General features: G+C 42.4%; 1 long non-coding RNA gene across 1 annotated transcript; it reads left to right on the top strand.

The window, feature by feature from the left end:
• Positions 1 to 2,330: 2,330 nt before the first annotated feature.
• Positions 2,331 to 28,005, top strand: LOC138158193 (uncharacterized). Its single transcript, XR_011167590.1, has 2 exons — positions 2,331 to 2,735; positions 27,698 to 28,005. It is a non-coding gene; the product is annotated as an uncharacterized lncRNA (long non-coding RNA).
• The last annotated feature ends 34,852 nt before the right edge of the window (positions 28,006 to 62,857 follow it).

Here is a 62,857-nt window from a genome sequence, read left to right as displayed (position 1 = left end):
TCTCCCTTTTTCTCCCTTTTTCTCCCTTTCTCCCTCCCTCCCCAGGGTCACACAGCTAGTAAGTGTCTGAGACCAGATTTGAACTCTGGTCTTCCTGACTCCAAGCTAGAGTTTCTATACCTGGTATATTTCTCTTACCTCTTCAGATTGGTGGCAGGGATCCCAGCCTCATTAAAGCTGGGATGGGTTCAAGAGAAAGCTGACTTCCTTAGGTCACATTTTTTTTTTCAGTTCTCTAAATATGAATTCAGATGTTGTTGGCAAGGGTTTCAACCCTCCTCTTTTCCTCCCTCCCACTTTCCTCCGGGCCCCACAACAAAACAGGCCACAAAATGAGTTTGATAATGAAGCATATTAATGGCCCAAATGCAGCCTCGAATTTGGGATTTATTCCTGTAGATCGCATGCTGAAACTTGACTTGTGCTCATGTGCAGATGTGTGAGAACCCCTGGGCTACTGAGGTTGCTAAGACAAAATGCAGTTACTAACATCAGAATTGATGATTTTTCTGTTGTCATTAGAAATCTCAGCCTGGGAGGGGAGGCATAAGGAAGGAGTGAGGAAGACTGGAATGGGGGGTGGGAGGGAAGAAAGATAGTTTGTTGGAGGGTTGATTTCCTTAGACACATACAAAGGAAAGACTCTCAAACTTAGGGGATTTTATTTTCCCCTCCAAATCCTCTGTTGAACAATCTTGATCATCAAAGAAATTATCCCACTTTGAGAATACATCTAATCAACGTTAGTCCAATTGCTGCTCATCTAAGTGGGAGACTCTTGTCCAAAGACCAACACATAGAATCCCAGAGCTAAAGATCCTATCCCAGGCTTAGAGCTAAAAGGGGCCTCAGAGGCTAACATTTTACAGATGGGGAAACTGAGGTCCAGGCACCTGAGGTTTGGAGTCAGAGGTCCTGGGTTCAAATCATGCTTCTACTCCATACTAGCTGTGTTTACCTTGGACAAATAATTTATCTTCTATCTGTAAAATGAGTTTTTCTACACAGAATGTAAGCTCCTTGAGGTTAGGGACTAAAATGTTTTGATATTTTTTGAGGCCCTGGAGATATAAGAATCTGGCACATAGTAGGTACTTGTTGACTGAGTGATCTCCAAGTTCTTTTTATAAGCATTTAAGTGTGTACTATGATCCAAGCCCTAGTAGAGGGAAGGGGGTACAACATTTATACAGATAATAATAATAGTTAATATTAGCAAGTATTTGTAGAGCTCCGAAGGTCTGAGAAGTACTTTGCCAGTGTTATCTCAGCTGAATGGATAATTACTGAATCATACTTTGAGGAGGAAGAGAAAATTCACCATTAGGAACCTGTAGGAGTGGGCACATGAGCTGAGCCTTGAAGGAAGCTGAAGATTCTAAAGGGCAGAAGTGAAAAGGGAGTGCATTCCAGGCGGGGAGGGGTGAAGGGGTGGAGGGGGGCACAGCCTGAGCAAAGGCATGGCAATAGCTAATGAAATGTTCAGTCCAGGGAATGTGCTTGGTGGGTAAGTAGTCCAGTTTGACTGGAATGTAGAGTGTCTAAAGGGCTGATAGGTGGTGTAGTACATAGAGCTCTGAACCTATAGTCAGCAAGATTCAACTTTGTGAGTTCAAATCTGACCTCAGCCACTTACTAGCTGTGTGACCCTGGGTAAGTCATTTGACATTATCTGCCTCAGTTTCTGTAAAATGATCTTGAAGAAGGAAATAGCAAACCACTCTAGTATCTTTGCCATGAAAACCCCGAATGGGATCATGAAGGATTGGAAAAATGACTAAAAAGAATATGTAAAATGGAAGTATTGTGAAATTAGTCTAGAAAAATCATCTGTAGCTAGACTGTGGGGACTTTAAATGCCAAACTGAGGAGGTGTTTTATCTTAGAGGCAAGAGGGAGCCACTGAAAATTCTTGAGTGAGGGAATAACTGTGTTTCAGGAGGATTATTTTGGAGCTGATTTGGGGGATAGATTAGAGAAAGCAAATGCTGGAAGCAAAGAGATCTTGATCTTACTAGAAGCTATTGCAAGATGAGGCAACTTTCATGAGTGGAGAAATGGGAAAGGATGTGAGACTTACGGTGGAAGGAGAATGGACAAGACTTAAAAATTACAGAAGAATGATTGGGGATATTTCATAACTAGGAGTTGTCTCTTCTTCCCCCAAACATTCCTCAGTGCCACTGATTTGATTTAGGACGCTGGTCTGGCTGGGCCATTGACGTGACCCAGCATACATTTCTCACCTTCCTTAGAAGAGAGGAGACTTTCTGAGGATTTCATGGGGGTTTTTCTCAGTACCATCATCATCTGTTATTTACAGCTGGAAGGGAGCTCTGAGGCCATCTACTCCACTGGCCTCATTTTATGCTTGAGGAAACTGAGGCCCTGAGAGATGAAGGAATTGGATCCAATTCCCTGGCATCACACGCGGTAAGCAGCAGACCCTCTGGTTCCAGAGCCAAGGCTCTTCCCACTGGAATTTAACTTCCTTGTAATCTCACCACTCTATCTTATGAACTACATCATGATAAAAAATGAAATGAGGCTCCCTCCCTCCCTCTTCCCCCATAAAAATTGCTAATAAAATGTAATAAAAAAAAGATCCCCAAAGGGCTTTGGGGGAATTTCATGGAAATGAGTAAGTCGGTCGGATCCCAATGAGAATACAGGCACGGAAACTCCAACACTGTAATTACTTCCCTGTTCACAAGCCCGTCTGTCCCAGAGACACAGTAAGTCTATAACTCTTGTGGGGTCTGCAAAGGGTGCCTGGGCCACTGAAGGGAAGCTGCAGAGATGGCTGGGAGGAAAGGGATGGAGAGGTGGTAAGGCATGCCGTTGGGAGATGTTTACACCTTGGAACCAAGGATGTTCGACAACTCGGTGGGTGGGGGTTAGCCATGGCAGCCAGAGCCAAAGAAATCCCTTAGTATAGACAAGTCTCCTTTCCTTGAGGTATGTGGGGTCACCAGCTGGATCCTGCTGGTGCTGAGAATTTTCAGAAAAACCCCTTCTGAAAAGAAATGCTCTCCTCTCAGCCTTTCTGGTTTCAATCTTCCATGCTTGGCTAAATGTTTTCTTTATCTTTTCATTCTAGAGGTAGTATCAGCCTGCTTCTACAGGGGGCTTTCAGAGTGGGCTTTTGACTCAATTAATAGTAATAAAAGCCACCAAATGTTTATATTACTCTATCGACAACATTTGTCAAGCACCTACTATGTGCTAGGTGCTTCCTTTCTGAATGGGAAAGCAAGAATTATAAATTATACACACAGATACACAGACACATAGACACACACATACATATATGAAATGTGCACATTTAAAGACATCTCTATGCCAAATGTTCATGTGGACTATTTGTACCCCATCCGTGGCAAAGCACCCCGAGCTCCAATTGGCCTGACCAATCACAATCGGACACACTGTACCTTGACCCTGACATAGTGATGTCATTTTGGTTCTCTTTGAGCATGAAGCATAATAACCACCTGATATATAAGCATATGTATTATATGCAGACTTACATATATCTACCTCTATCTACAGAATAAATATCAATTTAATAAATATTTATTGTTCAATTGTGTCATAGGATCATAGGTATAGGACTAGGAAGGGCCTTAGAGACCACTTAGTTGGACTCCCCCTTATTTTTTATTATTTTTCAATTAACATGTGCCTATTTTCTCCCCTTTCCCTCTCCAAACTGGAAAAAAAGAAAATAAAAAACAAAATCCTTATAAAAATATGCATATTTAAACAAAACAGAATCCCACTTTGGCCATATCCAAAAACACAAATCTTGTTCTCCATATTGAGTTCATCATCTTCCTGTCACAAGGTTGGACCTCATCATTTTACAGAGAAGAAAACAATGCCCCAAATATGAAACCCAAAGTTATACAGGTGGTGAATAGCCAAGTCAGAACTTGAACCCAAGTCCCTTGACTCTACTATGCACTGGGATTACTTCATGATAATAGCTATTCCAAAGGGGAGTTGGTTGCCTCTGAAAGTAGTGAGCTCTCTATCTCTAGAAGTCTTCAAGCTGAGGCTGTATGAATACCCATCTAGAATGTTTTAAGAATGATCCTTTCCTCAAGATGCCTCTGCCCTGCGCTGTTTTTGTGTGAGGTGTTCCCTCCCTCCAATGGCTTAACTTGGCAGAAAACCATCCTTCTACCCAGAGCTTTTAGGCCTCTTGCCCCTGCTGCTGTCCTTCCCAATGACTTTGGTGATTTTTGTAAAGCCACCAACTCAATCCCTTCACCCTTCTTGGCCCTTAATGGGAGGTTACTGAGCCCCAATAAAGCAAGGGGTACAAGGGAGGTAAAATTCCAACAATGAGGCCTGTCAAAAGCAGCCGCAGTTGGGGACTCAGCTTCTCATGGATGGAGCCCATGGGCCAATCTGAAATGCCGATCCTTGGCAACCCCAAAGACTCTCCTGGGAAGGCAAGTAACCAAGGGAAGGAGTGACATTTTCGCTGACCCTGGCTTTCATGAGGCCAGAGGCGGGCAGCTGGCAAAGGCTGGCTTGGAGGGTTGCTAGGAGGGGCTGGCCCCATGGCCCTGAGAATCCTCATCCCTGGGGAACTGAGGTGGGGAGGGCAGGCTGACTACAGGGCAGGAGGGGGCAAACAGAAAGACCCAGGAGAGCTTTTGCATTTTCTCTTGTCTGAATTTTGCAATCTCAAAAAAGCTGTCCAGTGGGATATTGGCCCTGACTAGTTTTTCTCAGTTACTTTGAAACGTTTTGGTGTAAATTGAAGCCTGGGAAGGAAGGAATGTGAATAGAGACTATATATGAATCTGTCAGTCAATCAGCAAGCATTTCTGTCTTCTTACTCTCTTCCTGCCATTATATTCTGTGCTGGGAATGTAAAGACAAAAGGAGAACAGTCTCGGTACTCAAGGAACTTAGAGGCTTTCTTACAACATCCCAGAGGAGTGGTTATCTTGCTTCATTTTGAAGTAATACAGTAAGGGGGAAGCCCACCATCTTCAGGGGCAACTCAGATGTAAATATCTTGGGGGGGAGTGAGGACTATTCTATTTTTGTATCCCAAGTACCTAATAGATAGAAGGCCCTTAACAAATGCTTGTTGACTGATATGTGTACATGTAGTTTCTTTCAGGGGCAGCTAGGCAGTAGTGAGTAGAGTACTGGGTCTGGAGTTAGGAAGATTCATCATCCTGAGTTCGAATCTGGCCTCAGACAATTACTAGCTGTGTGACTCTGGACAAGTCACTTAACCCTGGTTGTTTCAGTTTCCTCATCTGTAAAATGAACTGGAGAAGGAAATGGCAAATCACTTCAGTATCCTTGCCAAGAAAACTCCAAATGGGGTCATGAAGAGTTGGACAGGGTGACAAACTGAAGGGTATCCAGAGGAAGGCCACCAGGCTGGTAAAGTCTGGAGTCTAGGTCCTATAAGTATCAGGTGAAGAAACTAGGGATGTTTAGCTGGGAGAAGAGACATAGGGAAGAAAATGAGGCCTGGCTTCAAATGTCTGAAGGGTTTTTGTGGGGAAGAGGACAAGCCATTTTGCCTGGCTAGTGGGGAATAAAAGATATAATTGAGGCAGGTCAGGAAAAATGTTCTGGTAATGAGAGATGTTCAAAATTTGACTGGACTGTCTTGGGAGGGGAATGGGCTGCACTTCTTTGGGGGTATTCGGGTGCACCGGAGTCAATCCCTTGCTGGACTTTTAGATTTTGTATTTCCTCTTTCTTTTGGTTATTCCCAAAGCTACTATAAGTAGGCCAGGCTGCCATTGAGACCCTGTGTCTCCTCAGGGACCATCCCCACATCTTCTGATTCCTATTTTTGCTTAAGGGTGAAGCTTCAAAGTCCAGGAAGAAGGGTGGAGAGGGTGGGACGAGAAGGGGTGGAGAGAAAGATAGGATCTGAGAATCATAAAGCAGAGACTCAAAACTCCTCCAGTCCTCAGGATTAGACTTGTTGGGTTTAGCCCCAGGGTGGGCAGAACCAGGACCGGAGACTGGAAATTGCAAAAGGACCAGTTTAATTTAGCCTTGATGTCAGGAAAGACTTCCTAACACCCCAAATGGAATAGGCCACTTGGGTAGCCCATTAGTAGCAGGATTCCCATCCCTGGAGTTTTCCTGAAAGCAGCTGTTGAATGAGCCACTTGGCATAGATGCTCTAGTAGGGGGCGGGATGTGGATTCCTATTTAAGGTCTGGCGAGGATGGGTGACCTCTAAAGTTCTGGGAGTTGGTCTTTCCCCCCCCTTCTCTCCTTCTGCCTACTTAGGGCCCATCTCCAGGCATCCTGGTCTATATCTTGCCACTGGATCCAGATGGCTCTGGAGGCGAAAGTGAGGCTGGTGAGTTTGCACAGCTTTGCCTCACTTAAATCCAAATCATGCCATCATCTTCCTGATGTCATGGTCCTCTTCAGGGATGAAGGCCAAACAATAACTACCATCTGCCTAACCCTGTGCCTGCTCCTAGAAGTGTAAGAAGGTATAATAGACATCAGCCTTGCACATTGCTGAATGTGATCACAGGGAAGGTTTAAGGGGCTTGAAATGTTCATCTTGGTCAGCCAGTCAATAAACATTTATGAAGCACCTACTATGTGCCATTTGGAGAAGGACATGGCAAACCACTCCTGTATCTTTGCTAAGAAAACCCCAAACGGGGTCACAAAGAGTCAGACAAAACTGAAAGGAATGACCAACAGTGAATGGGCCAGGCACTGTGCTAAGCGCTGAGGGAGGAAGACTGTGTTTAAGCCAGGAAGGGCTGTCATATGGAAGAGGTATTTGGCCTGATCTGCTTATTCCCACAGGGAAAAAACCAAACCAGACCAGGTATTAAGCTTTTGTCTAATTTTGTCCCATTTAGTGAGGAAAAACCTCCTAACAATGGGTGGAATGAGCTGCCTTCTAAAGTAATGACTTCCTTCAGCTGAAGGCCTTCGAGCAAAGGTTGGATGACCATGTGTTGGGGATGGTGGCCAGCAGGCCCATTTTGGGGGTAGGGGTTGGACCAGATGACTGACAAAGTTCCTTCCAAATCCAAAATTCTGTGATTCTCTCACTGAAAAATTGGCTGAGTAGAATTGAAAACAGGCTAACAGGCCCTCGTCAGGTTCCTCTCATTCCCACCTCCCCAACTACAGGCCTGCAAATGTTCTGTGAAGCCATGCCAGCACTGAAAGGTCTGCCTGGTGTTTCTCCTTAAACACCAGGAGAACGACGGGATGCGGCCCCTTCTCTTTGCCCTCATCTGCCCTACCTGTTCTGTGTCTGGGAGAACCAAGAGTCTGGACTTTGCAAAGCCAGGGATGGAGGCCAAGGGGGCCTGCCATCCTTACTTCCAAAGAAAAGAAGTTAGCTCAATTCAATCCATCGTGTGCCATGCATGGTATAAGGCACCAGAAATACACAGACAAAAGTAAATCTTGCCCTCTAGGATTTTAGATTCTACCAAGGAAAGAGGGGTGGGATATAGCATTTACTTACTAGCTATGTGACCCCAGGTAAGTCACTTAAACCACTCTGAGCCTCAGTTTTCTCATCTGTAATGGGAACAATAATTACATCAACTATCCATGGTTGTTGTGAGGGTCAAATGAGATAACAACATATGTATGGTGTTTTATATTATAAACCTTAAAGTACTATATAAATTCTAACAATTTTATTTAAATATATGTACACACACGTGTGTATATATATATATATATATATATATACATACATACCTATCTATTCCTCCCACATGCATGTATGTGTTTGTGGAGAGAGAGAGAGAGGAGAGAGATAAGTGGGGGAAGGGGGAAAAAGAGACAGAGAGAGAGAGGGAGGGAGAGGGAGAGATGAGCGGGGGAAGGGGGAGAAAGAGAGGGAGAGGTGGTACGATGGAGTGAGCAGTGCAGTTCTGGATTCAAATCTTGCCTTTAATATTTACCATTTGCATGACCTGAGACAAGTTGGGCCTCAGTTTTCTCATCTGTAAAGTGAGGGGGTTAAAGTAGACCATCTTCAACATCTATTTCCATTTTGATTCATGATGCTAAGTAATGAGTAGACAGTATGTATACAGTGCTTTAAGGTTTTGCAAAGCACTTTATTAATATCACCTCATTTTAATATCACCTTACAAGGACTCTGGGAGTAGGCATTATTATTATTCCCATTTTACAGGCGAGGAAACTGAGACAGAATTTAAATTATTTCCCGAGGATCACCTAGCAAGTAAGTATCTCAGGCCACATTTGAATTCAGGTCTTCCCTCCTTCCCTCCTGCTTTTAGGCAGATAGGTCTGTGCACCTAAGTAGATGCAAATTATATATGTGAGGGAGTATGTGGGGTTGTTACGTTTTGCCCATGTAGGTCATATATATATATATACACACATGGGTCTGTCTGGATGTGACTTGTGGGGAGGCAAGAATAGACATCATCTCTAGGGTCTCCTCACTCACTTTTCTCCAAGGGACACTTTAATTCCTGCCTGTGGAAGGAAGTAGGAGGTTGGGGTCAGAGGCTGGCCAATCTGGTCTTCTCAGAGAGAAGAAATAGAATTACATCCATCTGTTCCCTGAAATATTATTAGTCTAGGGGAAGTAATTTTTAGGTTTAAGCTACATTTCCAATAAATATTTCAAAATGGGAAAGGAATATGTGTGTATGTGTGTATGTATGTATGTATTTCCAAGGCTTGACTCACTTCCCAGTTCTAAAATGAACATACATAGCAAACAGAAAATAAGTCTATTAATCTAAGTCATTAGTAAAACAGAAATAGGAGAAAATACTTCCCCCAAATATGAGAAAATATACATGGGAGACATACCAGCTAACACAGAATGAATGAGCTCACTTTTGGGAATGAGAAGACTCAGTTCAACCAAGAAAGAGTGTGTCAGGTCTCACCCAAGGTGAAATTCCCCAACATCTCTAGCTTAGTAAACTGGGAAAAGGACCATGACAGAGATCACCACTTCTCTACATGCTGGTTTCTTCTCAGAATCTCTCTCTCCCCTCAGGAACCTGATGAGAGGTTGAAATTAAGCATCTTCTCTGAAAGTAAGACTTGGTTCCTGGAACTTGAAGCAGGAAGCCAGAAGAAATAAGATTTCTTTTCTCTCCAGCCCATGGGTGGGCTTAGGTTTGATCTGTGAAGTTTGGATTCAGTCAAAAGGCTGCACTTGAGGACCTAAAGGGCCACATGTGGCCTCAAGGCTGCAGATTCCCCACCCCTTACCAAATCCATCTGCCCATGAATAATCAATCCTTGCCAATGCGAAGAGAGTCTCCCATAACTGACCTTTTGAGCCAAAACTTACATATATAATATAAATTTTAACTGACTTGGAGATAGAGAAAGCACCATAAAGAGTGTTTAGGGAAAATCTCTTGTAGGAGGTGTTATCCAAACTGGGCCTTGAAGGCAGTTAGAATTTCCAAGAGGTGGAAGTAAAGGAGCATTCCAGGCATGAGGTGACCACCTGTGCAAAGACATGGAGGTGGGAGATGAATTTCATGTACCTGTGTATCATTGATCTCCCTCCATTTCTCTCTCCTCTCCCAGTTCATTAGCCCAAAGAGTGACCTTGATGTCTGGTACAAGGGGAAGAGAGTCAGATTTAAATCACAGGACATGGGTTTAAATCCCAGCTTTGCCATGTATCTGCATGACTTTAGGCAAGTCACATAACATTTCTTGGCTTTGGTTTTCTATTCAATAAAGTGAGGGTGTTAAGTTAGATTAAATGACATTGAAGTTCTCCAACACTAAAGCTGTGATCCATGACCTGGAGGAAATTTTCTAGTGGGCAGCATCACTCCTGGAAGTGGCCTGTCCTCTCCATGCAAGTGGCAGAGAGAGAAAGCTGCCCCCCACCCCCTTGTGAGATTTACGCTCTCTCTGTTTGGGAGCTGTGAGGAGTGGGCAGGCCTCTGAGTTCCTGGGGGGCCCTGGCTGGCCTGATGAGGTTGCAGGCTAGGACACAGAGAGCAGAGCGCAGCCAAGCCAGCTGCACCCTGGGCACAATGCAGGAGTGGGAAGGAACAGGAGATCGGGCTGCAGGGGTGGCATCAGCCTGACGAATGTTTTAACTGCTGCTCCTGTTGAAGCCAGGGAGCCCACTGTTTGCCGCTTCCTGGAGACCTTGGCGTCGCTTCTGAGAACCTCCTCAGGCCCAGAGATAACAGCCCGGGAGGCAAGCTGGGCCAGTTACAACCTTTCCCGGCACATGTTTGTTACCAAACATAGGCGCAGATCTGCACGGGCTGCCGGCTCTGTTTCTGCTTGAAAAGTCTTGGTTCTTCCTGTTATGGAAACAGGTCAGGATCGCCACATGAAATAACATGCTGCTGCCAGCAATCAGAATGGCTGTTTTTGGGGTGGGGGAGGCAACATTTCCTGGTTCCCTGCCACTCATCAGCCAGACAAAAAGGCATGTGGGCAGACCTGGTTCTTGTCAAATCAGTATCTTCCCAACCTAAGGAATGGGACTGGATATTTCTGAGAATCAGATATCTCATTGGAGGGGAAAATTTTACAATTAAAGGTGTTCAGAAATAGAAGGCCTCCGTGGGTGGGGGGACCCCTGAGTGGCCCTAAAGTCAGTGATCGGAGGGATTGAGAAGAATTTCCCAAAGAGAGAAGAAAACAAAACAAAACAGACATCTAGCTGAAGACTGGGGGGTCATTTGCCAAAGGTTATGTAGAGGGTGATTCAGGCTTCAGAGAGGGTATTGGTCTAGAACAGGCAATCCATAGATTGCCACCCAAGTTGGAGAACAGAGTCACCCACACAGCCCTGGAGATAGATCCCTTGACTTGGTATCAGGAAGACCTGAGTTCAAATCCAGTCTCAGACATGTACTAATGGTGTGACCCTTAGCAAGTTAAATGAGTGTTATCTGCCTCAGTTTCCTTATCTGTAGAATGGGGATAAGAACAGCACCCACCTTCCAGGGCTGTTATGGGAATCAAGTGAGATTATATTTGTAAAATGTTTCGCAAAGTGCTATATAAATGTTAGCTGTTGTTATTTCAGATGGTACATGTTCTTGGATGGGGGGGAAAAAGTCCCATCTTTATTTTTACTCACCTCCTTCAATTATTTAAACACACTAATCTGCAGAGGGGTCCATAGGCTTGGGCAGACCACCAAAGAGGCCCACGTCACCACTAAGGTTCAGAAGTGCTGGTCTAGATACTTGCTGAGAACCCTTCTAAATTGGGAGGGCTCTTCTCTGGAATGGCGGGTTGAAGTAAATACAGTCTGTGGAACATGATTTATCTAAACTCAAGCTGAGTTCAGCATAATTAGCAAGTTAGGGGATCATGACTAGAGCATCCCCGACAAAGGAGAGGGACAATTGAAAAGTTAGATAAAACACTTAGAGATTAATCCCCTTATTCTGGAGAAGAAATAGGCCTAGAGAGATGAGGTGACTTGCCCATTGCACTCAGGCTGAGTAGCCGAGTCAGGATTTGAACCCAGGTCATCTGATTCCTAAGCCAGTATTCTTTCCACTTTACTGAGCTATTCTCCAGAGCAGTGGTTCTTAGGGTCCCTTTATACTCTTAAAAATTATTGAGGACCCCCCTGAAAAGAGCTTTTGTTTATATGGGTTATAACTATTGAGGGTAGTTAGGTGGTTAAGTGGACAGAGCACTGAGCCTGGAGTCAGGAGGACCTGAATTCAAATCTGGCCTTGTACACATACTGTGTGACCTTGGGCAAGTCACTTCACTCTGCTTGCCTCAGTTTCCTCATCTGTCAAATGAGCTGGAGAAAGAAATTGTAAACCATTCCAGTATCTTTGCCAAGAACCCCAAATGGGGTCATAAAACATCAGACACAACTGAACGAAATATATCAATTTTAACAATATTAGAAATGAAAATATCATAGTATTATTATGAAAATAGTTTTGACCTTATGCAAATTGGGTCCCCCAGGCTTTCTAGATTTCCTCAGCCTGATAGACCAGTAGGCAGGGGAAGCTACTTCTAGGTTCTGGTCATCATCAATGGTCCTGGTGGCTGGGTCTTGACTGAACAAGTGTGTCCTGAACCTTCCTCTACTTGCCTTCTCTTAGGTTCAACTTGATCTACATATAAATCTACATTTCTTTGAGTCCTGACCTTATGTTTGGCAGTCTTGACTGGCCAAATAATAAAGAAAACTTATATTTATATGGCACTTTACACTTTGTAAGACATTTCTTACCACCCCCACCCCAGCTATCCATTATAATAAAGGGAGGTGAGAACAATGCAGCAAAATTAAGCAATGTCAAAAATTTCTAATGCTCTATTCAATGTCTAACACCCGTAGTTCTCTACCTCTGCAAAGAAGAGAGGGGAAAGTGCTTATTCATCTTTTTCTTTTGAGTCCAAGTCTTAAAAACCTACACTACTTTGCCCAAAGCATTCAGCTATATACTCCCTTAAATGTGCCTAGATAGGAGGAAAAAGGGAAGGATATCTATGCCTTCCTCAATAGGATGGACATTGAGAACAAGAGCTAAAGGCAGATGGAGAGAGATGTAGGGAGAAGGAGGATGAAGAGAAGTTCCTCTTCCACTTGGTTCAGCCAATCACGTTCGTCTTCTTGAAACTCTCTCTTTGGAACCGGTTGTTTTTGAGTCATGGCCCCATTTGGGGTTTTCTCGGCAAACATACTGGAGTGGTTTGTTGTTTCCTTCTCCGGTTCATTTTACAGATGAAGAAACTGAGGAAAACAGGGTTAAGTAAATTGTCCACGATCATACAGCTAGTCGGTGTCCGAGGCCAGATTTGTACTTGAGAAGAGGAGTCTTCCTGACTTCCTGACTGGCACTCTATCCATTTTCCTTGCTTTAAATGATATTTTATTTGACATATAAAATGCACAGAGAGGAGTTTCACAATTTGTTAAGTGGACAAGTAAGTGTTGCCCTGTGATATGGATATACAAGTTAGCCATCCTGCCCTCTAGAATTGGGACCAAGCCAAGTCTGAGGTTTAGAGAGTCAGGGGTTGGTATTTATTTAGAGTTCCTAGTAAATGTAATTCACCCCAGAAGGGAAAACAGAAAGCTGCTTTGTCTGCCTTTTTTTTTAAGAGAAGCTTCAGACCCTGCTGGTTTATGGAGCAGTATTTCTCAAATTGTGTTCCTTGGGACCTGGAGTTCCATCAAGAAAAAATTGTAAAGGTGGACAAGAAAAGCCAATGCATTTACTTTGTGCTTTGCAAAGCTGGAACCATACTTTCACGAGGTAAATGGGGCTTTGCCTCAGGGTGCTAACACTGAAGGATGAGGGGGACTTCTTCATTCAGGTGCCCACCCTCTCCAGCCTTGTTCCTGGGTCTCTGCTGTCCTATGCTAGCCTGTGCTGCAGTCCCACCCTCAGCATCCTTTAACCATTCTCCTATCCAACCTTCCTCTCCAAGACCGCCAGGGGAGGCAACAGCACCCCCTCCCCTCCTTCCACTTCTGTAATTGACCACATTACCCTGTGGGGGGGGGCTTGAAAACAGAGATTGTCTTGTTGGGGTTTTTTTTTTGTATCCCCAGTGCTTAGCATAGGTCCTGGCACACAGTAGGTGCTTAATAAGTGTTTATTGGCTCACTGACCATACCCGAAGTCAGACTGTTCTCTAGACCACTGTTCTCCTCTCCTATCTCCCAAATAGTTATGCTTGAGGGACCATGGCCAGTTGTCTCAACTTTTCTCTTGCCTCTGGACTTTGACAACTCTGGAGGAAAGAGTGAGGCTGACGATTTTGTTCAGCTCTGCCCCACTCATGTGAGTCACTGTAGCTCCCTCATGATGCCATTGATCCTCTTCAAGACCAAAGAACATCAAAACAGTTTTTGCTTGAGATGAAAAAATTCCTACTTAGGGCTAGTAATTTCTAAGTTATACTCTGTGTGTGTGTATGTGTGTGTGTGTGTGTGTGTGTGTGTGTGTGCTCAAGGATGCCAAGAACCATCAGATATTGGTTAAAATTGATCATCTGCCAAGTTGGCATCTTACTGGTATTGAATCCATCGAGGGATGTGCCTAATAGTGTATAATAATCACAGTAGCCCACATTTATATACTTCTTTAATGTTTGCAAAACACCTTACAAATAATATCTATTTTATCTTTACAATAACCCTGGGAGGTAGGTGCTATTGTGATAACCATTTTATAGATGAGAAAACTAAGGCAAGCAGAGGTTAAGTGACTTGCCCAGGGTCACACAGCTAGTACACAGCTGATGCTGACTTTGAATTCAGATCTTCTGGACTAAAGTAGCACATTAACTCAGGTTGTATATTTCATTGTTGTTCTGTTGTCAGAGGGTACATAAAGTTGTCAGTCTTCATTCATACCACTTAGTACCTGTGAGATCTTGAATCAAGTTACTTGCTCTCAATTTCCTCAACTATAAAATAAAGCATTTATTAAGAACCTACTCTTATCATGTTCTAGTTTGGGATGCAAAAACAGACAAACCAACCAACCCTTGCCCTCAAGGAGCTTATATTCACCTGGGCAATACAACACATCATAAATGCAAGATACTTGGAGAAAAGAGAGATCATTAACTAGGGGAGGCATCATCATAGAAAACTTTTTAGGGAAAATGGCACTCTGACCCAAGCCTTGAAGAAGAAGATAAAAATTCTGAAAGGCAGTGAGAGGAGGAAGTGCATTCCAGGCACAAGAGATTCATTTCTATGAAAGCATAAGAAGAATGTTGAGTCCAAGGAACAATTAGTAGTCATTTTATCTGGAACATAGATTGTCTAAAGGGACTACAACACATGTTCTGGGTTGCCTATCCCAACTCCCATTCTCACTGACAAATTGAGTCCCTAGGGCATAATTCCCATTTCTCCCCCTAAGAGTTAAGGGACTGTGGATAGGTATTTGTCTAATACAATATTTCATGAGCTCCTACTGGTGAACTCCACCCCCCCCATGGTTATCAATTAATATCAATTGTTCATCCAGACTTAGCTAGTTTTTAGGAAGGCTTATTGACTAGTGTAGTATAGTAAGAATATCTGCCCCTCACAATCCCATCCCCCAGAAAAGTCTATGATACATTGTCCCTCAAGTACCTAGAGAATTTGTAGGAAAGTGTGATCAAGCTTAGGGAACACATGTAGCAAAGAGGTAACTTGGAGTTTCTAGGTGGTGGAAGTCCTTTCCTCATTATTGGAGGTACCCATTTCCCTTAGGAATGGTATAACTGTATCTTATGCTGGGTCTAGAATTTGCCTTTCCTCATCATATATAATCTGTTCTTTGCTCCCAACACAAATACTTCCTGCAACTATTGCTATTTAAAGATCATGCTAGGATATTGATAAAGGGGAGGAGAGGTCCAAAATCTCCCTGACCTTTTAAATCTTGACAGTTCCTATTCTGATGAAGAGAGGGGAAAAGAGGCTGAGGTCAAAGTTGAGGAGCTCTCCTCTCTTCTTATTCCGACCTGATTTCTTCTTAGGGGCATACCAGGAAGATTTCCACCCTGAACTTCCAGACATTTAAATCCCTTGGTATCAAACTGGTTCCATATTTTATAAATGACCCACAGGGTGTGATCAAATCCTTCAACCGATTGAAATAGACTCCTGGTATAACATCACTCCATTTATTCCAGTGACTTTCAGGGACTTTTTATACTGTTGATTAATTCATTGAACCATATTCTTACCTGGTTAAAGTATCAGAGCAACGTCATTTTATTGTTTAAGTGATGCAGGAAAATTGATTTTAGCTCAGTGACTGCTTCCTCCTCGAGGATTAATATTAAATGAGACTGGAAACATAGATAGGAGTCATATTTTTTATTGTTATTTTTGTTTTCTTCCTTTCCAACATATCTCTCTTTCCCCTCCCAGAGATCCATTCTTCACAGCAAAAACATAAAAGAGGGAAAAGGCAGTTCATCCAAACTAACCAACATTAGTCAAATCCAGCATTGTATGCAGTGTGCCACCCTGATAGCCCTCCATCTCTACAGAGAAAGGAGACAGGGAGCATTCCTGTATCTCTTCTTTGGGACTGAGCCTGGTTACATGATTTCATATTATTCCAATCTAGTTTTTGTTATTCTTGGCTTTCTGTTGGCATCACTGGCATCCCCGTGTGTATGGTTTTCTTGGTTCTATTTACTTTCCTTCCAATCTATTGAAGCACGTGAGAAATAACCAAAGGAGAGAGTATAAAGAAACAAGACAAGAGGACTGGGTGAGGCGGCATGTGATGCGCCGAAGGAAACCAAGCAGGAACGGTCAGAGATAACTAAGACAGAGCATGTCCATTGAAGGAGAAGCCATGTTTGATGAAGAATGGGGAATCCTGGGCTCTTCTATTAATTTCCTCCACTCCTTGGACAAACTCCTTGCCTTCTCTGGACCTCACGGAATCTCAAAATCATGGACTTCAGAGGTAATCCAATCCAATGAATGCTTATATAGGAAGTCCTTTCTTCCATCTCTGATAAGCAGTTATCCACCTTTTTCTTGAAAACCTTCAATACTAGGAGACTTCTAGTAGGCAGCTAGGTGGTACAGTGGATAAAGTACCTGCATTTGGAATCAGGAAGGCCCAAGTTCAAATTCTGCCTCAGGCACTTATTAGCTATGTGACGCTGGGTGAGTCACTTTGCCACTCATCTGCACAAAGGGAATAATAATAATGTTGTAAGGATAAAATGAGATAATATAAAGTGTTTCACAAACCTAAAAGTGCTATATAAATGCTAGGTGTTACTATGAAACAGCTCTAATTGTGTAATGGAGGTGCTCAGGGGAACCCCTGATACTTTGGACAGATGGGGCATTGGGGCGCCTCCTGTGTAGCTGAACATGCAAACCAGGGGTTGTTTTCATCACCCTCAATACATTAGGAAGCTTTTATTTCCTTTCCTTTCCCTTTTCCTTTACTTTTTTTCCTTTCCTTTCCTTACATTTATTTGGGAAGCTAGGTGATACAGTTAGGGAGCCAAGCCTGGAGTCAGAAAGACTCCTTTTCCTGCCTTCAATTCTGGCTTCAGACACTTAGTATTTGATCCTGGGCAAGTTACTTCACCCTTTTTGCCTCATTTTCCTCATCTGTAAAATGAATTGGAGAAGGAAATGGCAAACCACTCCAGTATCTCTGCCAAGAAAACCCCAAATGGGGTCAGGAAGAGTCAGGCTCAACTGAAAAACCACTGAACAGCAACCAAAACCTTAAATTTACCTTTTTTTTTCCCCTTCCACCCAATGCAGTTTCTATCTACTTTTGTCTGTCTCTTGTTTCTACCCAGTTGCTTACATGTTTTCTCCCCCTTAGAGTGCCCTCCTGAGGGCAGGGATTGTCTTTGCTGGTCTCAGTATCCCCAGAGATTAGCCCACTGCCTGGCACATAGCAAACTTTAACAAGTAAATTTATGAACTGACTGACTCCTAGTTTGATCCTTTGGTTGAAAAACATACAAACAAAAACAAATAGAATCCCTCTTTTTCATTAATTGCCTTTCAAATATCTGAAGACAGCTATCATGTCCCAACATGAATCTTCTCTAAGCCTTCCTCCATCCCAGTCATCCTCTATTGGAAACTCCCCATCTTTCCCACAATATGGCTCCCAGGATTGAATACCATATTCCAGATGTGTCCCAGCTGCAGCAAAGAACAGTAGGACTATTGCCTTCTTACTCTTTGATACTGTGTCTCTCTTTCTGGAGTCTGAGATCTCAGCTTCCTACTCTGTGAGATCAGGGGTTGATGAGATGATTTTCAAGGTCTGTTCCACTTGGGGCCTCCAAATTTGATTTTTAAGATTGACCCTGTAGCTTATGAGACAACCCATATGGATTCAGGGATAAGGGTGAGAATGATGGGGCGCAGTTTTAGCCTGAGTACGATGAAGGTTGTGCCCAATGGCATAGAAAATTCTCTTGGGTGCTTTTGGAAGCTTCTTTGGCTCTGGTCAGGGCTAATTTTAAGACTAGTGAGCCATTGTGGGAAAGAGGCAAGAGGATTAGCCTTCAGAGGCAGGCAAATGGATGGTACGGTGGATAGAGTACTAGTCTCGGAGTCAGAAAGACCTGAGTTCAAATGTAGCCTCAGACACTCAGTGACATGACTACAAATCACTAAATATCTTAAACTCCAGCATCCTATACTAAAATGGGGATAATAATAGCACCTACCTTGGGGCGGCCAGGTGGCTCAGTGAGTAAGAGCACCGGCTCCATTGTCGGGATGACCTGGGGATCAAATCCGGGCTCAGATACTTAGCACCACACCCAGAAATAACTGACCGTGTAACCTTGAGCAAGTTACTTAACCCTGATTGCTTTAAAAAAAAATAATAGCACCTACCTCAAAACATTGTGGTGAACTTCAAATGACATGATCTGTGGAGTGTTTTGTAAATGATAATATTGTCCTCAGAGGCAGCATGATATAGTGGAGAGTCAACCTTGAAGTTAAGACCTAGATTCAAGTACTGCCTCTGAACCCTACTGGCTGCATGACCCTGGGAAAGTCACTAAACCTCTGTCTGCCTCAGTTTCCTCATCTCTAAAATGGGGATAATAATAGCTAATTATCAAGGAGAAATTAATGTGACATTGCAAAATTTAGGTGAAGAACCTAAAAATGTTTTGTAAAAATGATAGAATAGTTCAAGTGATTATTATTCCTTATGAAACACTACCCCTTGTGAAAACTGACCCTCCTAAAATAACTATCAGGAACTGAAAGGTTTGGTTCTACTGATAGCATAAAACTGGGAGCTAAAGTATGGGTAAAGCCAGACAATGTTCCAAAGGCTGTGGAGATTATATAGCACATGGGAAAGACAATACTGTAGTTGTTGTTTATTCAGGAGAGGATGATCACCAAATTGTACCCTTAACTCATATATTCTCCCATGAATGAAGCTATGATAGTAAATTCATGGATTCCACAAGCATGTCTGATCCTATATTTGTTTCCTTTTGGCTTTTTGTCTGTTATATTTGTTTGCGAGATTTGTTTCCTGCAGGCTTAGTACCCTCCACCGGCAGATGCCTGATTGCTTAAGCCTGATGCCACCCCCTGTGATGTGCTACCCCTGGACCTGGTGTGAACCAAGCTCCAGATGCCAGAAGAACTGACCTCTTGAGTGGGATGTTTTGGGGGCAGGGACAGCTCTGCATCCAATTTCAGCTGGAAGTAGCTTCAAAGAAGAGATCTTTGCCCTTTACCCCAAGATTTTGAGACCCATTTATTTGAGGGGGGAAAGATGGAGTACTTGTGCCTGATCTCCTATGCCAAGATATGGTTTTATGTGCTTATTTTCTATTATTCCTGTTATATTGTGCAAAGTTCTGTTGACACCAGTTACCCCCAAACTCTCATTAGTCTATGTAATGAAATGTATTGTTAATGTATTTTTGTTTTTTAAGGGACATGAAATATCTTGGGGCTGAATGTAATGGTAATTTGAAGATCTTCTCTGCCCCTTAATAAACCTAAGGGAATTTGAAGACCTTCCCTGCTTTGCAGACATACCCTAACCCCTAATAAGCTGAATGTAATCACATGGAGCCTGTGGTGGGAGGAGTTTGGCGAAGGGTGGAGAGAACCTACAGGAAGCTGGGAGTCAGAGCAGCTAGACACTGAGGGAGGAGAGCACACATCCAAAGGAGACAGTTAAGCTTGTGAGTAAATATTGGAGTTTGCCACCTGCTGTGACAGCTAGGCTTGTGTTGGTTGAAGACTAAAGGATGGTGTAGCTCTTTGCTACATTGTGCTGCATTAACTTCTATGTTGCTATGATGGATTTGGTTTCCTAGTGTTGGGATTTGGTTTTCTGGTGTCCGAATAAAAGCTTTGCTACTGTCTTCTATATGGAGAGTCTGTTATATTTTGTGATTGGGCACTATGCGAGTATATTTATAGTGACCATTGGCACTGTGAAAATTGCATTGGTGCTACATATGGCTGTGAAGATCAAATGGCATAATATGTGTAGTATTTTACAAACATTAGAGCGTTAATATGTAGGAGTTATTCTTATTATTGTCTTTAGAGAGAGCACGGTATAGTTTAGAGACCCAACTTTTGAAACTAAGACCTGAATTCAAGTTCTGCATCTGAAGCATTCTGGCCACGAGATTCTGGTCAAGTCCTAACCTCTCAGCACTGTAGGTAATTCTGTAAGATAGGGTTCTTAACCTGGGCTCCACAGACACTCCCCCCACACAAGGAGTCCATGGGTTAATTTCAGGGAGTCCATTAATTTGGGTGGGAAAAATACATCTGTCTTTCAATATAATTGGTTTCCTTTGTGATCTTATGTATTTTATGCATTTAAAAATATTATTCTAAGACTAACAGAGTGTCCAAGGGGTCTCCAAGACAAAAAATGGTTAAGAAATTCTACTCTAAGACAATAGACTGACCTATATCATTCGATAGAGTTTTCTTATTCAGACATCCCCTAAACCAATGAAATCACAGGTCGAGTTTCTACCCATTTATTATTTGTCCACCTCTGCTGTCACCATACTGGGTGATGTTACCCTCTCTGGGTCACAATTTTTCCACCTATAAAATTTGGGCCTGGCATTGGATGGTGTCAAAACTTTCTTGTGTCTTATTGTCTGTGTATTTGCTTCCTATGAGATTCAGATAAGGAAATGCGCTGCCAGTAAGACTGCTGCTTCTCTCTGGGCAAGGGTGGCCAGGGTCCTAGGAATAGAGAAGGGAATGGGAGCTGTCCCTCCTACTTCTGTTCCAAAGAGGAGGTTTATATCTCTGGGGTTGTGTGTGTGTGTGTGTGTATGACAGTGTGTGAATGTGTGAGTGTGTGTGATTCCACCTGAAATCCAACTCCCTGCTCTAAGAGGGCTAGAAGGGAGTTGATTGTGTAGAGATTAATGATCCCAGACCAGGGCCTCTTCCATTTTCCACTCAAGAGTTTTTGTATTTTTTTTCTTCTTAAGTGAGAGGTTGGAGGTAAAAGTTACAAGACCAACAAATTCCCAAAGAAGTGGGGATGGAGTCAGTTTCCTCCCCCCAGGCTTTCCTTCTAACTGCCTGGACTGGCTTTTTAGTGGGGGAGGTGGAGCCCATCACCCTCCTTGGGCCAGAATTCACATCTTTTCCTGCCTTCCCCCCCCCCTAAAGTTCAGTCTCTTTTGGGGCCCCTCATCTTCACTCCCTCATCCCACTGTGTAAGAGGTGACTGGTCAAGGAACAGCCTTCTAAGGAGGGCTCCTGTTACCATCCCAGCAATGGGCCATCATGCATTCCAGAGTCACCCAAAAGAGGCCTCAGAGACACTGGGTCTCATCCCTTTATTTTATTGTTGAGAAAATTGTAGCTCACACAGAGGAATTGACTTAAAATCTGTAAATTTAGAGCTAGAAGGGCCCTCAGGGACTATCTGGTCCCAACCCTTCATTTTACAAGTAGGGAAACTGAGGCCCAGGAAAAGTAAATGTAAAGTCATACAGTGTCAGAGGCAGGACTTGAACCCAGGTCCTTTCACTTTAGAAGTAGCACCATTCAGCTGGAAGCGACCTCAGCAGCTAAGCTGTCCACTCTGAAGCTGAATAAGAATCCACCCTGTAACATAACTTCCATTCAAGGCTTAGCTCAGGTACCAATTCTCAACTCTATCTGACCAGTTCTTAGCATTTCTATCTCTCTTCTCTAAAAGTACTTTTTATTTATTTATTTGTCGACAAAGGATCCTAGATTGAGAGCTGGACAGGCTGGACAGGTCACGGAATCAACGACCCTCTTTACAGATGAGCAAACTTGAAGCTGACTCAGGTTAATTGATTTGCCCAGAGTCACAATGCTTGAATCTGAAACAGAATTTGAACTCAGGTCTCCTTCTCCTCCTCCTTTTCCTCTTCCTTCCCCCCTCCTCATCCCCCACTCCTGTTCCTCTTCCACTCTTCCTTCCACCCCTTGCCCAGAGTCACACAGCTAGTAAATGTCTGAGGCAGGATTTGAACTTAGCTCCTCCTGACTTTAGGGCCAGGGCTCTATCCTAGCTGCCCTGAATTCAGGTCTTCTTGATTCCAAACCCAGTACTCTATTCACTGCACCAGCTAGCTGCCTTGAAGCTCTGATACGCCACCGAATGACCTCTTCATATCATATCTATTTCTGCTTCTTCCCTGCCCCCAGGAGAATGTAAGGTATTTGAGGGCAGGGCTAATTTCATTTTTATCTTGTAGATACTTAATAAATACTCACGGGGCTGTGGTAAATGATTGTAATGGAATATTATTGTGCTACAAGAAATGATGAGCAGAATGATTTCAGAAAAACCTGAAAAGACTTAGATGAACTGATGCATAGTGAAGTGAACAGAACCAGCAGAATATTGTACTCAGCAACAGCAATACAGTACAATGAAGAACTGTGAATGGTTTAGCTATTCTCAGCAATACAATGATCCAAGACAATCCCAAAGGACTAATTATGAAGTATACTATCCACTTCTGGAGAAAGAACTGAAATTGACTGAATGCAGACTGAGGAATGCTGTTTTCACTTTCATTTGAGTCTTCTTGTACAAAATTACCAATATGGAAATGTACATAATTGCACGTGTATAACCTATATTTTATTGATTACTGACTTAGGAAAAGGGGAGAGAGAGAATTTGGAACTCAAAACTTTAAATAAAAATGTTAAAAAAAATACTTGTGGAGTTTTTGCATTGAATACCAACTAATGGTCATCCAGCCTCTGCCTGAAGCTCTCCAGCAAGGAGGGACCGACTACCTTCCAGGGCAGTTTATTCCACTTTTGGAAACCTCTAATGGTTAAGAAGTTTATTTTATTTTATTTTTTTCCTTCCTGTCATCAAACTGAAATCCATCACTTTGAACCTCTCTCCCTGGTTGGTACCCTGGCCCAGACAGAAGAATGGAATAAAGAGGAATGTATAGGGCCTGGGAGGCCTGAGCCCTGCTTCTGCCCTGCTGCCCCCTCTTTCTGCAGGGGGGAGATCAAATAGACCCCCAGGGTCAGAACATTTCAAAGGATGGGGCATTCATTGCCATGTGTGTGGTTTGGGAACTCTGTGGAAGGAAGCCCCTTCTGTTGAGAACAATCCGATGCCTTGCTAACAGCTCTCGGGAAAGCTGAAAAGCAAAGCCAGCTCCATGTGTATAAAGGTCAAGTGTAGGCCTGAGTCTCAAATTCAGCTAGGGAGGTAGGATTGTTGACAGATGCCTTCCACTCTCATTTCTCTCTCTTCCCCCCTCTCTGGAAGCCTCTGAGGGCTTTCAGAAAGGATGAGCACAAATACCCTGCTCTGACCTCCCTCTCCTCTGAGCTCTTCCTGCTGCTGCTTGGAGCCTCTGCACCCCTCGTGGGGTTCTTAGCAGAGGTTGTCTTGTGTTGTTAATTAATTTTTGCAATGTGTTAGTTGTTTCTTCCCTACCACATTGCAAATGTCTCGATGACAGGGCTCAGGGGATCATGAGGATCAGGGGATCCCATGTCTAAGACTGAGAAAGAGTTCAAGGATCAGATAGTCTCACCCTGACCAGAAATACGAATCCCTTGCACTCCCCAAGACAAGGGGGGGGTCACCGAGATTGTTTGAGCACCTCTACTGACGGGGAGCTCACTGTTTCCCAGGCAGCCCTTTCCACATCTGGAGAGCTCTCATCATTAGGAAGTTCTTCCCTGATGTTAAGCTGAAATCTGCCTCTCTGTGACACAGGTCATAGGATATGACTGAGCTGAAATCTGCCTTCCCAGAACTTTTGCCCAGGTGGTCTTTGTTATGCTTTAGAGGCCAAGAAGAACAAGTGTAATTCCATACGCAACTTTAGTTTATTCGTCAGCTCCCATTATCACAGAATCACAGATATCGAGATGGAAGGGCCTCTTGTCCAACACCCCTCATTTTACAGTTGGGGAAACTGAGACCTAGAGAGGGGGAGTCAAGTGCCTAAGGTTATAGAATCATAGGTCTAGAGTTGACTCAGAAGCCAACTAGTCTAACCTCCCCATTTAATGGATGAGGAAGGCCAAGGGACTGAAGTGACTTGTCATTTGTCACAAAAGTAGTAAATGGAAGTGCTAGAATTTAAACCCAGGTCTTATAACTCCAAATACACAGCATTCTTCCCTCCAGGCCATTCATTTTCACCTCTGTATCCCCATAGGACCTTAAAGGAAATAGTATTTATGAGAAACAGCATAGAGTAGTGGATAGCATACTTGGCATGAATTGGAGACCTGGGTTCAAATCCCACCTTAGATACTTGCTAATTACATGATCTCATATATCATTGAGCCTCCTTGATTCTATTTCCTCCTATGTAAAATAATACTTACCTCCCAGGGTTATTGTGAGGGAACAAATGAGATAATAGATGTAAATAATTTTGTAAATGGAAAAGTGCTATATACTGTTGATTAATTAATAGCTGATTGATTGATATTATTCATATGGTGGGTCCATATGTGGAACCCATCATGTTGCTTACCTAATACTACCTCTCTATGAATGAGGAAAGTCTTATGCAAATGCACCACACTTGAACCCCAGGTTACATTCCTCCCCTGGACCAAAACTTTTTGCAGTCCCTTTGTCAACTAGTGGATGATCTCTTTTTTTCAGCTTCTAGGGAGGTGTGTCCATCAGTTCTCTCTCAATAACTTATATTTCCCAACAGGATCACCTCTCTATAACATGCTACCTCCTACCATCTTCTAGTATTCTTTTAGCTAAAAATTTTCTCCTTATTCATTCTCACCTGGTTCAATCTATGCTCAAAGTCACAGTATTCCATGGTTGAAAAGGACCTCAAGGTCATTTAGACAACCTATACTTGACCAGAAATCCTCTCTCCAACATATTTAACAAATGATCATCCAGCCTCTGCTTAAACACCTCCTGTGAGACGGACCCCATTGTCTCCTGAAACAGACTTCTTCTATCTTTGGATAAATCTTAATAACCCAGATCAGTCTCTGCAATTTTTACCAGCTGTTCCTAGTTCTTCCTCCTGGGGCTAAGCAGAACCAGTCAGATCCTTCTTCCATGTGAAAATCTTCCAAATACTTCAAGATGGGTCTCCTGGCTTCCCTAAAATTTTCTCTTCTTAAGGCCAAACATCCCAAGTCTCTGAACAACATGTGAGTCTTGAGGGATCAAGTCTCTGGCTCAGATGGTTATCCTTTCTATAAGAATAACATCAAATTAGATTCCTGACTTTGGTTATCCTGCGTTGGAGTGGGCTTTGTGAGCCAGCCTTCTGAATGGTTGTGTGGCTGTATGTGTGTGTGTGTGTGTGTGTGTGTGTTGTAAGTTAAAAAGCAAGGCCTCTAAATGTGGGATATTTCTAGATAAGTGTGCTAGTTCAAAGAGAGAGAGACACACACAGAGGGAGATACAGAGAGAGAAAGAAAGAAAGAAAGGAAGGAAGGATGATAGTAGGAAGGAAGGAAGGAAGGAAGGGGAAGGAAAGAAGGAAAGAAGGGAGGAAGAAAGACGAATAAAGAAGGAAATAAAGGAAGGAAAAAGAAAGGAAAGAAAGGAAGAAGGAAAGGAAGGAAGGAAAGAAAGAAGGAAGAAAAGAAGGAAGGAAGAACACAGTTAGGCAAGAAACACAGAGTGGAGATGTCAGTTGCCCACCCACTCTGCCAGGGGAAGGTTAATGCAGTTAACTTCATAGATAGGAGTCAACTTCTGACCAGAGAATCACACAGAATGGAGTGAAAATTTCAGCCAGTCTTCATTAGTGACAGAAAGAGAATGGAAACTCTTTGAGGGGAGGGACTGTTTCATTTTTTTCTTTGTATTCACAGAACCAACATAGTAGCTGACTCTTCCTAGATAGCAAGGATGAGGGGGGGAGGAAGGGAAGAGAGATAAGTTTTGAAATTCATATACAGATGCCTAAGAGTTAATTTTATACTCTGAGATGGCTGCTGGTCTTTGAGCAGGCAAAGATTAAGAAAAAGAAGTCATTTCCTGCCTCCAAAGAGCTTAAGCCTGTGTGGTATTTCTCCAAAGCAGCTGAGAGCATCCTGGTGGGAGGGTTGGATGGGATGGGTATTTTCTGTCAGTGACCGATGAAAATTCCTCCCCAGACTTTTCAATATGGCTGATCCTTATTTACCTCCCAGGAAGAACAATCATAAAAAAAGACAAGGTTGAGGGGATGGAGGGGGTTAGAAAGAGTTGGGGATTATACAGCTCTGATGTCAGATGTCATGGGGGTTGGAGGGGAAACCCAACTTTCTGAGATGGTTGGTCTCCTTGACTTTGCCTACAGTATGCTTTCTTTTCTCTCAATTTTCCTACATGTCAGGAGAAAATGAAACTATAGCTGTCTGGAATGGTTTATTCTTTGCCAGAATGGGGGCCTCTCTCTCTCTTTTCTCATTTGCTTTATTCATAGGGTATGCAGAGCCCAAGGGAAGATTACTCAATCCTACCCCCTTTACCACCTGCTTCACTAGAACCTTTGATGTCTCTTCTCCTTACCCAATTCCAAATTTTTTCCTCCTACTTTGGGATTTTCTTTTATTTTTTTCTAAACAGCTTCTATTTACCTAATGCAAATGAGAAATACCTACAGTATATTTTGTAATTCCTGAATTAGCCATGGTGGCTTTTTACTTTCCTTCTTCAAAAAAGCCACACCAGGATTATCTAGCATCAAGGAAACACACATTTATATAGTAAACACAGGGTGAGGATGTCAACTGCCCACCCACTCCACAAGGGGAAAATTCATGCAGTTAATTTCATAGGTAGGTGTCAACTTCTGACTGGAGAATCACTTAGAATGGAATGAAAATTTCAGCCACTCTTCCATTGGTGACAATAAAAGAATGTAAACTCTTTGAGGGTAGGGACTGTTCCATTTTTTTCTTTGTATTCACAGAACCAATACAGTAGCTGGCTCTTCCTAGATGCTTAATAAATACTTTTTGAATTGAACTGAATCAGCATGGAAGTGCTTCATTATCCAATGGATGCCTTGGTCAACTAATCAAGGGCTCAGGTTCTTTCTTTCAACAGCTGTTAATAATATCAACTATAGTCATTCATAGACTGATAGCATATTACATTTGGAAGAGACCCTAGAAACCAACCTTATCCAGATGTGAATTCGCTTTACTTCATCTCCAACAAATGGTTATCCAGTCTTTTCTAGAAGACCTTCAATGATGGGGAACTCACTATTTCTTCAGGTAGCCCATTCCACTTTAGAACACCTCTAATTGTTAGGAGGTTAAGTCTGCCTCTCTTTAATTTCTACCCATTGCTCCTGCTTCTGCCTTTTGGGCAGAACAAGTCTGACCCCTCCTCCATGTGACAGCCCTTAAAAGAAAGCTGTGACTCCCCTAAACTTTCTCTTCTCCAGGATCATCACTTTCAGTTTCTTCAACCAGCCTTCATTTGGCATGACCTCAAGGCCCTTCTTGTAACTGGGCACCGTCTTCTGGACACTCTCCAACTTGTCAGTGTACTTGATGAGGAGTACCAGGAACTGAACACAACACTCCAGATGTGGTCTGAGCAGAGAAAAGTATAGATACAGTTGATCTATATTAATTTCTCAGACAGAAGCCCTGCCTGTTGTTCTGCATTGGTTTCTCAGGCAGAAAGTGAATTGATAGTGCTGGTAATGTGTGTAAATATTGTTGTAGCCTTGTTAAATTTTGTTTTCCTAGAAACAGAAACTGCAAAGACCTTGGAGTGGAGCAGTCCCTGTGAACTGAGATATGGAACAGGATCAGAGAGCTGACTTCATGTGAATCCAGGCAAGAGGTGGAAGCAGTCAGCCTGTGGAGGAAGAGCCATGGGATTTGGAAGTCAGCCTCAAGTCAAGATGAAAAAGGACACTAAACCTATCTCAACTGTCCATCTAAGAACTCATTAAGTTTCCTTGATTGCTGTGGCTTATATGTAGCTTATAGTTCTCTTCAAAAAATCATATATTTTTTCAATTAAACTATTCTGTGGGTATGCCTCTTCTTCTTATACTTGTGAAGCTGATTTTTAAAACCCAAGCTCAACATTTCCATTTATCCCTATTCTGTTTCAGTTTTCTTTAAAATTTGGTTGGAGGTTCTTCCCTGCTAAGATATTTTTAATTCCTGACTTTTATCTTGCTTGTTAACCAAGTCTCCCAGCCTTGGGCTATTCACAATTTGATAAGCAGACCAGGTCTATGATGTTGTCTTCTTGTATACAAATTACTGTTAGTAATAGCTATGGCTTGCCCACTCCCACTTTACTTCTTTCCATTCCTTTTTGTGTCACCCATGATTTTGATTCTTCTGACATCAAGGTGGCCCTTGATGGAGATATGGTACCACCAGGAGAATGGTAACTATGAAATGTCTAAATGTCTTTATGATATTTTGTATCAAAATTAGTCTGGACCTTTTAAAGGCAACTTGACTGGGCTTCAGTTAATAGTTCCATTGAAACCAGATTAACCTAGCACCATATGCCATCTGATAAAAAGTCTACTCCAGATAGATCAGTAAGCAAAGGAGAATCAAAGTAGCTACAAGGCAAAGGTGAGATGGAGAAGAAACTCCAAGCTGGGTGACAAGACGACCCTAGCTCTTGAACAGATTAGAAAACAAAAAGGAATGACTTTATTAACCCAAGATTTAAATGGACTTTGTTTAAAATTAAACTTTAAATAAAATAATAAAAAATTAGAGTTGTAAGGGACTTTAGTCGACATGTGTTCCAACTTCCAAATCTCTACAATTTTTCTAATAATAATAGCTAGTACTTACATGGAATTTTAAGGTTTGAACAATGCTTTACAAATATTATCTCATTTAATCTTTAAACAGCCCTATGAGATGGGTGCTATTATTTTCCCCATTTTACAAGATGGGTAAAATGAGTTTAGGAGAGGTTAAGTGACTTGTCCAGGGTTATATAGCTAGTAAGTGTCTGAAGGGGGATTTGAACTCCAGCCTGACTACAAGTCATATGGCCTTTAACTGAATACCTCCAATGAGAGGAGACTCTAACTCCAAAGGTGTCACTGTGATTTTTTAGAAAATTTTTGCTCAGGGTGGCTAGGTGGTGCAGTGAGTAGAGCACCCACCAGCCCTGTAGTCAGGAGGACCTGAGGTCAAATCTTGCCGCAGACACTTAACACTGTGTGACCTTGGGCAAGTCACTTAACCCCTATTACCCTTCCTTCACCCACACAAAAAGGAAAAAAAAGAAAAAAATTCTTGCTCAAATGGGAATTGGATGGACTGAGTATAGGAGAATAGGTGTCAAAGTACAATAGTTATAAATTAATTAGTGAAAGTAGGATCCTGTTTGGGTTTTTGTTTGTGAGTTTAAGAAAAGTTTTATTTAAAAAATTTTAAAAAATATTTTAGCAATTTTACTTTCAGATAACAAAGCATTGGCTTGATGAGTCTTTTGCCTACAGTCTTGGGGTCTGACTATACTTTGGCTTGCTTCTAGCAACTCCCCACTAACTACTGATGAGGGGGAATTGGAAAGGTATCTATCAAGTTAAGGGATACATGGCCCAACTCCCTAAAAGGTGCTTTGCACACAGGATGCACTCAGTAAAGAAATGTTCATTGAATACATTTGTTGAGTAGAGGTCATGTCTATTAAATTTGTAATGGAGAAACTGTCACTAGGAGAGAAACCTTAGACTCACTTATGTAACAGGGTAGAGAAAGGAAATTCAGAAGGGAGGACAGTAATCAGAGAAGTGACAGAAGGAGTTAGAGGAAGAGGGAGGAGCAAAGAACTGATTTGGGTATCAGGAGCCTGAAAGTCTGGAGACTGCTGGGAAGTCCTGGGGCTCAGAAACTCAAGAGTACTGGGGTGAGGGGTAGGGTCTATGTTCCAGATCTTGGAATAGAGGTCGGAGAGCAGAGCTGGTACTAGTTGTTTTTCCAGGGAATGGGGTAGTAGAAATAGGAGGGGAAAAAAAGAATTTGCTTAAGTGGAACCATGGAAGTAAAGTCAGAGAGGAGTAAGGAAATTTACATGGATTTTTTTGAGAGCCAGGCCAAGGAAGAACAGACCTTTGAAAGGTAGGTAAGGGATCCAGTGACACAGGTTCAAATGGACCCACCTCTTCAGTAAGGCAGTCCCTGAATAAGTCTTATGGGAGGCAAGGTGGCATAGTGAGAAAATTGAGGCATCTGAAAAGAAGAATAATTCTCGCCTCTAACTGTGTAAGCAAGACTCTGCTTGGCCAAGTTTCAGTTTTCTCATCTGTAAAACATTTGGTACTCAATCATGAGGTTGAATCAAATGAAATAATTCGAGTGTAGTACTTTGTAATCTATAAAGTGCTACCAAAATGCCAGTGATGATGATGATGGTGGTGGTGGTGGTGATATTTTTTTCTGAGTTAGACAAGGCCAGATTCTCTATGTAATGTGTACATGCAATTTGCACATCTGTATATAGATTACTCCCCAGTATATCTCCTGGGAAGGTAGTTCCTTGAATGAATAAAAATATATAATTACTTCTTATGTTTTAAGCATTGTGCTAGGTTTAGAAGATACAGACAGAAAAGTAAGACCATCTCTGCCCTCTATATAGACTTAGAGCTAGAAGGGCTTATCATGTCTAACATCCTTATTTTGCAGATGGGGAAACTGAGGAGCAGAGAGGTTTAAGTGACATGCCAACTTTAAAATGTTAGAGAAATATTCATTGTTAGCATTACTTTCCTCCAGGCATTGTGCTGGGTACCAAGAATACAAAGGCAAAAATGAAAGTGGGGATGGAGTGGGAGGAAGAACTGAACTCCACTGGCAAGGGAATGATCAGGGAACTCTCCTTATCAGCTCTCTATTGCCCTCACAATACACCCTTGGCCCCGATTTGCTCCAGTACTGACCAAGAACAGACCCAGAATCTTCCTGGGTCACCAGATTTCTGAGGGGAGAGTTGGGCTTGGTAACCTGACCCACCCGAGTCCTACAACCAGCTTCAAACAAGTTCGCCCTCAGCTGTCAGGGTCTTCATAGTGGGAGTAGGGGAAGGGAGAACACACACACACACATACACACACACACACACACACACACACACACACACGAAGGTCGTTGAGCCAACACCTGTGCCTGGAGAGGTAGCTTTGTCCCAATTAACTGGTACCTGTCACAGGCCAATGTTCCCTTATAGTAGCATGAAGGAAAGCAGGCCAGGGGATTATTTTATATATCTCCTTTATTTAAAAAAAATGGCAAGGCTTTCTACTAAGTCAGGATGTCTCTTGGAGATTTCCTCTGTTTGAATTAGAGGCTGCTTCTGAGCCCTCCCGACAGCGGGAGGTAAGCACTTATCCCGGCTTCGCTGCTGTCTCGCCCTCCGTCTGTTCCGCTCACAAAGCGGCCTCTGATTTTAATCAAGGTAACCTCGGAGTGACTTATAAATGGACAATATATAATAAGGGGAGGAATCAAAAGGAGAGCGGGGCTTCCTGCCTGCCGGCGAGGTCAGCTCTCACATTACAGCCGCCTGGCGCTGAATGGCAGCGAGGGGAAGGTGACGGACCATCTGCTTTCCTTCAGGTTTCGGGGGGTGATTTCTGAAGCTGGCCCAGCCTCCTCTCTCGTGCCTGCGTTCCCTCGGCGAGTTTCTCTTCTGTATTTGAATTCATTTGATCTCCAGCAAATTTTTTTTTTTTCTGCTCATCGAATCTGAAATGAGACCTGGGCAACTTTGAAGCAGCTTTCGCTTTCCTAACCCATCCCTAATTAATTATTTTTCTGTCTTCGGGACCAGCCAGGCAACAGCTTCGGACAACAGTCTGGAGCGGAGCTAAGTGGGGAAAATGATGAGCTTGGTATTGGGGGGACGCGGGGCTGGATAAAGTTCAGCTCTGTCACCGGACTTTAAAAGATACGACTTTGCTGTAGGGCAAAGTTGAGGTTTGAACACCGGGTCCGATGATGCTCAAACCTCTGTAAAATGGAGGGAATGAACTTTAAGTCCCTTCCATCTTGAGGTCTATAATCTCTTGACAAGTTAACCTCTCTGGGCCTCAGTTTCCTCATCTGTCAAATTAAGGGGTGCTCTCAGGTAGACTCCTATCCAGGTCAAGAGGGATAATCTTACAAGTACTAATGAGTACTTGTACTATTCCTCTCTAAATCTTGAAGGAACTCTAGAGAATGCTTCATTTGACAGATGAGGAAACTGAGGCCCAGAGATGGTAACTCTGTAGTAAGATTATCCATCTTGACCTGGATAGGAGTCTATCTATTCCAGCCTCTTAATTTGACAAATGAGGAAACTGAGGCTTAGAGAGTTTAATTTGTTATAAAATTATAGACCTCAAGGACGAAGGGGCTTAAAGTTTAATCACTCTATTTTGCAGAGGAGGAAACTGAGGCCAAGAAAGCTGAATTAATTTGTTCAAAGTTAAAGTAGGATTTGGATCCAGGTCTCCCAACCCCATATTCAGGGTTCCTTTCACTCTTATACTTTCTGTTTTAGGTCCAAGATCCTTAAAATGTCAGCTTGCCAAGGAAAAAAAGCAAAATGTAGTTGTTCCTAGGTCTTCAGGACCCACTTCAGAACAGATATAAACCCTCACTGATTTCCTCTTGTGTAGTATGTATATAGGCATTGTGGAGTAGTGGGCAGAGATCTAGACTTGGAGTCAGAAGGACCTGCATTCAAATCCTGCCTCATACAAAGGTTGTGTGACCCTGGGCCAGGCATGTAACCTTTGTGTCTCAGTTTACTGTAAAATGAGGAGATTGGACTAAGGGCCTCTAAGGTCTCTCCCAGCTAGGACCTTAGGATAAGTTATTTGAACTCTTTGCAGTCCAGTTTCCTTATTAGTAAAATGAAGGTATCAGACCATATAACCTTGAAGGTCCTTTCCAGATCTAAATCTATGACATTATTTTACTATCTTTCTACCCTATGGCAGTGGAGCAGGGGTGTCCATTATCCAGAATGGGTGGTCACTGCCAGGGATCCCCCTGGTGGGAAGAGGGGAAAGGAATAAGGGAAGAAAGATGTTATCCTTGACTGTCTTAAAACAGAAAGTGAGACCACTTGAATTTTCTTAAAGGAAAAAAAAACATGCTATAGAGTTAGCTTGTCGAAAATTCATGAGGACTGATGATTTCCCCAAGGATGATTATTCCACAGTGCAGAAGAGGCAGAATCTGCAAAGCATTCAGATCACAAGCAACACCCCTATCCTCCCAGTCTGTAGGAAGGAAAATAAGGGTGCCCTAAAAGATGTAGAAGGCAAAGTTCAAGTGGGGAGAAAAGAGCCAAATCTCAGAAGTGGAAGGGACCTCTTTGGCCAACCTTCAAACCACTAGGAATACCCTCTATGTCTCATCCCCGAGGAGTCATCTGGTCTCTGCATGAAGACCTCTGCTTCTCATGGACTTCGTTACATCCCAAGGGCATCTCATCCACTTTGAGACAGCTCTCCTTGGTAGGATTTTTTTTCCCTGACATCCAATTTACATCTTTGCAGCTTCCACCCATTCCTTCTCATCTTCCCTTCTGGGACCAAGAAGAACAAGATTCATCTCTCTCTCCCCCTTCATTTTGAAAAAAAGAACCCTCTGATTTAATTGTCAAGGCAGCTCCCTCTACCAATGCCCTCTGCTGTCCCTTCTCTGCAACTTATAGTCATAAAGAATTGCCTCTTTTTCACTGAGAAGTTAAGTGATTTGCTCAATTTTACCTAAGTAAGTATGTCTCCAGAGGCAGGTTTGTTGAAGCCAGATGTTTAAACCACACTGCCTTCTCTGTTACAGCCCTGCAGTACTCTAAGACAGGCATCATGGTTCCCCTCAGTCTTTCTAAACCTTCTAATTCTTCCTTGTTGTTATTCAGTCACGGCCAACTCTGTGTGACTCCATTTGGGATTTTCTTGGCAAAGATACTTGAGACGCTTGGCATTTTCTTCTCTAGCTCACTTTACAGATGAGAAAATGGAGGCAAGCAGGATTAAGTGACTTGCTCAGGGTCATAGCTAATAAGTATCTGATACTTATTAATAAATATTAATAAGATACATAGCTAATAAGTATCTGAGGCCAGGTTTGCACTCATGAAGATGAGTCTTCCCGATTCCAAGCCCAGGGCTTTGTCCACTATGCCACCTAGATGAGTTTCTTTCAAGTGATATTTATTTGGCATAGTTTAGAGACTGTTCACCATATCAGTTTCCCTTTGGCAAGGTCCTTTCTAAAATGTGCCACCTAGAGCTGACTGGCTTTAGTCACAGCATATTCCAGATATGATTGGACAAGAGTAGAATGCAGCAGAACTATAGCCTTCCTTCCCCTCACTTGCACCCCATTCTAAACCCTATGCCTCTCCTACAGCCTAGATTTTGAGGACCATAGAGGCCATCTGATCCAGCCCTCTCATTTTATAGATGAGGAAACCGAGTTACTGGGAAGGGAAGTGACTTCCCAAAGGTCACCCAGGTATTAAGCTGAGATTCAAAGCCAAGTTGTTTGACTCCTAGTCCAGCAACCTCTCCAATACTAGGGTCAACAATGAATAGATCTCTGGACCTGGAGTCAGGAAGGCCTGAATTCAAATCCAACCTCAGACATTTACCAGCTGTGTGACCCTGGACAAGTCACTTAACCCCTGTTTGCCTCAGTTTCTTCATTTGTAAAATGGGATGATAAAAGCATCTACCTCCCAGGGTTGTTGTGAGGATCAATTAATATAACAGTTATAAGCCATTTAGCACAGCCTCTGGTATATAATAGAATATAGAAGTTGTTCTGGTCATATAGAAGTGTTAGTTGCTTTCTGTCACTGCAAAATTCAAAGAAGACAAAGTACTTGAAGGCTCATTTGGAGAAGGCCATGGGACCAGAATGCCCTAGGAGGAGTTCCTCTTTAGGCTTGGATGGTTTCAGAGTTCCCTCCCTCCTCTCATATCTGTGAGTCTGTGAAGACAAAGAGAAGGATGATTGGGGAGGAGACCCATGAGGAGATCACTGGTAGACTTTTTGTCATCATTCTGGTTTTGTCAGAGTCCAGAAGACAGAAGCTAGAGAAAGAGAATGACTAAGCAGAGAGTTGGTTAGGGCAGCAGATTTCAATCCTGGCTCCCAGACTCATGTCCCTACGCCTTCCACTTCATAGGAATGGGCATCAGAAGCCTTCTATGGAGGCATTTCCAGATTCCTCATTACTATGTAATGAATTCAGCCAGTCTCTTTATTCTCCAATGGATCTCCCCTCACAGAAGCCTTCGTTCTCAGAAATAAGATACACCCAAGTTAAAAGTCACTTTGAAAATAAAATCAGGCTTTGATAACATCAACTCACTCCCTATTCTAGCTTCAGTGTTTGCAGGATGTCACTCAGGGAAATTACAAATGCTGCAATGTACTAGGAGGAATGCATTAGAGAACATGTCCAAGAGGTTCTCTAAGAGTGGTGAGTCAGAGCTTCTAGGGCCCTCCTCACTCCCCGAAACTGAACTCTTGAGATATCATTTGGGAGGGCTAGAGAGAATCCCCTTGGGAAGCTTCCGCTGGTTATCATTTGGTTTCAAATGTACTGTCTTTACATGAAAATGCTTCTCACCTTTAGTCATGTTAAAAAGCTAATTTTTAATTTTAACTGTGTTATAATGCTGGTTCTTAGCTTTATTTTCCCCCAACTTAATAGTATTTTATGTTTTCAGTTAAAAGTAAAGATAGTTTTCAACATCCACTTTTATAAGATTTTGAGTTTCAAATTATTCTCCCTCCCTCCCTTTTCCCCAAGACAGCAAGCAATCTAATGTTATACATATACAATTATATTAATCTTATTTCCACATTAGTCATGTTGTGAATGACACAAATCTTTACTTTAACCCCATTATAATGCTGATTCTTAACTTTAACCGTGTTATAATGCTGATTCTGTACTTTAACCATGTTATAACTGATTCTTTAACCGTGTTATAATGCTGATTCTTAACTTTAACCGTGTTATGATGCTGATTCTGTACTTTAACCATGTTATAACTCCGATTCTTTATTTTAACCATGTTACAATGCTGATTTCTTTACTTTAATAATATTATTATAATGCTGATTCTTTAACCAAGTTATAAAACTGATTCTTAACTATCTTACAAAGGTAATGCCTTTACTTTAACTGTACTTGTTGACTTCTATCACTCTAGAGGTAAGAAGTGATCCTTGTGGGGGGATTACTTATTTTTTCTAATAAACTAGGAAATCTATGGTCACTGGAGGAATTTGTATAGGTCATCTGGTCCAGCAACGTCAGAGACAGGAATTATTAAAGTTCCCATTTCATCGAAGTGCCTTATGGTTTACGAGGCAATTTCCCTGAACTGTGGGGATCTCTGTGAGAAGAGGCTTCATGGTCATCAAGTTCAACCTGTCCCTGAATAAAAATCCTATCTATAATATGCTCACCAAACAATCATTTGGCCTCTTCTTGAAGCTACCATCTCCCTATTTCTGTTGAGAGAAACTCTGCCCTTTCAGCTTTGTAATGTCAAGGATAATTCTTAATCTCTTCCTCTCCATTGCCCTCAAAATCCAATTTGCTGCCACATATTTTATGCCATAATGTATAGACAGGTAGATAACCCAATGGATAGAGTTCTAGGCTTGGAGTCAGGAAGACCTGAGTTCAAATCCAGCCTCCGTTACTATGTAACCCTAAGAAAGTTGCTTTATATCTACATGCCTCAATATTTTTCCACTGTAAAATGACTATTAACATCTACCTCCCAGGGTTGTTATGAAGACCAAATGAGATAATATTTATAAAGCACTAAGCAAAGTATTTTAAAAAATGCTTGTTCCTTTCCCTAAAGTACATTATAAAACCTTGCAGTGCTACAGGAATGTTAGCTATTATGATCATTAAATCTTGTTGCAACTACTTACACAAAATTTCTCACGTCTGTCCCTTGCTTTCCACTTAAGTGGCCACCACATTAATTCAGATCCTTTCACCAGCACTATTTGATTGCCTTGTTATTGGTCTCTATGTTTCCCCTTTCCGATCCATTCTCCACACAGTCACCAATGTTGTTAAGTCATTTCAGGTTCTCCAGCTCTTCATGACTCCATTTTGGAGTTATTTTGCCAAAGATCCTGGAGTGGTTTGCCATGTCCTTCTTAGCTCTAGATCTGAACTCAGTCCTTTTGACATCAATTGAGTACTGTTCCCACTAAGCCTCATCATTCAGAACATGTCAGCTCAAAGGGTATAGATGATACAATTAGATATTTTCCATAATCACAGGCATGACTAAAATGGAATAGATTGTAAGAAATTCACACTTCTGAGCTTCAGTTTCCTCATCCATAAATCCATTGCAGGGTCTGATAGGGTTATTCTAAGAAAAAGTTTCCTCAACATTAATTCTACATTAAAGTGGAATGAGCTGTGTCTAGATAGAAGATTAGGGAGCCTGAGAAGTCTTTTAAGTAGAAAAGGGATGTGGTTAGATGCTAGGAAGATAGTATTGGCTGCTAGATGGCGCCATAGTGGATAAAACACTGGGTTTGGAATCAGGAAGAATCATCCTTCAGAATTCAAATCTGGCCTTAGAAAATTACTAGCTGTGTCACCCTAGTCAAGTCACTTAACCCTGTTTGACTCAGTTCCTCATTTGTAAAATTAGCTGCAGAAGAACATGGCAAACTGCTCCAATATCTTTGCCTAGAAAATCCCAAAATGGGGTCAAGGAGAGTTTGACTGAACAATAGCAAAAATGCCGGATGATAGTATTTCTCATTGATTTCCTTTCCTAAGATGGATCCTGATACCCAAATGGAGAGGAGATCCTTGACAAAGGCTATAGCTAAGTTTTATTTTTGAGATTTTCCCAGTTACTGTGGATTGAAAACCAAAACCAAAACCAAAACAAACAATAAACAGAGAGAGCATGAAAAAGCCTTATATACCTCTTTCGGGTCAGATAAGATGAATCCAGGCCCACCTGGGCCCAGAATAGAGTTGAGGTAGGGGGCCCTTTGACCCATGAATCTACCTTACTTGTTCCTCACAGTAACCCTGTGCTGTTGGTACTGAGGATTTTATAGGCTCCTTCCAGCTCTTAGATCTATGAGCCTTTAAATCTAAAAACATCATTTGACCAATGAGGAAATTGGGGCATATAGAGATTAGATGATTTGCCTAAGTTGCAGAAGGGCCAAAAGCAGAATGTAAACATATGTATCAACCCCTCTTTAAGTCAAATTCAAGTTAATTCAATTTAATCAGCTTTTATTAAATACCTCCTGGGCAATAACAACTAGTAGCATTTATAAAGGGTTTTAAGGTTGGCAAAGTACTTTACATATGTTATCTTCAATTTATCCTCATTACAACCCCATGAAGTAGGTGCAATTACTATACCCATTTTACAGATGTGAAGCTGAGAAGGTAATTTGCTCTGGGTAGCACAGCTGTGTTTGAACCATATTTGAACTTAGTTGTCCTTGACTCCTAACCAACATTCTGTCTACTGGGACACCTAGTTGCCCTGACAAGATAATGAGCTAATTGCTGGATATAGAAAAAGTAAAAATGATTAATATCTTTGTCATTTAGGAGCTTGCATTAGGCTGTGGAAGGGATCCAACGTTTACACAGATGAGTATTTTCAAGATTGGCTGTTGCCCTTCGTTCTTGGAGAGGACCAGTGCTAGAGTCAAGTTGCAGAGTTACCGATCAGACCAGTACGGGCTCAGAATACTCTGCCACAGGTTGGGCACAAACAGTCCTTGTGAACATTTGGGGTACATTCTCTAAATTTGCCAATCTCAAGTTTCCTTTGAGATATTTCAATTCTGCTTTGCTCATAGAGCACAGCACCTTCTCTGATGAGGGCACACCATGCTGAGCGGTCCTGTGCCAGTCTCCCATGTATATTCAAGATAACTTGTAGAGGGAGGATAGGAGGAGGAAAAGGGAGATGCAGTCCAGGCACTGGTGAATGGCCATGGAAGTAGGAGACTGAATACTATGATCAGATAATAGCAAATGGGCCAGTTTGGTTGGGATGCTGAGTCTGTGAAGTGATACAATAGGAAGGAAAAAAAGCCTAGAAAGGTAGGAAGATTGTGAAATTGAAGCTCTTTAAAGCCAAGTTGAACTATTACCATTTTACCCTAGAGGTAATAGGAAGCTAAGGTTCTTATGCAGGATAATGGTCGGACACAGGTTTTCTTGACTCCAAGTTTGGTGCTCTGGAGGCCCCTTGGATGCCTCCACTGGAACCTGGGGACTTAGTTTCCTCCTCCCCAGGCACTCTCCAGGCATAGTTCTGCTGGGCCCCTCAGAGAGAACAGGGGTGCCCTGGTTGGGGGAACATTCCCTTAACCTTACTCTCACTTTGGAGACAAATGCCTCCTGGGATTTAAGTTCAAAAACAAGTTTGGGGAAGATCTGTAGGTGATTGTGTTTTGTTTGGGGATTTAAAAGGATTACCCTCGGAACAGTTTCCCCCCTGCCAAGGTGGCTGGGGCCTCAGGTGTGAAAAGGCCTTTAATAAAGGGAACTGTCAGAGACCCATACAAATTGCTTACAAACCAACAGGGCTGGAAGGAGGGGGTCGGGATGGGGGCCTATTGACCAACTTCCACAAGTTTTAGGAAAACAAATGCTTTACATTCAAAAGGCGAGGTGAATACTCCAGGAGTCAGGAAGTTTCTGCCCTTTACTTAGCTTTCCCTCTCCCTAATTCACTAGAGGCTGGATGTGAAGGAACCCAGTTGCTTGAGAAGAGTGTGGTCTCCTGGACTTCCTACAACCTTTCTGCCTACTATTCCCTCTTACTCAGTCCTGACCGTGCCTTTTTTAGCTAACAGAATGCTAGGCCTAGGGGCCAGAAGACCCAGGTTCAAATCCCACCTCAAACACTTACAGAAACCCATTAATTTTTTTGGATCTCTTCTATATAAAACAAGGAGAAAAAAATCCATAAGCATTTGTTAAATTCCAGCAATGTGTCAGACTCTGAATTATTTGGTGTAGAAACACAATGACAAAATCAAAACAGTTCTTGCCCTCAAGGGGCTTGCATGAGATGGAAAGGGGAGATATACATATGCATAAATATATAGAACAAATGTGTGGGGACATTGAATAGTGCTACTTCCTTCTCTCCTTCCGACACCAGTCTGGGGGGCAGGATTCACAGATAGCACACATGGATGATTGAGTTTAATTCAATAGCATTTATTAAGCACCTACTGTGGGCTGGTCTGGGTCATAGAAGAATGGGCACATTTGATCTGCCTCAGGGGAGGGACACAGAGCTCGCCAATGTTTCCTAGAAGACAATGATCCCTGCTGGGTACCCTGGATGCAGAAGCAAAAGGAAACAGTCCCAGTTGGTGACCTACTTTGAAAAATAAAAGGTCACTTGCGGAAATAAAAGGAATGAGTAAAAAAAAATACAAGGTCGTTTAGAGAGGGAGGTCATTAACTGGAGGGATGAGTCTCATTTGAGTGCAGGAGATGATCCTTGAGCTGATGTAAAAGATGGAAGGATGTAAAAGATGGTGTGAGGTGGAGGTGTGGGCCGGGTGTATTCTAGGCATGAGGGGTGGCCATTACAAAGACTTAGAGATGGAGATGGACTGTCCTGTGTAAAGAACAGTGAGAAGGCCAGTTTTGCTGGACCATAAAGGGCAGGATGGGAGTAATGTGTAATACCTTGGCAAGGTAAGTTGGGGCCATATTGGGAAGGATTTTTAAAGCCAGAGGACACATCCTTGCCCTGTGGCCCTGGGCAAGTCACAACCCCTAAGTGCCTCTAGCGAATTATTTGATATTACAAATTGTTGTCCTTGACTCATTTTGTGTTGTGTCTTACACTTGTGACCCCATTTGGGTTTTTCTTGGCGGAGACACTGGAGTCGTTTGCCATTTCCTTCTTCAGCTCATTTTATGGCTGAGGAAACTGAGGCAAACAGAGTTAAGTCACTTGCCATTTCCTTTTCCAGTTTATTTTACAAATTAGAAAATGGAGGCAGAGTTAAGTGACTTGCTCAGGGTCACACAACTAGTATGTGTCTGAGGCTGGATTTCAAGTCTTCCTGAATCAAGACCCATCATTCTGTATCACCAGAATGCAGTAATATTTAGTAGACCCTAGCTGCTCCTGAACCCTTTCCTGATTCTGTGAAGTCCCCAGTGCCTAGAATGGACTTCTTCCATACCTTTACCAGTTAAAATCCTTCCCTTCCTTCAGTAATAATAGCTAACATTTATTTTATTTACTTATTACTATGTGCTATATACTTTCCAATTATTATCTCATTGGATCCTTGACAAGAACCCTGGGTGGTAGATGATATTATTATCCCCATTTTACAAATGAGGAAATTAGAGTTGAGTGACTTGCCCAGGATCCCACAGCTAGGATGCATCTGAGGCTAGATTTGAACTTGGATCTTCCTGATTCCAGGACCAGCACTCTATCTACTGTAATATCTAGCTGTCTCCACAGCTTAGCTGCCTCTTCCTCCTGGAAACCTTTGGTTTCCCCCAACTAGATGTCAATTTACCTTCCTAATCTCTCATTCCCCTCTGGCTCTATGTACCTAAGTGAATTTTATTTCCTATTAAAGCTATTCATGATCGTGCCTCATAGTCCAAATAATAATTATAATACCTGAGAATTATGGAGGATTGTAAAAATCTCAAAGCACTTCATACTTTATCTCATCTCATTCTTGCAACCACCTCATGAGGTAAATACTACAGAGAAATTAAGTGACTTTGCCCAAGATCACTTAAGTGTCAGAGGTAGAATTTGAACTCAAATCTCTCCTGACTGAGTCCAACACTCTTTGAACTAAATTATGCTCCTATGAAATTGTGAACTCTTTGAAGTATGTCAATGAAATAAATCAACAAACATTTATCAAGCCTTTACTAAATGTCTAAGACAAAAGTGAACCAGACCCTGCCCTCAAGGATCGTCTATTCTAATGGAGGAGAAAACGTGTACATAGAGAACTATATGCAAAAATAGAAGGTTAAGAGAGAGGGCATTGAAAACTGGGAGAATGTTGGGGAAGGGGGGATGATGAAAGGATTTTTTTTATAGAAAGTGGTGCTTGGATTGAGTCTTGGAGGAAATAAAGGATTCTAAGAGACAGAAGTGAAAAGGGGGTGTCTTCTAGGCATGGGGGACTGCCAGGGTAAAAGCATGGAGAGAGGAGATGGAGAATCACATGTAGGGAAGAGTGGGAGAGAGTAATGCTCCACCTTATAGTTTAATCAGTAGTCTCTTTCTCATGGTAGATTTAAAGTTGCTGAATGAATGAATAAATCAATGATCTCTCTAAAATCTAGCTCCTAAATCTTCCGTTTTCTTCCTAAATATTTGTTAGCCAGATTGCTTGTTCCCCTGAGCAAAGGGATCAAGGGCTGTATACTATGGCTGGGGATGGGAGATGCTAGAAAGAACTTAGGGGAGTAGATTTGGAAGGGGAGGGGACCTTAGAGACCATCTACTCTCACCCCCTTATTTCATAGATGAGGTCAGTGAGGCCTGGAGATATGTCACTTGCCCAAGGTAATCCAGGTAATAAGGGGCAAAGTCAGGATTTGAATTTGCTTACTCTGACTCTAGGCCCCTCACTCTCTGCCACACAGGATAAAGTTTCATTATATTAAAGGGTCCTGATGCGTTAGAATCTTTTCCCAATTAAGGAGATCTGCACTGGTAGGTACTAATAAGTATTTATTGCATTCAATGTAATCAACCAAAAAGTATGTTTTAAGTGTCTGCTTAAGGTGCTTTATTAGTTATCAGGAAGACAAAAGATAACCAGGGTTTCTAGGTGGTAGAGGGGCAGCTAGGTGGCACAGAGGCCTGGAGTCAGGAAGATTCATCTTTGTGAGTTCAAATCCAGCCTCAGACACTTACTGTGTCACCCTGGGCAATTCATGTAAGCCTCAATTTCCTCATCTGCAAAATGAGTTGGAGAAGGAAATGGCAAACCACTCCAGTATCTTTGCCAAGAAACCCCCATATTGGGTCATAGAGAGGGCTGAAAAAATGACTGAATGATGAAAGACAAAAATGAAAGGAGCCTGGCCTTTAAGGAGCTTACATTGAATGGGGGAAACAATGGAAGATTATTAATTTAGAGCTGAATCTAATCCAACTCCCTCATTTTACAAAAGAGGAAACGGAGTCAAGATTTGAACCTAGGTCCTCTGACTCCAAATTCCTTCCACTTTCCTCCCTCTACCCTCAGTCTTTCTTTCTATGCATTGGATGATCTATTTTACAGAAAAAAGTATAAACCAATGTAGGTAATTCATTAGTAAAGAAATAGAAAAATACATAAAAAAAATATTGAAGGTTTAGGAGGTGCACAGCCTTGTAGAATAAAGTCAATCCAGTGGGTTCTGACGTTAATTACTTCTTCTCCCTGGTGCCTCGAGGTCCCAGGAAATGCCCTCCTGGAGGATGATTTGAACGGGTGGAATTGGGGGTGAGAGTGTGAAGTGTGTTTTGTTAAATCAGCAAGTTCATGTTGATAAATGTGCTCTCAGGAGCTAAAGGAAAATTTAAAACCATTCTTTTTTCTAGTAATTCTTCTAGCTTGATATTTCATACTAGCTGGCAAAAGCCTGGGGATGGCACATAGTAGGTGCTTAATAAATGCTTGCTCTCCCCTAATACCCCATACGCCTGGTGTCAGGGCTTGCTGAACCCTTTCTAGGGCTGGTTAACCTTCGATGTCCAATTGGTCACCCAACTCTCACCTTTGGCTCGAAGAAGCTGCACCTTGGTAAAAACCATCTTGGGAGATGGGCTAAACCAGGTTGAGGGGAATTGACTGGCCTCAGATCTGTTGGGGACCATCCACTCCACAATACTTTCTCCCAGCAGAACAGTGTCTGAAGCAGGCGGAGCTATGGAGCATGTAGAACTTGGTTGGACATAGGAGAGCCAAGGTCATTCAATGCATCCCAGCCATCCTGACTCTTATCTTGACACTGAACTTCTATGACTCTGGAGGAGAGAGTGAGGCAGATGACTTCACTTAAATCCAATTAATGCACAAGTCAAGACATCACTGGTGATGTCATCAGGTCTTCTCTGAAAACAAATGGGAAACAAGCAACAGTAGATGCTTATTCATCGACTGTGGACTGCAGGAGGCCTCTGTAAGCATGCAGGCTGAGTTGGAGAATCGTAGAGTTAGATCTGGAAGAGACCCCAGAAAACATCTAGTCCAATGTCCTTATTTTACAGATGAGGAAACTGGTTCCCAGAAAGGTTAAGTCACTTGTCCTAAGTCATGAAGTTAAATGGAAGATCTTGGATTTGAAATCAGGTTATAGGGGTCAAAGATCTTGAGCTAGAAGACACTTCAGAGTCATCTGATCTGACCCCCTTATTTTAAAGATGAAGAAACTAAGGCCTGGGGTGGCTAGGTGGCACAGTGAATAGAGCACTGGCCCTGGAGTCAGGAGGACCTGAGTTCAAATCTGACCTCAGATACTTAACACTTACTAGCCACGTGACCTTGGGCAAATCGCTTAACCCCAAATGCCCTGCCGTCCCCCCCTCCAAAATGCAAGAAAAGGAGAGAAAAGAAAATAAAAAAAAAGAAAAGGAAAGGAAAGGAAAGAAGAAAAACCAAGTCCAAAGAAACATCAGTGATTCGTCCAATGCGTCATTTGTCAGAGGCAGGATTTGAACCAAAGTCCTCTGATTCCAAATTCAATGTTCTTTCTCCTATACTGTACTTTCTATGTGGGCCACATGGGGCCATGGAGCTATGGGAAGTGCAGATATGGGGTTATCTAACACATAGGAGATGTCAGGGGATGTTGGGTATCTCAGGTGTGGAAAGTAAAGGGGAGACATAGGGAGTTTAATGATAATAAGAACATAGCTTTAGAACTTTTAGTGTCTTTAGAGACCATTTCAGTCAGATGCATTTGAAAAAGACTAAACAATAAAAGAGACCATGTAACCTAATTCCCTTAATTTTATATTTCAGGAAACAAGTACAGATAAAGTGAATGACCTGTCAATGGCCACATAGATAAGTAAGTAGCAGCATCAGGATGTGAATTCAGTTATCTGAATCTAATCTAACTCTTTCTAAAGGAATGGGCCACACTCTTCTTAGTTCTAAGCCTCAGTTTCCCTGTTTGTAAAATGAGGAGGGGTTGGTCTAGATTGCTTTGTAAGGCCCCTCACATTTTCAGATCTATGAGCCTATGAGTCTTGGGTGGAATGGCACTTTATTAAAGTGGGGAGGGGGAGCAGGAGGGGAAAGAGAAAGGAAAGGTAGCGGAGAATGTGCAGCCCAGATGGGAATAATCAGAATTTCTTCCACAAGCCCAAAGTAGCCTGGATTTCTAAGTGCTTATATCGCCACCTTGTGGTCATCTGTGGAAACTTCAATCAGGTTGATGGGGAGAAACTTCCTTGACTGAGAAGCCAGTGTTGGGTTTTAGCAGAACTAACTGGTACACTTAGACTTGACCCATCTCTCCCTTGAAGGATTGGGCTTGAGAATCGGGGAGAAGGGGCAGTGTTTTAATGTCTGGGAGAATGCTTTTAGTCCTAAAAACTCTCTAGACTCTAAAAGGGATAGTGCCTAGGCAGCTGACCCAGACCAGTCCAACAAGAATTTTTAAAGCACCTACTATGTGTTAGACACCTTGGAAATCCAGGCAAAAGGGAACCACACAGTCCCAGGAGCCTAAATTCTTCTGGAGGCTACAACATGAACAAAAATGAGTTAATTCAAGGTAATTTGAAGAGAGAGAGAGCCCGAACAACTGATAGGGACCAGTAGGGCTTTCCTGTAGGAAATGTCCTATGAGCTGAGCTTGAACAGGAATAAAAATCAAGCCCTCCTCCACATTCAATGGAAAAACTTCCCAGTTTGTCATCACGATGGGTAGGGGGATACAAATAGACTCATAGGATCATAGATTTAGATCTAAGAAGACTCTTAGTGATCTTCAAGTTCAATGACCCACCCCCTACCCACTCTACCCATTTTGCAGATGGAAAAATTGAGGAGAGAAGGTGATTTGCCTGCAGTTAGGAGATACCCATCGGTGGAACTCCCAGGAAGATGGACTGATCTGTATTTCTTACAAGAGTATTATGTGGCATGAATAATAACAGCACTAATTCATATTTTTTGTTTTTGCTTTTTGGAGGGGAAGGCAGGGCAATTGGGGTTAAGTGACTTGCCCAAGGTCACTGGCTAGTATTAAGTGTCTGAATTCAGATTTGAACTCAGGTCCTTCTGACTCCAGGGATGGTTCTCTATTCACTGTGCTACCTAGCTGTCCTTAATTCATATTAAAAAAAAGTTTCAGTATTTTCCCCCCCCACCTCAAGTCTTTTAAGTAGCTGGATCAAACATTGCTATACCCATTTTACAGATGAGAAAACTGAGGCTCTGATGTAGGAGTGGGGAATGGTTTGCTGAGAATATCTACCTGCTTTTCTCCAGGTACCCAACTTTACTTGCCCTGCCCCCTCTTCTGCCCACCTCTGAGTTCCCCTCAGAAGAAGCTCTGCCCATACCCTCAGATGCCAAGCCCAGAGCTGATTAGCATGGAGTATGAGCTTAGTAGAAGTATACACTAAAGGACTCTACACACTTTCCTTATAAATGTTGTAATGTTCACATTCATTTCCTGAATCCAAAGCCAGTTCTGAATCCACCACACTGCTTCTTTGGCAAATGGAAAATTGATCAAAGGAATATTCTTTGGCAGAGCAGCATGAGGGCAACAGACAGAGGGGTGGTGTCAGGATGCAGTGGGAAAGTGGAGAGGTCACTGGCTTCGGAGTCAGTAGCCTCGAGTTAGAATCCCTGCTGGCCCATCTATTATCTCTGTGACCTTCAGGATGGTCTTTCATTTTTCTGGGTTTGTTTCCTTCTCTGTAAAGTGAGGGCGATGGACTAGAAACCCTCATGGTCTCTTCTGTCTCTAAATATGTGATACCATGAGCATTTAAGTCAATCTGACAACATATTCAGCCCATACAGTGTGTAGGGCTGTGTTTTGGGTACTAGGGATGGTTGCTGTTGTTCAATTGTATCTCTTTTCTATGCCGTCTGGGGTTATCTTGGCAAAGATACTGGAGTAGTTTATCATTTCCTTCTCCAGCTCATATTACAGGTGAGGACACTGAAGCAGAGTTAAGTGACTTGCTCAGGGTCTCACAACTAGGAAGTGTCTGAGGCCAGATGAATTTAGGAAGAGCAGCCTTCCTGACTCTAGGGCCCATGACTCTATCCACCATGCCACCTAGATGTACTAGGGTTACAACTATTAAAAATACAACAATACTATTTTGTCTCTGCCCTCATTACTAGTAGGATCTGACTTGGACACAAATAAACATGAATCAAAGTGGGCTGTGACCAGAACAAAAGAGAGATTTAGGGAAGGAGAGATCCAGAAAAATCAGGAAAGTTTAAGGAAAGAGAACACCACTTCCTGGAGATGGGGTGAGGATTACGGCAAGCTTCATGGAGAGGAGGCATTTGAGCCGAGCCCTGAAGGAAAAGAAAGATTTAGAGGTTAGTTAGTCAATTAGTGGACAGTGAGTTAACAAGTATTCTTTTTTTTTTTTAAGTGCCTCCTAAGTTATAGTGATGGTTGTGGGATTACAAAAAGAGGCAACTACTGTCTCTACCCTCAAGTAGCACACATTCTAATGGGGTGGGGGTGGGACAACATAGGGAGACAGCTATAAGAGATATCCAGTATAAATAGAGGGAAAGCATTAGTTATGGAGGCAGGGGTGGGAGAGAAGCTGGGAGACTGGGCAAAGGTTTCCTATGGGAGACCTGGGACTTGAAGGAAGCCAGGAAAGCCAGGTGGCAGTCCGAAGGGGGCAGAACATTCTAGGGAAGGTGTGTCCTATTTTGATGTTTGAAAATACAGCCTCTGTTTCCTCAAGAAGCCATGCTTACTTTGATATTTTCTTAAACTCCCATAGGAGATCTCAATTCATCATTTTCTATGTCTTTAACCCATGGAAATAGGAAAGTATCCCCAATAGCTAACCTTTGTACCTCCTGCTGCAATTTATGCCTCTCTCTTCCTGATTTTTAGAGAAGAAATAGAAGTGGGGGGAAGGTACCTATTGTTCATACAAGAGCCACTGTGATTATTAAGTTATGTCTGAGTTTTCTCTCCTCTGGGCAAAGCAATCTTTATTCCTTTAGCTTGTCCTTGTAAGGTGCACTTCCTAATTCTTGCACCATTTTGGTAGTTCTCATCCCTGTCATTGGTTCCAAGTTTTCCATACCCTGCTTTAGTTGGGAGACCTCAGATGCCACCATGGAAGCCACATCATCCATCCATCCATCCATCCATCCATCCATCCATCCATCCATTCTTCCTTCCTTCCTTCCTTCCTTCCTTCCTTCCATCCTCCTTCCTTCCTTCTTTCCTTCCTTCCTTCCTTCCTTCCTTCCTTCCTTCCTTCCTTCCTCCCTCCTTCCCTCCATCCTTCCTTCCTTCCTTCCTTCCTTCCATCCTTCCTTCCTTCCATCCTTCCATCCATCCTTCCTTCCATCCATTTATCCATCCATCCATCCATCCATCCATCTATCTATCCATCCATCCATCCATCCATCCTTCCTTCTGTCCATCCATCCTTGTTTCTGCAAGGTTTAAGCTTCCCAAGGCATTTATATCACCAAGTAGACATGATATAACTGCCCCTCACAACATTCCTGTGGGCAAGCAAGCAGGTGGGCGGCCATGTTATTAGCCTCCCTGAGTCTCAGTCTTCCAATCTGTTAATCAGACCTAATAATACCTTACTCTTAGAGGTGTTATTATGTTAGATCCCATTGTGCCCAATTCCCAGATGGGGAATCAGAGATAGAGGTGGCTTAGCCTGCCTGGGGCCACAGGGGATCTTATTAAGCCATTAATGTTTTTTTTTAAGTGTTTTGAGATCCTTAGATGAAAGAAACTTATAGTCCAGAGTGTTATTACCTGGGTTATTACTTTTCTAAAGAAAACTTTGAGAATTGCTTGAAACAGAGAGAATTAGGGTGCTCCATTTAGTGGCCTGCCTTGTCTGTGGGGGTCTCAAAAGATCACAGATTAAAGAACTGAAAAGCACCTCACATATTGAGCTTGGAGATCAATGTAGCACTCCACGGAACAATAATGTATTGTAAGAAAACTTTAATGGAAATGTGTTGTAGGAGGTATTATATAAATTATATGGCTAAAACTACCCTCTCCCCCCCCCCCGTTTAGTCAATTCTAACCTAAGCTAGGGAGCTAGGTGGCATAGTGAATAGAGTGTGGGACCTGGAGTCGGGAGGACTCAAGTTAAAATCTGGCCTCAGATACTAGCAGTGTGACCCTGGGCAAGTTACTTAACCTTGTCTGCTTCAGTTTCCTCATCTGTAAAATGAGCTGGAGAAGAAAATGGCAAACACTCCAGTATCCTTGCAAAGAAAACCCAAAGTGGGGTCACAAAAGTCAGACATGACTAAAATGACTGAACAACAACCCCATAAACTAATTATCGACAGGGGAAACAAATATTAGCTTTTACGTACACTCCCAAGTGTACCTTTTGTCTTTTAGGCATGTATTTGTTGGATGGGAATCACAGATTTAAGCTCAACCACAGACTGAACTCTTTACAAAGCACCAGAGAGATCAAATCCTCCTACAGGGGGCTCACAACAAGAACTGGCCAGCTAAATTCCCTTCTGATCCAACTTTCCTCATTCAGGAAACAGAGGTCCATACAGGGTAAAGTTATTTGTCCAAGATCATATAGGCAGTAAGTGGCAGAGCTGGGACTTGAACCCTGGTCCTCTTATTCCAAATGCAGCATACTTTTTATTTTACAGGTCTTTTTGTTTTTTAAATTAATTTGTTTTTATTCTGAATTTAAATTTTATAAAATAAAATAAATCCAGTACATTGGAAAAGAGAATTATGCATGAAATTGCAAATCTCTATTACATAGTTGGCTTTCTTTTAAAGTTTGTAACAAGCTCACCATGTAACTTTCAAAGCTGTCCTTCCTTCTGTTCTCTTCTATACATTTAAAAATACTCTGATGATTCTCCTTTATTTTCTATTCTCTATTATTTCTTTATTATTTTATAGTTCTGCTCCCTCTCTAATTCTCTACTTTCACTAAAAAATATGGAAAAATATCCTACAACAAATATGCATGTTCAAGCAAAACAAATTCCTACATTGGCCATGTGTGAGAATATATTATTCCTTCTGCACCTTGAGTCTATCACCTCTGTATCAGGAGGTGGAGGCCTCCTTCATCATTGGTCCCTTGGGATGATGGAAAAAGTCCAAAGGATTTTCTGTACCAGTGGGAAAAGGTGGAAATACCACCAATGGCAGAAATATCACCAATGTCTACCACCAGGCACACAGGACTAAGTGTATTATCCTGGATTGTTGAGGTCTGATTGGAAGTGATTTGACTCAGGCCACTCAGCAGGACATCAACAAAGAGGGATCCAGAATCCTGATTCCCAGTGAAGGACCTTTTCCCAAAATCTTGATGTCTTCTAGCTTTCAGACACAATCTTGAGTGTTCTGACTTTTTGTTATCAGATCCTGCTCCCCAGGTACCATGTTAAGTGGCCTCTGGGGCATATTCTCTTAGCCCCCAAACTTTAGAGTCTGAATTCAGGGCTTAGCACAGTCCCAGGCATATAGTAGGTGCTTAATAAATGCTTCTTGACTGAATGGGGCCTAAACAAACCATGCTAAATATTCTACTTGCCTGATAATCTCACTGCCTTTGAATTTTTACTTTTCACTGGCAAGTACTAGGTCGATGATTCCACTGTCTTTTCCAGGATAGCCACCTCCTCTTAATCTCCCATATTAGGGGAGAGAATGCTGGATTTTGAGTAAGAGAACCTGGGTTTAAACTCTAGCTCTGCCATTTGGTATCTGTGTGACCTTGGGTTCATGCTAGGCTTGTAGATTTAGAGCTGGAAGAAACCTTAGGGGTTATTGGGTCCAGCCCCCTTGTTTTACAGAGGAAGAAACCGAGGGTCATAGAGGTTAAATGATAGTTTCTAGGTAGATAGTAGCTATAAACAATAGCAACAACAATCATTTATAATAAGCACCTACTGTGTGCCAGGCACTATGATGAACACTGGGGATGCTCAGAGAAAGGCAAAAACCAATCCCTCCCCTCAAGGAGCTTTCGGTCTCAAGAGGGAGACAGTAGGATGAATATTACCCATGTTAGATAATTCTTGTTTGTCCTTTGTTTTTTGGATGAGGACCAATGACATCCTAGAGTGATGTCTTGACTGCCCATGAATTGGATTTAAGTGAGGCAGTCACACCATATCATCAACCTCACTCTCTCTCCCAGAGTCATCAATGTCCAGTGACAAAACAAAAGTCAGTACATCTGGCAATGGCCCACACTGCAGCGGGCACAGCTAGGGCCAAGGTCAAGCTGGAAATGAAGAGTTGTGTTCAAGACCCAGCAAGAAAACCAGTGTCTGCGGCTTGCAGACGTGGGGGAGGGAGTAAAGTGTTTAATAAGGACACTGAATATCAGGGGCTGATTTCCAACTCCTGTTTTTTCTACCTCCAAAATTCTATCTTCTATCTCCCATACCACCCTGATTCTCAGAGTGGCTTCTTTCCCTTTGGCCTTAGTCATTAAATGAAGTCATTGGGCTGCTTGACTTTTAACTATTGCAACACTAAGCCTGTGTACCTATGTACCTCTGACAGATGCTGTCTGTCAAGACCATTTGGTGTTATTTCTTGAAAGAGTCCCCCAATGGACATTTTCATTATTGCAACTAGTTTTTTTTTTTAATTCACTCATAAAAGTGCAACTCTGTTTGTGTGGACACAGTCATATCCCTTTATTCCTTGGATCCTCAGTTTCTCCATCTGTAAAATGGAGGAGTTGGACACGATAATCTCTAATATCATTTCCAGCTTTGAATCCTGTGGTCCAACGAGCCTCAAGTCTGTTTATTTTCCAAAATGAATCATCCTCTTGACTTGTCATTGCAGTGCCTTAAAAAGCTTCAGAGGGGGCATCATGGTGTAGTGGCCATGTAATTGATGTTCACTAGCTGTGTGACTGTGGGCAAGTCCTTTCCCTTCTGAGTCCCTTCTCAAAGACTTATCTCTCAAGTGGTAAATGGAACTGATGACTCACAGATCCTCAGTGTAAAGTGAAACCTCTGGTGTGTGTGTGTGTGTGTGTGTGTGTGTGTGAATGTATATGTGTGTATGTATGTATATGGGTTTATATGGGGTGTGTGTGTGTGTGTATATGTATGTATTTTCTCCTTTGAATAGTATGAGCCTAGAATTAGTAGACTGATGAATTTCTTCCAGGAGAATCCAAGTGTTGCTACCTTGGGTTAGCTGGCACTACCCTGACTGCCTTCTTGGGAGGAGCATGACTCTGGAGTCAGAAGATCTGGGTTCAAATTCTGGATCTGAAACTACCTATGTAACAACAATAGCAACACTAAAAATAATGATAATACTAGCTAATATTTACACAATGCCTTAAGATTTAGAAATCATTTTAGGTGTTTCTCTCTTGATTTTTACAATAACATGATTGTGAGGTGGCTATCACAGTCTAGCACAATCCTACCTATGTGGCCTTTAATAATGACAATGATAATAGTAATAATAATAAACAATAATAACAATCACGATGGCTAGCATTTATATAGCGCTTTAAGGTTTAAGAAATGCTTTAGAAAATATCATCTCATCTGATCTTTGTAGCAACCTTGGGAAGGAGGTGCTATTATTCCCCCCATTTTATAGATGAGAAAACTGAGGCAAACAAACCTTAAGTCAATTTCCCAGGGTCATAGAACTATAATAAGCATCTGAATTTGAATTCAAGTCTCCCTGACTCCAGGTACATACGCCATCTATCGTGGGCAAATCCCTTCACTTCTCTGGGCCTCAGTTTTCACATCTGTAAATGGGTAGGGATCAATTAGAGGTCCCTGCTAACTCTATATTTACAATCCTAAAATCAAGCAAGCAAGTTTTTTTAAGCACCTACTATGTACCAACGTATGAGGTGATGGGGAATACAGGTACCAAGAATGAAATATTTCCCCCTTGCAATGATGTTCTATTCTGGGGTGGAACACCACCTCCCTTAGCAGGTCACAGATCTTTTTTCATCAGGTTGAATCCAGGTTGAAGTTGAGACAGTAGGCAAAGATGGTGATGATGATGATGGTAATTCAAATTTATATAGTGTAGTAAGGTTTGCAAAATGCCTTATATCTAGGATTATCCCAAAAGACTTAGTGCATAAGTTATTAAAACTTATTAATGCTTAAATCTGCACTCAAACTTTTGGGACACCCTGGATAGGAGTTCCTTGGACCCTCGCAATCACGCTGTGAGGTGGATACTTTAAGAATTATTATTCTCATTTTATAGATGAAAGAACTGACTTTGGGAGGGATTACCCAGCCAGTGAATGCCAGAGGCAAGGTTTGAACACAGTTCTTCCTGATCCCAGGTCTCTTTCTACTAAGCCTATCAGTACAGCCTCTGAAGATATTGTCAACCTGGAGAAAATGGTCCCTGCATTTCTTTTTTCTGGGCACAGAAAGAAAAATGAGCCATTAATTGGCCTTCCTGGTAGGCGTTGGGGGCTTTCCCTTAATGTGGAGTCTCTTTCAAAGTGATCACTGGATGACCTCTGCCCCTCTCCATGACATATATCATTTACCTACCTCTCACAAGGGGAAATGGAATGAGCTGAGACAATGTCTGTGAGAGGATGTTAGCTTCTTTTGACTTCACCTTTGATCATCTTCCTTTCAGAGCCGAGTTCCCCTTGAACATTGCCAGGGCCCCATGGTGCTGTGTTGGGGTGGGCGGGTTCTGCCTACTGTTTGAATAACTTAGAATTGGATGGAGAGGGGCTTAACTAGGACCTAGCCCAGCAGATTTCCATCCCTGTCAGTCTCCAGGGGAGAAGTTTTACAAGGTTTTTCTCACTATTCCTTTCCAAAGACTTTCTTAGAATTAAAACCTGGCCCTACCCATTAACTGGTGGGCAAATGAGGGCCTTCTCCGGGCTTTGCCAGAAGGAAAACTCACAGAGTTCATGGGTATTTTTTTACAAATGAGGATTGATTGTAGGGGGGGCCTCCTCTGTCAGAAATACACATTGTCATTCAATCATTTTTCAGTTGTATCTAACTCTTTGTGACCCCATTTGGGGTTTTCTTGGGAAATATATTGAAGTGGTTTGTTATTTTCATCTCTAGTTCATTTTTCAGATGCAGAAACTGAGGCAAAGAGAGTTAAGTGACTCTCCCAGGGTCACGCAACTATTAAGTGTCTGAGGACACATTTGAACTCAGATCTTCCTGATTCTAGGCCTGGGTCCTTTAACCACTGAACCACCTAGGATGCTCTAGAAATGTGAATATCTGAGTGCTTAGTCCTAGGAAATATATCTGGCTCACTTTTTTATAATCCAATGGGGCAAATGGATTTCTTAAATTGGAGAGAATGTGAAATATTGTGGCAAATTTTTTTACAGTTTTAGATTCATGCTCATGACCCTGAATTATGAGATTACTATTTGTATTCAAACAGCAGAGAGGTAGCCCGATGTAGTAGATAGACTCAAAGCCAAGGATGACCTGGGTTCAAATATTTCCTTTGATATATACTGGTTGTATAACCCAAATAAGATATTTAGCCCTCTATCCTCTGTTGTTCAGTTGTTTTCATTTGTGTTGGACTCTTTTTGACCCTATTTTATGTTTTCTTGGCAGAGACACTGGAGTGGTTTGCCATTTCCTTCTCCAGCTCATATTACAGATGGGAAAACTGAGAAAAACAGAATGACTTGTCCAGGGTCACACATCTACTAACTGTATGAGGATAGATTTGAACTCAGGTCTTCCTAACTCCACATCTATCCATTGTACTACCTAGCTGTCCTGTATGCCAGAGGTATCAAACATGCTGCCTGTAATACCTCAGAGTGTGGCCTGAACCGTCTTAAATTTGGGAAATATTTAGTGGAATTAATAAGAATGAAATTTAACATAGATAATGTTAGCATGTAGTTTTTTAAGTCAACATGCTGCCTGTGGGGACCCTTATGTAAGGTTTAGTGACCTGGCTTTCTTATTTGAATTGTCTCCTCTGCTCTGGGCAACTCTCTGAGACCATGAGTTATAGAGAAGGTGGTGACTTGCTTTGGTGGAGGTAATTTCCTCACCTGGGAGTTCTCTAAGATGAGTAAAATCAGAGGTACACTCCCTATCACTATCATAATAGAGAAGATGAAATTAATAAATCATCAAAACAGAAAAGAAAGAAATAGGATTTTTGTCATAGGTAACTGATCAATAAATAATAAGGGCTTGCCATGTATATGCCCTTGTGCTAGATTATAGGATCACAGATTTAAGAGCTGAGAGGGATTGATTGTAAGGGCCATCAAGTCCAACCTCTTTGTTTTACAGAGGAGGTAACTGAGCCTGAGAGAGATTAAGTGACTTGTCCAGGATCACACAGCCAATTGGTATCTAAGGTAAGATTTGAACTCAGATATTCCCAATTCTATCACTTTATATACAATTGGTTCAGTCTAGTTGGTGATAAAAAGACACAAATGAAGCTATCCCTTCCCTCAAGGAATTTACATTTCATTAACTTTTAACTTCCCTGAAAAGAATCTTAGCATTGCCCTGGAGATGTCTGTGTTGTTGATTGGACTGGGAAGAACCAGGTTTCCTGTGTTACTCCTTTCCAAGCATTTCTTCTTGGGCAGGTGATTTCTTTTAAAATCAATAAATAGGAATAACAGTTTGCAGTTCCCTAACACATACTTGGCACCTTATCAATATTTATTCCCTCCCTATCCCTCCTTTACTTTCTCAGTGTTTCCAAAACACTGAACTCCACAGTCACAGTAAAAGGACCAACCTTTGTTTTCAAATACCATTAACAATGGAGTCTGAATGCAACTCTTTTTACTTTTTTCATGTTTTTTTTCCCTTTTTGTCTGTTTCTTTTTTCACAACATGACTAATATGGGAATCTGTTTATGTGGTTGCACACATATAACTTATAGCAAATTGCTAACCATTTGAGGAAGGGGGGAGGAAAGGGATGAAGGGAGGAAAATTTAGAACTGAAAATAAAAAAAAATGAATGTTAAAAATTGTCTTTATGTGTAATTGGAAAAATACTATTTTTTAAAAAGAAAGTTTATAAGAAAAAACAAAGAAAAAATTAAATTTTAATAAAAAAAACATCAACGATAATGAATGAGTGATGTCTTGATTTGCACAGGAAGCGGTTTTAAGTGAGGTGGGCTTGTGCAAATAGCCTCACTCTTTCTTCCAGAGTCATTGAAGTGCAATGTCAAGGCAAAAATCAGGATGACTGGGGACAGTCCAGGACATAGTGGATGACCTTGACATCGTCAATGTCTGACCAGGCTCTAAAGCACTCCACAGCACCTGCTTTAGCACCTTCCTGGCTGTTGGAATAAACTGTTCTCATCTGATGCTTGGGGTACACATCCCCCTAATTCACTGATGGGCTTGGAGCCTGGTGGTTATCCTCAGCCTGGCTTAGCCCATCTGCCAGGGATACAAAAAGAGACCCTGCCCTCAAGGAGCTTACCATCTAAGGAGCAAAAGCAAGGAAAGAGAAAAAGCAAGAGAACTAGATGAGACCTTTTATCCAAGAGACTGATCATGTGTTGGATTTGGAAATCAAGAAGACCTATGTTCACATCCTGCCACATGTCCATGGGTGAGCCATTCCAATTCTCTGAATTTCAGTTTTTTCCTCTAGAAAGTAGAGAGAGTAAAACCTGTCACACCTACCTCCTAGGCTTGTTATGAGGTTCCTTCCACCAAGGTAAAGTGTGTTAAGGGTTTTGTAAACTTTAGAGTTCTACAGGAAACAGCAGTTATTGAGTTTTGGGTGGCTGGCCTGGTGTTCTCCTGTGTCATGTTTGCTCATGGGCAGAGTCTCCTGTTGGGCTATGGTGGACATTTTGGGCACTGCCCAAAGGTCTGGGCAACTGTGACTTCTGTGTTCTGGACCACACCTTCTGAGCTCTCCTCTCTTCTCTTGGGTGTGTCCTGGCCAGAAGGCCAGACAGCATAATTACTTGCCTCCTTAATGAGCTGTTATCACACACAACAGTCAAATTTATGGGCCATTGGGTTTTTTCCCTGGAGTATTTCCTATAATTGAGAATCTAATTTTCTTCTTGGCCATTCTCATCTTCATAAACTCTTTGGGTAGGAGGGGACATCCTAATGGTGTCTAGTCCAAGCCTTGCCTTCACGGAAGGAGAAAGCTTACTCACCCACACAGGTGAACTGAGACACTTCAAGGCCTTAGTAAGTATCCTCTGAGGTGGCAGCGTCCTCCATTCTGGGGTCTGACCATAAACTGTTTCCTAATTTCCTGTGATTTGTAAAGACACAATGCAATACATGGAAATTCCTCCAAATACTCCTCCTAGGAGGGAACCACTGGAGTTCATTGCATTTCCAGAGGGGTTGTGACATGGATAGACCTATTTTAGGGAAATTTCTTTGACAGCTGAGCTGTGGATGGATTGCTGAGGGGAGAGTTATGAAGAAAGAGCAAGAAGGAGGCTACGGCAATAGTCCAGGTGAGAAGAGATGTGGACCTGTACTGAAGTGGGAGCTGAGTGAGTGGAAGAAGGGGGCAGATTCAAGAGATATTTTGGAGGTAGAAATGACAAAGATAGGGCCGTTGAGTGCATGTGGGGAATGAGAGAGAGAGATTCAGGGATAGAGGAGGACATTTAGTTTTCACCTGGATGACTTGGAGGATGGTGGTATTTTTGAGAGTTAAGTCTAGAGGAAGAGACTGTTTAGAAGAGGAGGAGGAAGGCTAATCAGTTCTGTTTTGGATATGCCCAGTATAAGATGTTTAGGATATCCAATTTGTAATAGTAATATAGAACTGGAAAGCAAAAGAAAGATTAGGACTGGATAAATAGATCTGGGAGTCATCTGGATAGAGGTGAAACTTATACTCATGGGAGCTGATGGGTTCAGTCTGGCATTCTGTGCCTTGTGCCCATGACCTCTCCAGACTGTTTGAGAATGGCTGCCCACCAGTGCATAGGCTAGTACAGAGGCACACTTTGCCAGAACCCATTTCTCTAATTCCTGAGCTTCACTTTTCTCACACTCCCTTCAGTCCCCCTTTTTAATCAAAGGATGGCCACAGAAGAAACCCTCAGCATGCCAACTCTCAGGTGCAGCAGTATGGGGCAGTCTTGGATTCTGAAAGTTCCTCACAACCCGAATCCATCCTATCTTGCCAACTTATTACACATTCTCCATTCCAGTCAATGCATCCACCTTGTTTTACCTTGTACCCAATATTCCATCTCCCACCTGTGTGCCTTTGCACGAGATATCCTTGGTTCCTGGATGACCTCTGTAGTTTCAATCATCATCTCCATGGAGCTGATTCTCAGATCTATTTTTTCCAGTCTTAACCCCTCTCCTGCCCTGGAATCTCACCTCTCTGCCTGCCTATTGGCCAACTTTAACTGCATATCTCATAAACTCGTAATATCCAAAACTGAACTCATTTTCTTCTCCCATAAAGTCCCCCCTTTTTCTAACTTCCTTATTAATGTTGAGGGCACCACCATACTCCCAGTCACCCAGGCTCTCTATCTCAGTGTACCTAATATTCTATGCCCCACCTAGGTGTCATTTGCCAAGCCTGTCCTTTCTACCTTTACAACATTCCCGATACATGCCTCCTCCCTCCCTCTGACATTGTCACCACCCTGGTGCAGGTCCTCACTACCTTTTATCTGTATTATTGAAATGCCCTTCTGGCTAGTTTCCCTGCCTCCAGTCTCTCCTGCCTCCATCTTCCACTCAGCTGTCAAAGAGGATTTTCTAAGGGGCATGTCTGCCCATTTCCTGACTATGGGTATTTTTGCTGGTAATCTCTCCTGGCTGGGATCTTCTCCCTCCTCACTGCCATCTCCTGGCTTCCCTCCAGCCCCAGATTAAATCTCATCTCTACAAAAATGGATCCTCCTTAGGTCTAAGGCCTTCCCTCCCTTGATTACTTCAAGGCTTTCTGTCTATAGCCTGTTTATACATAGTTGTTGGCATGTTGTCTCCCCCATTAGACTGTGAGATCCTTAAGGGCAGGGCTGTCTTTTGCCTTCCTTTTGTGTCCTCACTGCTTTGCACAGTGCACTGGCACATAGAGTCGTTGGTCTTACCAATAATATCAAGATATTGGGGTCAGGGTACAGTGTGTTCAGCTGTGGCTGATCAGTCCAATGAGTTCAGAAGACTCTAGCACAGGTTGGGTACAAGGGCTCCATTAGAACATTCGGGACGGAAATGTCTCTGGATTTGCACAGTTCATGTTTCCTTTGTGCTGTTGTGATTCTGCTTCGCTCCTAGAACATGGTGCCTTCTTTGATGCAGCACACCAAGCTGGGCAGTTCCTGTGTCAGTGTCTCCCATATCTCACAATTGATACTGAAGTTCTTCAGAGAGACCTTGAGAGTGTCCTTGCGTTGTTTCTTCTGACCTCATGTGAGTGCTTGCCTCGTGTGAGCTCTCTGTAAAACAGTTTTTTAGTTAAGCATTTGGCATTCAGGCTATGTGGCCAGCACATTGGAATTGCGCTCTCTGCAGTAGAGTCTGAATGCTTGGCAGATCAGCTCAAGAAAGCACATCAGTGTCTGGCACCTTATCCTTCCAGGTGATTTTCAGAATCTTCCTAAAACAATTCAAATTTCTTGGCGTGGTGCTGGTGTACTGTCCAGGTGTCACAGGCATACAACAATGAGGTCAGCAATATGGCTTTGTAGACCTTCAGTTTGGTAGGCAGCCTAATACCTCTTCTCTCTCACTTTCCTTTGGAGTCTCCCAAATTCTGAGTTTGCTCAGACAACATATGCACCAACCTCATCATCTATGTGGACATCCTTGGAAAGTATAATGCCAAGGAAGTGAATTTAGTCACAGAATTCTAAATTTCTTCATTTACTGTGACCAGTGGTTCCAAATATGGATGGTGTGGTGCTGGCTGGTGGAGAACCTCTGTTTTCCTGTTAAGTGTTAAGCCAAAATTAGCACAGGCAGCAGAGAATTGATTCTTCACTTTTGCACCTCAGTGCTACTCAGTCTCTGAAGCTGCATTGAGTGCGCAATCATTTATGAACAAAAAGTCATGCCCCAACTCTCCTTCCACTTTAGTCTTAGCTTGTAGCCTTTTCAAATTAAATAATTTACCATCAATGCGGTAGTTGACCTTGATGCCATTTTTGTCCTTATTGAATGGGCCTGACAACATCAAGGAAAATATTATGTTAAGAAGCATGGAAGCAAGCAACAGAAGAGTCCTGCTTCACTCCTCTGGTGACTGGAAAAATGTGAGAGTATCATTCATTATCCAGAACCTGGACAAGCATACCAACTGATATACAATACTGATGAACTTCTCTGGGCAACCACATTTTGCTATGATCTTCCATTAGCCCTCATGACTGACAGAATCAAAGGCCTTGGTCATATTGACAACATTGGTGCAGATTTCTGTTCTACTCCTGGTATTTCTCCTGGGGTTGTTAGGAAACAAATACCATATTGACTATTCCTCAGCCCTTTCTGGACCCACACTGGCTCTTGGGTAGATGACCATCTTCTAGGTGAAGGATCAGTTGATCAAGAAGGACTCTGGCAAGAATCTTGCCAACTATGACTAAGAGAGATACCCTTCTGTGATTGTCACAGGACAACCTATTTCCTTTTCCTTTATAGCGATGAATAATGGAGGCACCTTTGATCTGCTGGGGGATAACTTCCTCTAGTCATATAATCCAGAAGATTTTAGTCAACTTTTGCATGAGCAGTGGATCCCCTCCCTTGTAAATCTGGGTTGGAATAGAATCAGCCCTAGGCACTTTGACACACGGCAGGAGTCTAATGGCATTCAAAACCTCTTCTTCAGTTGGTTTGGCTAGAGAAGGATTGACTTCAGCATTGGTTGACAATGGTCTGTTGAGAACATTATGGAAGTGTTCAGCCCATCTCTTTAGGACCATGTCCTTATCACTGATCAGTGTGGCTCCCTCAGCCAGTGGGACCTTGATAAATGCTTGATAGATGGACTGACCATAGTGGTCTTGGGAATGAACCAAGAAAGGGCTCTCTTTGTAATGGTGGCTTGGGCTTCCCAGAAGCCTCAGGTGGTTGGCTTGAAAATCACTTATACAAGTTTCTGCTGTCATTTAATTGCTGCCTTTGATCACAAGGATAATTTTCTGCAGCCCTCAAATGCTTATTACAGCTGAACCAGGAAACCTGTCACTTCCTGTTTCCATCTTTATGAGCTGAATATGAAGCAACCACAGGAAAGATGGCAGAGGCGAGGGAGGAACTGAGGGACATTTTGTATTTCACCTTCTTCCTTCCCTATCTCTGCTAAGAACCAGCCTAGACACTAGTGGTATAGCAGATCCATTGGGCTTGGGGAATAGAAATGGAATTTGAATGACCATCTGACTGCAAGACAACAGCAGGACAAAGTAGAAGGTCACACCCTGGGCGAAAGTAAGTTCTTGTGATCCTCAGGGGCCATCATACTCCTCCCCACCCCCTTCATTTTACAGAGGAAGAAATTGAGGCCCAGGGAGGTGGAGTGGCTTTGCCAAAGGCACATAGGTAGTAAACATCAGAGGTGGATCCTCTGATTCCAGAGGGAAAGAGGAAGAGAAGGCAAGCACCTACTATGTGCCAGGCACTGTGCTAAACACTTTACAAATACCCCGTGATCTCATTTACTAATCACATCCCATCTACAAATATTATCTCATCCTCACAACAACCTTGGAAGGTAGGTGCTTTTATGATCCCCATTTTGCAGGTGAGGAAACTGAGGCAGGCAGTAGTTTAGTGAAGTTGGACAACACGTGAGTGTTGGATTTGGAGTCAGGAAAATTCTGAGTTCAAATCCTACTGGTTCTAGTTGTAGGACTCTGGGCAAGTCATTTCTCTTAGTCCCAGTTTCCTCACCAGTAACATAAGAATAACAATAGTAACTACTTTAAAGGGTTGCTGTAAGATTCCTACGAGAAACTTGTGAAGTGCTTTGGATTGTAGACTCAAACATTTATTGCTGAATGGGAATTTAGAGGCAGTCAAGTCCAACCCCCTCATTTTACAGATGAGGAAACAAGGACTTACCCAAGGTGACACAGATGCTGAGTGTCTGAAGCAGGTCCTCCTGGTCTCAGTGATTCCAAATCCATTGTCCTATGCACCATGCCATGGTTGTTAGGATGCCAGGGATTAGACTTTCTCCAAATGTGCCCATAAGAAAGAACTAGGCATAATGACTAAAAGTTGCAATCTGCCCAATGGGAACAGTATTGACTTTGGAGTCAGGACTGGATGACCTCTAATGTCCCTTCCAGAGGCAGATAGGAATGGTATGAAAGGAAAAGCCTCTTAATTAGAGCTACGCCTAAAATGGAAGGGGCCACCTTGGCAGGTAAGTGGTTTCAGTGGGCAGAGGGCTGAGCATGGAGTCAGAAAGACCTGAGTCCAAATCTGGCTACAGATACTTACTGATTGTGTGACCCTGGGTAAGTCACTTAACCCTGTTTGTCTCAGTTTCCTCATCTGTCAAATAAGCTTGAGAAGGAAATGGCAAACCACTCCAGTGTCTATCCCAAGAAAACCCTAAATGCGGTCACTAAGAACCATACACAACCGAAATGACTGAACAAAAGTAACAACTCCCTGCCTCTAAGC

The sequence above is a fragment of the Petaurus breviceps genome, unplaced genomic scaffold (assembly GCF_028583685.1).
Source record: "Petaurus breviceps papuanus isolate PSGF00001 unplaced genomic scaffold, PetGlider_PUasm1.0 101, whole genome shotgun sequence".
Lineage (NCBI taxonomy): Eukaryota > Metazoa > Chordata > Mammalia > Diprotodontia > Petauridae > Petaurus > Petaurus breviceps.
This window is presented reverse-complemented; position numbering and strand designations above follow the sequence as displayed.